The sequence below is a fragment of the Eptesicus fuscus genome, chromosome 12, assembly GCF_027574615.1.
Source record: "Eptesicus fuscus isolate TK198812 chromosome 12, DD_ASM_mEF_20220401, whole genome shotgun sequence".
Classification (NCBI taxonomy): Eukaryota; Metazoa; Chordata; class Mammalia; order Chiroptera; family Vespertilionidae; genus Eptesicus; species Eptesicus fuscus.
This window is the reverse complement of record NC_072484.1, coordinates 51,858,076-51,928,489: the sequence shown is the minus strand read 5'-3', so window position 1 is coordinate 51,928,489 and position 70,414 is coordinate 51,858,076. Positions and strand designations below refer to the sequence as shown.

The following is a 70,414-nucleotide window of genomic DNA, read 5'->3' as shown; positions in this document are numbered from 1 at the left end:
TGCCCAGTAATTTTACTGAATTTCATCTTACACTGAAAGAAGGCACTCTCCCCTCGATGCGTGTGGACATGGTGAGTGTGGGGCCACCGGGCAGAGGTGCCACCAAGACCGGGATGTGCTTCCAGAGCAGCAGTGTCACCCAGCCAGCTGTCACCAGGGCTGATCTAGGACCTCAGAGCATCTGCTAGGTGTGGGATCTCCTGTCAAAGACCTGACACAATCCAGTGAGGCCGCCGACTCGCTGTGCAGAGAGGCCTGACCACCTGGCGTGGCATGTTCCAACCATGGTGGCCCAGGCCTCCTGGGCCCCAGACACACTTGGTGTGGCTCCCATGGAACTGGCTGTGGAAAGGGACAGGTCCTTTCCGTTTGCCCAGAGCAGGCACTTGAGTCTCACCTGGAAAAGTCAGGGGCAAAGAATTCAGCCTGCAGAGAGGAGGCCGCCCCTGAGGTTCAGGGAGCAGGGCTAGGCTGGGAAGCGCCCTGTGTGAGGGGGTCAGGGGCATGTGGAAGCAGCTCAGCCTTGTCACCTTTCGGGGGCGGGGACCCGAGTGGCAGTGCACTCCTGAGTTCAGAAGGTTGAGGGTTTGCTGAATGTCATAACCCATGAACTGATGATACATCCTGCGTATTGATAAAATTGTTCTTTAAATGTTTTTAATAGTCATAGTATTTCTAACTCTGTTTTCTATTTCTTCTGGCCAATGGATTTGGTGAGGAATAATGTAAATCAGTATCTTTGAGGTGAGTAGAATAAAACATCAGAAAGGTGTCTTTTAATTAAGCAGCTTACTTTTAAGGAAGGAAGACTGCTTAGGAGGAGAAAGGACTATGGAAGGAATTTAAAAAAACAGTTTTCTTGAACTTGATGGAAACATTTTCAAGGGCAGAAGGAGGGGTTTATAGAAAAGCCATAGATCAGACAACCTTAATGTGAATTAAGTCAGAATTCCCTGCTTTTGGCCCGAGGGTGGTTGTAAAATGTTTGTAACAAAAAATGAAATGGATTAAAATTCTCAGGATACACCAGAGAGCACAGAGTGGGGTTGGTGTGGGATTCCCAGCCGGGAAGAAGTGGGGCGTTCCAGAGCTGGGTCATAAAAGAAAGGGCTCCTTGGAGCCCACACCACAGTGTCACAGTGCATCGAAAATAACTTGAAGTTGGAATTTGTGGAGCAGCTAGTGCAAAAGGAGGGACCCTGTGAAGCAGGTTTGTGCTGGATAGAAATGTACCCTTTCTGGACCTCTTCCTTACAGCTACGGGTTAGAATTATATTCTCCAAACTTCTGATTTGGATCAAGAGCTAAGTTCAAAGTTGGGGGGTGGGGTGGCGCGGAAAGGGACATTTTCTGTAAGATTTTGGCCCAGGGAACTCATAGCAGAGAACATGAAGTGGAACAGGGTAGTCCACCAACAGGTTGCTCTGAATTTGGCACAAGAAAATTGGCTGCCTCATCTAGAAAAAATATTTTTTTCTAACAGTTTCAAATTCCAGTGATGGCCTTGGACACATAAAAATCTAACAACCTCATTTGGAGTTATACTGTTTCATGAGTAACATATTTCACCCGGCTGGTGTGGTTCAGTGGTTGAGCGTAGACCCATGAACCAAGAGGTCACCAGTTCGATTCCTGGTCAGGGCATGTGCCCAGGTTTTGGGCTCAATGTTTTTCTCTCTCTATCCCTACTGCCCCTCCCCCCCCCCAAAAAAAAATAGAGTAACGTATTTCATGTACTTTTCATAATAGGTTATTTACCTAATGAAGCCTGCAAATAGTATTCATTTATACTTTGTGTTATGATTTTTTTAAAGGTGGTACAGTTTTAAAGTATTTGAAATGATTGCAAACATTTAAAACCTATATAATTTTATTTTGAATTTTTATTGAGGTAAAATATATACAACATAAAATTTGCCATTGTGACGATTTTTAAGTGTACAAGTCAATGCTTGCATTGGTTTTTATAATGAATGAACATTCGTTGAGAGAAACATTGGGCAACTGTCTGAGGTTCTGAGTACAGTGTGACTTAACCTTTCAGAGTTCTGGGCTTTGGAATGGCACAAGATAAAAATATCGAGTGAAGGATCTGTTTAACCCCAACATGAAATTTTATTTTAAAAAATATTAAAGTTTCTGTCTGGTCAGGAGACTAAAGTTACCATAATCCCTTTATCCACAATGTGGATCCCTTCCCTTCGCCCTGCCCAGTAATTTTACTGAATTTCATCTTACACTGAAAGAAGGCACTCTCCCCTCGATGCAGTCGTGGAAACTCTGACTAGGGTTTTGGTTATTTCAATGCAGAAGGGAAAATATGTGATCTAACATCATGAGTACTTTCTTTTAACTGTCCACTCTGCATAACACATGCATTCATAGACCTTTACTACAACTTATTTTTAAAAAGCCCACTAAATATAAAGACATAATGAGTTTTCTTAGTTATATATATATAAAACAGGACAGCAGGTCCTTAATAATAATAAGTTTGGGTATAATTTTGGGCTGGTGACTTCAGCCCTGCACCACGGTTGCTAATTTTACGTTTTGCTGGGAGAAGGGAAAAGCTGTCTTGCAGCCGGGGCAGCGTTAGCACACCCTAATTTGACATCAGTTATTTATATTCAGGCATACAGGACTAAACATGTGGAAATGCTATAACTTCACTTGAAAGAGCACACAAAACCATTCAAGAATGGACTTTGAATGCCTTTAAAGTCAGCCTAGGAAGTCGGTGATGTGACTGCGCTTCCCGACCTCAAGTTCCTTCCAATACATGTTCTTTATCAGTGCTGCACGTCCATGGTTCAGGGTCTCTGTGATTCAGAGACGTGCGGATATGTGCAGCGGTGAGAAGACAGACTGTGTGCCCAGGGCTCTCCTTTGCTTTGAGGGCTCACCCATAGCATTAATGGGAGCACTGCCCAACCTGCTGTTTGTGCCCCTGTGAGAGTTTTTGCTGCAAAAACAGCTCCTTGTGATGGATGGTTTTCCTGGTAAGTGGGCCTGGGTCTGCCCAGATCACCAGCGTGGAAGGACATTGCCAGTCCTCATGTTGGCATCTCTAGTTTCAGATAAATAAACACATTTCTGTGAAAGTGGGAAGCGGGTTCCCTGTGTCTATAGACCTTTCGGTCCATCAGCGCCAGCTCCAGCTTTCCTGTTGTCACGTGCAGACCAGGGACCTCCCCCTTCACGGGGGACACCTGGTGTCTGCGGACACTGCAGGGCCCGTTGGCAGGTGCGTGTGGACTGGGGTTCAGTGTCACTGCAGGAGGTCTCGTCCCCACGCAGGGCTGTGGGCTGTGCTGCAGTCACCCTCGAGGGCGGGCTGAGGACTCAGAGGGAGAGACCAGTGTGGAGAAGCAGGTCACGCTCTCCAGTGATGACTTAGTACTTACGTCGCTGCCTCGAGGGTCTGTGCTGCTGCTGGCTGTCACTCACAGATAGGACGAGAAGCCCCCTGTCCGCAGGCACTAACTTGGTAGGTTTTCGCTCGTTGCTGTCCTCTGGGTGCTTTTATTTATTCTGAAGACGTCTCGACTTTGGGTGGTGGGCACACAATGCGATAGACGGATCATGTATCATAGAAATGCACACTTGAAACCAGATGATCTTATTAACCAATGAGACCCCTAATCAATTTAATAAAAAAACTAACCAGCCAAACAAACACAAAACAAAACATAAAACATCGCCACAGCCCCAGAAAGGCCTGGTGCATTTGCATCCATTTGCTTTTTTCTTAAATAAAAAAAATTAGCAAACTTTTCTTGAAAAAGTGACTACTTAAATATGAACTTTGCTCATTTCAGACTCGGGTGGGGTGGGGTGGGTGGAGTTCTCCCTGGTCCTGAGCGTGGCAGCTTTGAGGGGGACACGCCTGGAGGGTCTTGTTACTCATTTACACGTTCACCGGAAGGTCAGGTCAGGTTCCACGAGAACGCCTTCCTGTTAGTATTGCAGACCTGGGTGGAAGCATCGGAGCTAAAACAGTTTTCCCTTGACCTTGGGGCAGGGTGGCTTTTCCTGGCGTCGCTGGAGAAGGGTTTTTGTGGAGATGGATGATGAATAGAAAAAAGCCCGAACAAGAACATTCGTTGTGAGGCCTCCTGTTCCCCTTTTCATGAGCTCCCAGGGTCATGGAGTGAATTAGAGCCAGCTCCTCGGAACTTTCCCCTGAGAGACGAGACGGCTGTGTCAGCAGATCTGAGCTTGGTGCCCGGTGGAGGCTGCACTTTCATTTTTGTTATCTGGGAAGGAGCTGGTGGAAGGGTATGAGTTTGCATATAAGTAAAACTAATGCTGCCCCCTCCCCCCATCCCCAACACACACACACACACACACACACACACACACACACACACTCCCGCCCGCCTCTGGTGATTTTGGGCAGAGGGCTGCAGAGATGCAGAGAGCACCCTGTCCCTTCTGGGGGTGCTGCCTGGGGACGGGGCCCATGGATCACAAACCTCTGAGTGTTCCCTCCTTCCTGTGTGTGTGGGTCTCTCTGTGTGGGGAGAGGGGAGCGGGGAAGGTTTCGGTGTTTGTTGGGCAGGTCTTTCGGGAGCGAGGTCACTAGCCTGTCTGCACACCGTGTATGCCAGTTGTGTGTGTGGACTCGTGTGTGGCTTCCGAGTTTCTACCTCAGTGGACATTCTGGGAGCTTAAGCGTGTTGGGCTCGCAGCTCCTTATAAGGAGAGGAACGGTGGTGCAGTCTTCTCTCCCTGCAGTTGTGTGGACTGTCATTTGATTACAGTGGTGAGATGGCTTGACTTGCATTGGTAGGAAGGAGTCTCTGAGTTGGAGAAACTGCCGGTGGCCTTGCTGTCTGGGTGGGCCCCTCCCAGCACCCGGCCTGGGCAGGTCATGGTGGTCACGTCGTGTGGAAAACTGTTCCTCTATGACAAACACACGTTCAAAACGAATATAGAAGCCAGAAGGAAAACATTAACTTTGATGTTAATGTGACAGGCATTTGGATGCTAACGAGGGTCCAAAAAGAAAGCTTATATATTTCATCTCCAAATTTGGTGACAATCATTTGACTTTAGTGTCAGAGCAATAGGGACAGAGAATCCCCTGCAGGGGTGAGGTTGGCACCTGCCTTTGCAGGTGGGGTGCCCAGGCGGGCCCACCAGGAACTTGCCACATTAAATGGGGGGATCTGGGGCTTCTCCAAGGAGGTGTGGCCCAGGCGTGGGCGGCACCGGCCCCTCGGTCCTCTTTGCGGTGAGAAGGCTTCAGACGCCGTGTCCACTCACCCACGCGTGCCACACAGACGGTCCTTTTTTCAGTGGACAGAGCGGTGGGAAAGTAAATCATGTTCCCCGGAGGATGCTGTCCTGTTGATGGTGGGGGCTGGGTCCCCCTTAGAAACGCAGCCTGCGCCTGGGTCTGTGGTCCTCATGAACCATCACTGGCGCATCAAGTTCAGTAGGTCGTAAAATCAGTTCTTGCCTCTTCGTGACTTTCGGAAAAACACAGGAATAAACATCACTGGCGAACAAGGAGACACACGGGCCCTGTGGTCTCACGCGTGTCCCTTTCTTTCCCTGTAGCTTTTTTCAGTGATTTCTTTCGTGGGCTGTGCTCAGACACAGTAGACTGGTTATGCAAATCTGGAAACTCTCGCCCCGAGTAATAGCAGAGTGACCGACGGTCCACTGTGTTTCATGAGCTCTGCGAGGCTTATTCAAAAGAGAGAAAAGCAGTCCATCCGATGGGGCCCCCGTTTTTGTTACTGGCTAGCAGCCGGCTTGCCAGCTGCCAGAAACCTTGCCTCCCATTCCAGGGACGTGGATTTGGGCTCCGGAGGGTCATGGTCCTCCCTGCCTGGCTGATGGCGATGTTCTGATCACACTTGTGGCCCCGATGTGGTTTTGTACTTAGGGTGCAGCCCTTTTACGGGGAGGTCGCAGTATAGTTGGTAACTTCTAAATGGAAGGTCAGTGTCATTCAACATTTGGGCGCAGTTTGCCACCTGCTTTCTAGGAGGGTCATGTTCACGGCCGGTGTGAGCTGGGTGGCGTCATCTGGGTCTTATCGCCTCACAGTTGTTAGTGGACTCATTCCTTGCCTCACACTGATGGTCGTGAGCAGAGGAAGCTCTAGTGATTTGGACGTGATTTCATTTTGGGGGACTGGTGGCAGGGCCCCCTTCCCCATGTCTTTATTCATTCGGATGTGGCCATCTGCTGGGGTCTCGGCATTTTGCTCCCACCATCCTCATCTTAGACAACACAGGACTGCCGTCGCCGGGATCCCCCTGTCTGATACAGCCTCTGCCCTCCGAGGAAACCGTGGGTGTCCCGCACAGCGTCCAGCCCTGGTTGGCGTTCTGCAACCACACGAAGCCAGGTTGTCGCCCAGTGACATCCTCTCGGCCGTAGGCCAGAAGGCTGTAGAGGGCAGCGGCAGGTTGTGTGTGTGGAGCGTCCTGACGGTGTTATTTCAGACCTGAGGGAAGTCAGTGCCGGAACAGCTGAGGGAGGATGGAAGGTGGTTTTGCCTGTTAGGGCCCCAAGACTGTGCAGACAAAAGGGAGGGTCCTAAGTGGGGCAGATGGGCTGCTATTTCCAGGGGTCACCAGCTTGACCTGCAAGCCCTTCCCGAGCTGGTTCATGGGGTGCGCGTGTGCATTGGTGGTGGCGAGTGACCCTGTGTCTGGAAGGAAGGCCGGCTGTCCTTAGACGATGCGGTGGACACCGTCAGTGCCGGCTGGGTTCAGCAAGAGCTCTGAGCATGCTCTGAGTGCAGAATGCCAGTGTGGTAGAGGTGACCTCCGGCAGGTCATGGGCAGGGATGCTGTATGCAGGGCCCAGAGGGCCAATGACCCAGGTGGTACTGGAACCTTTAGGAAGCCGATGTTTCTGGGATGGAGGTGTGTTTTATCAGGGGGGGTGTTGGAACTGGACACAGTGCTCCCCTCCATGTGTGGTGGGTTTCTGAGCGGGTGGGTTTTTGGATTATGCACATGCCTGTACATGCACACGTGTGCACAAGCACCGCAGCACTCTGCCTGCCCGCAGTGTCCGGCAATCTGCTCCCTGCATTTGCCCTGAACAGACCTGGGAAAGGGGACCTGGATTTGGATGTGTGCTGTGTGCTTGGGGTGGGGGTGGGGGGTGGTGGTGGTGGAGATGAGAAGAGCACGAGGGAGGAAAGGGACAGCAGTGACAGAATGAACCCCTCAGAGTGCATACGCACCACCATTCCGACTCGCATCGTCAGGATGGACGTAGCTGGAACTGAATGGATGACGCAGAGGTAGTCGCTCCATCCAGGCCGTGGTCTTCGGGTCTTTGGAAAATGTTTGGAGCACCTGGCGTGGCTACTGCTCTCGCTCCGGTGGCCACCGGACGTGCTGAGCTCGTTAAGCACACACTATGCCCCCAGACAGTCCAGCCTGGGCTGGCTGGCAGATCCGAGACTTCAAGGTCCTTATTCGTCCTCTTCGAGGACCCGGCGTGGGGTGGAAGCTTTGAAATTCAACAACGTGCCTCGTTGTATTTTACGTTTACTTTTACCAGAAGCTGCTGCTGGGTAAGATGCTTTCGCTTAGGAAAAGTCCTTTCTCATTTCTGCAAGATCACTTCCGGTGTAGTAGCATTTTCTTAACGTGGATGGCTGAGTAACACAAAAACATGACTATAGGGAATGAGAGTGGACTTTTGCTTGTTGATTCTGTTTTGTTCCTTTCGAGAAAAGTATAGGTGGTCTTTCATCTTCTGAAGGCAGGACTTAAAGTGATGCGTCATTGACGGTGCCTGAAAATACATTGTTCGACAGGCAGGCCGCATAAATCCTGGGGCAACGTGACATCATGTTCTGTGGGGAACCGCTCTTTGTAAACAGGCTCTGATAGATCACTCTCCTTAAGAGGCGGACAGTCCAGCTGCTTTCAAAGGTGCTGCGTGCATTAGTGATAAAGTGGGTCACGTTACAGTGGTGACTGGCGGTAGTGGGTCTGGAAAATTTAAACTGGTTAAAGTGTATGCATGCTGTCCACTTTGTATAAAGTAAGGCCTTTGGGGAGGGTTTGTGACCTTGTATGCTTTTGATCACCTTAAAGGATTGTTTGGTGTTTGTACAGTGGCACACAGCATCTTAAATAATTTCTTGCACGGTATGCCTTTCAATGAAAACAGACTCAACTCAGGGTATCGTTACAGAAAATGTGTATGAGCCATTGGTTAGAATTCAGCAAGATTGGTTATTGATGTGTTTGCTTTTCCCCTGCGTGCTCCTAATGAAGGGGCTTTTGGGGGCCGAGTTCTGCGCCAAACAGTATACCTGGGGAGGTAATGTTTAACAACGGTTTATGGCTTCCTGCACATAATTGTCTCTCTCTGTATTCTCAGGCACAATTCTTTCTTTCATTTGATGGGGGGGACTTCTAGGCTCTTTCACAAAACGCACAGAAGAAAGAGATAATGGGAGATAGGTATTAATTGCAGTCTGTTTTCTTATACTGGGAGAGAAACGTTGGTTTTGGGTAAGAGGCTGGAAAATAGGTCAGCATGCCTGTGTTGGGGGCAAATACAGCCTTTTGCTTTGTTTACACGGAATAAAATACGGTTTACTTATAGAAACAAATTTCAGTTAAAATATGTTTTGCAGTTAGCTAATGGGAATTTCAAAAAAAAAATTGTCCAGTTGACCAGGAGGTGCTACATAGTGAGGAAATATAGTGAGTGTCTCCATACATGATGGATTGTTTTCACTGCTGGTAATTTAAAAAATTAAAAAAAATTATATTAGATGCTGAATTGGTGATAGTTTCAGCACTTTTGGGTTTAGGGTCAGAAAAAAAGCTATCAGCTACTTGTCAATGGGATGTTCGCCCTGAAGTGTATCTGAGGCCTCTGGCCTTCCATGCTTGCTTTAAAAATAGAAATTGACGCACCTTCGTTTTCACTGGTGTTCCCCAAGTTTTCAGTGTTTCCGAGTTACTCGGAATGTGGCTGGTGGCTGTAATCATCTTGGTGCAGGATGTAAAACAGTCAAAACTAGAAACTCGCTGCTTTTGTGGTTCGTGGAGGGAGCAGCCAGTGATTTGTTCTCTGTTTGTGTGAAAAGCTGAACAGCCAGCCCTCCGTGACGACAGTCTTCGTTGGAGCTGCCCCGTTTGGGGGAGATGCAGCTGTAAGCTTTTGGGAAATGGGGCTTTTAATGGGACCATTGCCAAGATCATAGCACTAGCCCTGCCTTCCCGCCAGGGAGCAGGGGTCCCACCAGGTGCCAGCTCTCCTGGCCGACCAGGGTGTCCCTAACAGGACAGTTGCCTGCAGAACGTTAGGGAGTAAGTTCTGGGTCCTTTCCTTTTGTGATGAAGTCACTACTTAATAGGATGGGAAACAGTGACAAGTAGGTGACATGAACGCATTAGTTTTGGAGAGCAAAAGCAAAGCAAAGTAAAAGGACACTTCTTTTGATATAAAAATCCCCTCCTTCATTTTCACATGGACAGACTCTTTATTAAAGTCTCCATAATTCCGTAACTTGGGATTTTTCAGGATGTTATTAACATCTGGGGAAAGCGGATTCCCACATCCTCCCTGGTTTGTTCTTGGACTTTCTGAAAGTGATTAGTAACTATATTGCGCACTCATCTGCCTTTTTTTTTTTTTTCCCCTCCGTTAAGGTCAGACTGGACTGCCAGTCTTTGTATTTAATAGAAGGGCATCAGGACAGCTGCTATGTTAATGCTCATTTATATTTTCCTTTGGAAATACGTTGGTCTACCTTCTTCATGTCCCTAAACGTCCTTCTGTTTGTATCTTCCGTCTGGAGGTGAAGATGGAGCCTTTCTCTTCTGAGCCAGGAATTTCTTTGGGTTCTTGACAGGCGGTGGTGAACAGCTTCATAAAGGGTAGCCCACTTGCAGGATCCCTTTTAGGTCGTCCAGGCGTGTTGGCTGTAGGTGAGCGCTGATGCCAAAGCTGTGGTCCGAGGCTCGCAGCGCCGCGGCCAGTCTTGCTTACATGGTCAGGGAGTCTGGGTAATCACACCTGATGGTGGACAGGAGTCACACAGTTATACTTGGGGACGAACGTGGGGTCTGCTTTGATGTATTTGGCGGTGTTCAATCATTTAAAGGAGGAGACCTTTCGTTTGAGAAAATGGAACTTGGTCGCCGTCCTGTCCGTGGTTCCTTCCCAGTACCTCTTGTCCTGAACAGGAAGTGTGTGCCTCACCTTTGCAGCGTTTTTGGCGGAAATGTGGAGCACATTGTTCTCTGGGAGCTGGGAGGTGAGGCTGTTATGGGCAGTGCGTGTCCTTGGGCCCCGGGATAGTGGGTTTGTGTCCTGTCCTTTCATGGGGGAGGCGAATGCGGGGGATTCTGGTAGCCTTTTATTCATTTCTTCTTATTAGAGTGGAAATGTAGTTTGCTCATAATGGATTATTGATTGGTCTGAGCGAGGCGGCTTCAAGACCCTGTCGTCAGGGTCCTTACTCTCCGGGCAGTGAAAGCCTCACTTCATGGAGCCACTGGGACCCTGGTCTGGGGACTCTAAGCCTGGAATTGTTAATCTCGGGCAGATTGGTGTGTGGGGAGAGGAACTCCTCATTGTTGTTCTGGAATTTCTCCCCATTTGTTCAGAGAATAGGCTTTTTGTCTCAGCAGTTGATAAGCGGGTGCAGGATGTTAATGATGTATTTTAATTCATGGCTCATAATACTACAGTGTAACCAGTAAAGCTCGCTTCATTGTCTGCAGAAGAACAAACGCCCAGTATACTAAGCACGCTGGGCCCCCAGCACTGGGCATGCCCTGTGGCCAGAGTCCCCTTCAGAAATGCACCAGGCCAAGCTGGAGACTTCTCTTTTCATTCTGTGGCTTGCCTTTGCAGCCACGACACCCCTGTCCATGTCCTGAGCCGTCTGTCTGTCTGCTGCGAGCAGTGTTCTCTCCAAGGGCATCACTGTCCCTACCTCCCCCATTCCCCGCATTTCACAGCTGCTCCTAGTACCGGTGCTCTGGAGAGGACAGGTCCCCAGGCCCACTGCCTCTGGCTCAGACTTGGCCAATTCTGCCCATTGTCCCCCAGCCGGTGACCAGAGGGGGTGAGAAGGGAAGTGACCACACAGCTTCGAGGAAACCAAAACGATTTTTTACTACCGTGCTGTGGTTAATGAATGAACTGGAACTAAAGAAGACCCACCTGGAGAGCTCTTGGAAAAACCACACGAGCTTCGAGCTTCGGGTTTGCTCCCTAAACTGAAAAGCGGTGGCCCTGGTGCACCCAGTTCCTGCGGACCCCTTCCGGCCTCGCCGGTGTCCACTAGTTCCGCGTGGGTGGCTTTCAGAAAACTTGCAGAGTGGCTTTGCTATGGAAATTACTCTGAATGTTAGAGGTCATTTGAAAAGCAGCCTTCTGGTTCCTTTCTCAGGATAACATTTTGGTAGAATTGGCTTTTTGATAGTTTGGGGGAAATCAGTACAAAATCCGTCGGCTTTGACTTTGTGTTGGTTTCATTTACAGAGCAGAAGGTGGCAAGATTTTGTGTAGATTCAAAAATATGCTTACTGTTTAAAAATAGAGGATATTTACCCTTTCTTCGGATAATACCATATTTAACTGGTTGGGAAATGGTGGTTTAAAGTAGGAAGGAAACCCTCCACAGCATTGCTGGTTTCTGCCGTGGGAGGGATCCCGGGAACGCCCCAGGGAGCACGGCCGGTCCAGTTTGGCTGGTGGTAGTCACACTGCGCTGTCTGCAGCCTTGGAGCTCCGGGTGGCTTCCTGGGGCGTCTCTGGGCGAGCCTGAGGCATCAGCAAGCAATCTCTTAAAATGAAATCCTGCTTTGCTTTTAAACAGTTACATATTACTCAGATGCTTTTACTTTCTTTGAATTTCACACACTCCAATGAACAGAAGGTACTTTCCTAACTGCATTACTTAGAGCCCTCTGAGCTTCCTGGGGGCCTCTGAAGGGAGAGGGGGAAGTGGGTGGGGGAGGGATGGGGGAGTGGTGGAACAAGTTGGGGAGGGATGAGAGAGAGGCGGGGGAGGGGGAAGGGTAGGAGGTGTAGGGTAAGTTGGGGAGGGGTTAGGGGTGCTGTAGAGGTGGGGGAGGGGGAGAGGTGGGAGAAAGGGCCCACAGGAGTTGTGCTCTCAGTTGTGTTACTGGGGTCCCAAATGTGAATCATTTTTTCTTTTTGTGAAAAATGTTAAAAGATCTGCAAAAACAGAAAGAATAACACTAAACATGCACACCCCTGACCCCAGAGAGGCAGCAATTTGCTTTCTCTCTTTCGGTAAACTGCCTGTAAAGTACTTGATCACAGGCCTCCAGAAACGAGCCCATTTTCCCACATTAGCCACCCGACGTGAGTGACCCGGCAGAAGTCATGGTGGCTCTCAGCATCGTCCGCTGCCCCGTCCCGTCCACGGGGAAGTTAGTTTTTCTGCAGGTTCTGGAGCTGGGCCTGCCGGGCGTCTGCTGTGACGGCCGCAGCTGCTGGAGGGAGACCTGGTGGTTGTGTTGAACCTTTTGTGAAGCTGTGGGCCCAGGTGTCACTGGGGAGTGTCACTGGGGAGTGTTGCTGGCTTGCTTCCTGAGCTCTGGTTCGTTTGCCCTTCTGAACTGATCAAGTATTGTCATTGCCAGTGACAAGGTATCTTTGGGCACTGCACTGACATTTCATTCATTTATTCTACAATTACTCATTAATTACAATACCTGACTTACCTGGAGCATTTACTGTGTGTTAAACACTCGCTTGCATTAATTTAAACCTCACAAAATACTATAATGTGGATACCATGACCATCATTTCCATTCTAAAGATGAAGAAATGGGCTGGGGAGCAGAGAGGTTAAGACCCTTGTTCAAGGTTGCACAGCTGATCCAAGTGAGTGGCAGAACGGGATTCCACTTCCGTTTGTCTGACCTTGAAGCTCAAGGTCGAGACCTTCTTTCCCAGCGCTGTGAGTCCCACTGTGTGATTGGTTCTGTGCCAGTGTATGGGATTTAGTGGGGAGAAAGCTCAATATTTTGGGGGCCTGCCCTCACAAAATATATTGTCTAACATGCGATTGTGTGATGGTTTAAAGAAGTGGGAATAGTAATGCGTCCAGATGTGTGTTGAGATAGGGCTGGACCCTGCAGAGTGCTGGGCAGGGCCACTCCAGGGGCCCAACTTTAGTCTCATGCTAAAGGGGCTCAAGTGAGGCCCCTGAGAAGAGCAGTGACTGATGTGTGGCAGGGCCCAGAGCTACTGAGAGTGTGTGTTCTGCTGGGGTGTGGGCAGGACACGAGGTCATGAACTGGGGGGCCTGGGGACATGTGTTCTCGGTGCAGGATATAGCCCTTTAAACCCAGGTGGGGAGTTTGGCCTCATCTGAAGGGTGTGAACACCTGTGCAGGTTGCCGTCTTGGGCTGCCCAGACATGCATTCTGCAACTGCAATTTTGGCTGAGGTTGGAGGGGGTGTGGATTCAAGACTGAATTGGAGATACAGCGAACAGGATGAGCATTATTATGGGATGCTGGGAGACAGAGGTTAGGGCTGGGGAAGACCTCTGGTGTTTGGGGTTGGGTCCTTGGGACTGGGGAGTCCCTCTCACCCCTAAAGTTTAGCTCAGACCATCTGGACTCCCTTTGCAGCCATAACACCCCAATGCAGGTCATCACTTCCCTCCCTACCCTTCCGGAAACTTCCACTTGCCCTGCAGGGGCACTGCCAGCATTCTTTTTTTTCCACCGTGTGTCCTTTCGGGTTCCTAGTTTCCTAGTCACAGTCGATTGTTCAATTCCCAGACGTCACCTGTCTCACAGTAGGCCCTCAGGGATTGTGATGAACCCCGATGTTCAGTGGGAGCCTGCAGGCAGCACTGGGCCTTAGGTCCTGTGGGATCAGACCTTGAGAGAGGCTGCACAGGGTTCTTGATAGGCCCTCTGGCTGCGTTCAAGTGCTTTTCCCTGTGGTGTGTGTCTCAGGTGCTAGCTTTGCGGGACTGGCTCTCCCAGGAGTTCCCTAGGACAGGTGGTGGGAACCAGTCCCCTGGGCAGTGGGTCACCTGGGCGTGCTGCTGCAGGAAGTGACCTCTCTGTGCTGAGGCCGAAGATGCAGTTCCCAGGGTCCTCACTTACAGAAGGGTGTGTTTTTTTAGTTGAAATAGTCACCCACAGATTAAATTTACCTACAGTCAGTGTTAGCAGTCTTGGGAAAGTCTCTTAAGTTTCCAGGGTCGGGCGGCAGCCTGACATATGCATGCAGATCTGCCGCTGCCTCTCTCTGTGCGCTCACATGCTGATTTCTTAAATACGTTATTTTCATGATTTTTATATTCTGTCCCCTAAGCCCCTCCCCATGCCCATTAGAATGCATTCTTATGTTATGAACACACATTTTTAGTTTCTTCAGTAAACATTTTATTTTTTCCTATTTTTATAACTATTAAATTAACTTTTTTTCAAAATAAAATTTATTTTGAAAATTACATAAGGCATTTTCAAAAAGTAGCTTCCAACTCTTTATTCATCTCTAGAGAAACACACACACACACACACACACACACACACACACACACGGAAACATCCATTGGAAATCTATTTTAAAACCCTAATCAGCAAGCCATTTTTATGCCTAAACAATGAAATTACAGTCTCGTCTGGCAAGTTCCCAGTGACAGCTTTGGGAAGAGTGTGTAAGACAGTAACAACAAAACTCTGATTCATTTTGGGCAAAATATGTGGTCAGCGGGGCTGTGCTTTGTGGGGTGACTTGTCACATGTCAGCTAAGACACATGGACGTGTGTTGGCTCTCTAAACTCCCCCCCCCCCCCCCCGTAGCATCTGTGTTACCTGAAGGTTCGGGAGTGTGAACCACTCCTCACAGGGGCCACAGTAAATGGGGAGAAAGCATTTGAGGACACCCTCCCGTGCCCCTACCCCCTGGCTCCCAGAGGCTGAGGGGCTTTTAAAAATAGGACAGCAAAGCCCTTAGTGCCAGGAGGGCTGATAACGTCCCCATAACCCTGTCCCTGGGATGGCTGCCCCGGGCCCATTTTTAAGGGCTAACTTCTGATGACAGTGTTCTTGTTCTTTTTTGGAAAAGAAAGGATGACTGTGTCTTAAATGGCAATTTTTGCTGACAACTAAAAGAGTGGTCACAGAGGTCTGTTGATTTGGCCACTGAGGAGAGCCCGTGGCAGCGGATTACGTTTTAACTGGTTGCTGAAAGGTTTGCGATAAACACCACCAGTGGACTGTGGGCATCGGGAGGGGCTGCTGAGTGGGCCTCCTTCAGTGCAGGAGGAGAACCAGCCCTGTCCCAGGGGAGCCAGGTGGGCCCTGGTCCCTCGCTAGCCTGTCAGAACTCTGTCCTGAGAGATGCCGTGTCTCCCACGTGCATTCCAATGGCGCATTGTTTGTCTGTATTCTGCTTATCACAAGTCAGGTGGAAATGCTTGTTTTTATGGCACATGGTTGCTTTTCAGCGTGGACTGTCGTGGGCCCAGTTGGTGGCGTACAGGTGTTTGGTTAGGTTTCCACAGTGTAGAGGCTTGCCCGCTGTGTGCCTTGGATCGTGCACAGGGTGCTGGGCACGCCCAGGTGCCTGGAGGAGCGGCTCAGACCAGGGCCTGTCCCTCATTCTCTGGAGGGCAGATGGGCACGAAGGTGACAGTGATGATACATCTGCTGTCACCAGGGAGAGGTGGACCTGGCCTCCCCGGGAGGGCGCTGTGGGGTCTGACTTGTGGAGAGGTGGGGAGGCCGCCCAACCTCCTGGAGTCAGCAGGGTTTTCTGCACCCAGGACTCAGCCTTGTGGCCGGAATTTCGGGTGGTTTTGGGGATACGGCGGGGGTAGGAGTGCTGGAGAAAAAGGACAGGACCAGGATGGCAAGAACTTTATAAGGTGGGCCGAAGCGTTTTGGGCTTTATCTAAGAGGCGACAAGGACCGGATGCTGCTCTCTGGAACTGGTCTTGTGGCCACACACACCTGGGAGTGGTGCCCGTGGGGTAGCCAGCGGCACAGACCTTGAAGCAGCTGAGGGTTCCCTTTCTGCACTTTGTTGCTTCTCTTTTACTACGTCATCCCAGTTCTTAACTGAAGACTGGTTTCCTTACGGCAGGCGTCCTCGAACTACGGCCCGCGGGCCACATGCGGGTGTTTTTGCCGTTTTGTTTTTTTACTTCAAAATAAGATATGTGCAGTGTGCATAGGAATTTGTAAGTGCTGCTCACGGCTGTGCGGCCCAGCAGGCGCTCTGCCTCCGATCTTTGCCATCGTTCCCCCCTCATTTCACTTTGCTCCTTGTGCCCACGCTCTCCTCTTTTATAGCCGTGTCTCACGCCCCCAAACTCCCACCAGTCTTTTCTTAAAGATTTTATATCTTTTTGATAAAAATTATTTGAGTGCATAATCATTTACATGGGTTTGTTTTAATTATTTAACACGATCATCATCAATAATTAATTGCTTGATTGTCGATCTCTGAAAGGAAAGGAGCTGCTTATACATCTGTTTGAATTCTTGTGGGTGCCTCATTTCCTTAATTTGGATCGGATTGATGTTTTCAAGGAGGACCATGCGGCTCCATTGGTGGCTGTGACTGCGTCTCTGTTCCCCTGCACACCTCCTTCCTAAGCTCTTCTCTGTGTCTTTTCTGTTCCAGGTGCTCGCCACCCTCCACCATGTGCTCCAGGTAGGACATGCACGTTGTGGTGGCAGGCGCGTCTGCAGCTGGGAAGCAGGAGGCTCCTCTGAACATGGAGAGATAAGACCTTGTCCTGCAGGCCTGCCTGACAGAGAGCCCTGCCACCCTGGCTGAGCTAGCCCGTGTCCTTGAGATGGATCGTAACCAGGAGGCCGAGATGGAGCTGCGCAGGGGCCCCGAGGTGGCTGGGGATAAGGCCCTGAGCCACAGCTGCTGCATTTGCGGCAAAAGCTTTCCCTTCCAGAGCTCCCTGTCGCAGCACATGCGCAAGCACACGGGCGAGAAGCCCTACAAGTGCCCCTACTGTGACCACAGGGCTTCCCAGAAGGGCAACCTGAAGATCCACATTCGCAGCCACCGCACGGGGACTCTGATCCAGGGCCACGAGCCAGAGGCCGGCGAGACGCGCGTGTCCGAGGGCCTGGACGGCTGCACCAGCCCCACGAAAAGCACTTCGGCCTGCAACAGGATCCTGAATGGCGCCACGCAGCTGGACAACAGCAAGATCCTGCTGAGGAGCAGCAGGAAGGAGGCGGAGGGGGCTGCATGCTCTGCGGAGGATGGCGGGGCAGTGGCTCAGTGCTCCTTCTGCAAGAGCAAGTTCGAGCGCAAGAAGGACCTGGAGCGTCACGTGCACCGGGCACACAAGCCCTTTAAGTGCCGGCTGTGCAGCTACGTGACGCTGAGGGAGGAGTCCCTGCTGAGCCACATCGAGAAGGACCACATCACCGCGCAGGTGCCCCGTGGTGAGGCCTGCGTGGCCAACGGCAAGCCGGAGCTGCCGCCTGGGGATTTCCCGTGCGAGGTGTGCGGCCAGGCCTTTAGCCAGACCTGGTTCCTGAAGGCGCACATGAAGAAGCACAGGGGCTCCTTCGACCACGGCTGCCACATCTGTGGCCGGAGGTTCAAAGAGCCGTGGTTCCTGAAGAACCACATGAAGGCGCATGGCCCCAAGGCGGGGAGCAAGAACAGGCCCAAGAGCGAGCTGGACCCCATCGCCACCATCAACAACGTGGTGCAGGAGGAGGCGATCGTGGCCGGCCTGGCCCTCTATGAAGTCTGCACCAAGTGCGGGAACCTGTTTACAAACCTGGACAGCTTGAATGCCCACAACGCGGTCCACCGCAGGGTGGAGGCGGGCAGAACTCGGGCCCTGAGCGGGGAGGGCGAGCTCGGCCCTGCGGACTCCCAGCAGCTCTTCCTCCAGTGCCTGAACCTGTGCCCCGTTGGGACGGGTGCACCAGCCCACGGACAGACCGGGCAGCGGGTGGCCGAGCTGGACCCGGTCAACAGCTACCAGGCCTGGCAGCTGGCCACCAGGGGCAAGGTGGTCGAGCCGGCCGAGTACCTCAAGTACGGGGCGTGGGACGAGGCGCTGGCTGGGGATGTGGCCTTTGACAAGGAGCGGCGCGAGTACATCCTGGTGAGCCAGGAGAAGCGCAAGCGTGAGCTAGAGCCTGGTGCGCAGGGCCCCCCACGAAAGAGGGCAGGCGCACCAGGGGACCTTGCACCCGGGTCCCTGGACCCTAGGCCCACCTCACGCCCCAGCCGCCGGGCTACCACCCCAGCCGGCCAAGGCAAGTCCTCCGAGTGCTTCGAGTGCGGCAAGATCTTCCGCACCTACCACCAGATGGTGCTGCACTCTCGGGTGCACCGCCGTGCGCGCAGGGACCAGGAGGGCGCAGGGGACCGCGTGCCCCGTGCCCGCTGCGGCTCACTCAGCGAGGGCGATTCGGTCTCACAGCCCAGCAGCCCTGGATCGGCCTGTGCAGCCACTGACTCCCCAGGCTCTGGCCTGGCAGAGGAGGGTGCTGATGAGAGCGGAGAGGAGGGTGCCGCAGACCCTGCACCAGGTGAGTGGATGCGCCTATGCTGCCAGGTTTTCCCATGCCCAGGTAGTCTCGGCTCAGGTAGTCCTGCACCCAGGTGGCCCAGGCCCAGTATTCCTAGCTCAGGTAACCCCATACCCATGTGGATCTGCACCCAGGTGGCCCCTTGCCCAGGTGGCCCCATCCCAGGTATCTCTGAGCCCAGATATGCCTGGGCCGATGTTTTGTACCCAGGTAGCCCTGGGCCCCAATAGTTCTTCTCAAGGTATTTCTGAACCCAGGAGGTCCAGGCCTAGTAGCCATGTTAGCCAGGTGGCTCACACTCAGGTAGTTCAGGAGCCCAGATAGACCTGATGCCCAGGTACCCATGCCAATGTGTTTGGGGTTTAGATAGCTCTGAACCCAGGTGTCCCAGGCCCAGCAGCCCCAGAGCCAGGTAGTTCAAGGTTCTGCACCAAAAAAACCCTGTGCCCAGGTAGCCCTTTACCAGGTACCCATGCCCAGGTAGTCTGGGCTCAGGTAGGCCAGCAGGGTGTCCCTGATGTCTGGCTGATGGTGCAGATGCAGGTGCCCGGTGCTCCCCTTCTGACTCCTTTTTGCTCATTGCCCATACGTGTTTGCATAAATGAACACTTTTGACCCCTTGAGTTGATAGTCTCTCGGGGGCATCAGTCATTTGACAGACCACAAGTGGCAGGCTACTCAGGGGGCGTGCTCTCTTCCTGTGCAGTCCGTTCGCTCACCACAGTGTGCATATGTGTGCGAGCACACAGGAGCAGACACAGAAGGCCCACCCGTGGGTGCACACACACGCATGCACACACACGTTCCGCCACGCCTCTTCTCCCCTGCACCAGGCAGCCAAGTAAAAGAGTAACTTCAAATCAGTTTACAGTTATAATTAATCTCCCTGGATTCAGGTAACCCTATGGGTTCAGAGGCAGCTAATTGGCAAGGGTTACTTTCCAAATAGCAGCTATGTAAACATTAAAAGATGCTTGGCTAACTTTGTTTTCATCATTTTCCTACTTTTTATAAATCTTGAAAGTTTTGATACTTTCTTCATTTTTTTTGTGTGTGTGTTTTGGGTAATTCTTACAAGTTCCGGAACTTGCCAGGAATGTTTTTTTTTCCCTTCTCCCTGAAAACTGGTTAATGGATGTTGCCTTTACCTGAAAGGTCAGGGATGATGGAAACCCAGTTGCTTCAGCAGGGCTATTTATGTTTTGTAGGGAGGAAAACACCATTTATAAGTGTACATACAGGTAAGTGAATAATAATACATTATGCATTGACCCACATTTCCCATTCACTGCTTAGTCATTAGCCCTTGGAAGGAGCAGGAGAATACATTGTTCTCTGAAAATGCGTTTCCTGAGCTTTTTTTTTTTTTTTTTTTTTAATTCTTCTATCAGTTTCTCACAAAAATAAAAAAACACAAAAAAATACTGGTGAACCCAATTGTGACCCCTGGGTGGCATTTCAATTTTTGGTGTTCCCCTTTTAAAATTTTTACAACCAGAGATTTTACTTAGTCACATTCTAGTAATAATACTATGCCTACTTTTTGGAGCACGGGTAAAATATTAGGCGAGACCTAAATCTTATTTATTTTTTACTTTGAAGACAGTAAAAAATAAATAAACTTGGAAAGCTTTTAGGCCTGATCCTCACCTGTTATGATAGCAGTCAAATAATTAATCCTAAGCTAATTCAGTAGTGCTTTTAAAAGCAAGATGTTGGAAAGGTCAAATTATTTTCACTATTAATTAGAAATGATTCTTTTTCTCTAGTTCACTAAATTTTAAAGATTATCATTTGCCTCTTAATAAGCTGACATATTTTCTCTGTATGTAATCTATTTTTTGAGATATTTGATTCTATAATGAGGTTATAGATGGTAGTTGAATTGAACATGTTGACAGTAGAATGAACAGAATATTGTAGCTTATTGAGAGCTTGAAAAAAATAAATTTATGGCATGACAGAGGCATAAAACGTTGAAGAACAGTGTGGGTCTGCATGTAACCCCAGAGGATAGTATCTTTCCTCCTAAAACCACCAACTTTTCAATCCTGGTGTTCTTTGATGGTTGAGTGTAGCATTAAATCGCTGATTTGTGGATGCCCCTTAAGGAAAGAGATGTGTGCTGTGTGGACTTAATACTCACCAACCCCTCTCACTTGCAGGGTTTGGCTCAGGCCTCTGAGGAGCTATTTTGGAAAAGGAGATGGATTCTGTCTTATGAAATCTGTAGTTTGTGTTTTGTTTTTTTTTTCTAAAAAAATGCAAATAACTTTGGGAAATACTCTTCTTTCCTGTTATTAAAAGATCGCTTAGATTTTAAAACATCTCAGTGACTTTAAATTCTCATAGAATTTTGATGGGACGACTGGTTAAAATTGTTAGAGCAAACACGGAGAAACGGAGAGCCAAGATCACAGTGGTCTTCATAGGAGTGAGCCTTGTCAGTGGGGGCAACAGAGTTGACATTGACATTCTGATCTTGGTGACCCTTCCAGTAATCCCCATGGTTCATGGTGCCATGATTTTACCCAGAGATTTTTTTTTTTTGACATCCGGGAATGGATCGGAATATTGCCTTTGCATCTGGGGCTAATTTTCACTATTAGAGTGATTAAAAGAAACATACTTTTCCATGAGATATTCCCCATCTGTTGAGTGTTGCTGCCTAGTCCTTCTGAGAGCGCCCATTGTCACATTGCTTTTGTGTTCACTTAAGGCTGGTCCCAGCAGCTCTCATCACCAAGTTCTAATAAGAAGTGCAAAGTTGGGAATGAAGTTCAATAACATAAAACGTGTTATTGAACTAGATTGAAATATTCTATTGAGAAAGTGGCCGGGCCCAGGTAGAAAGTATACTTTTGGAGTTGACGCAAATTAATTCTGTTCGTTAGGGAAGAGGAGCATTGAGAGGGCATATAATTGAAGTTTATAAAAATCAACATTTTCAAACAGAGCAGAGTCAGGCTCTTAGTGGTCATTGCTGGGGACAGTGACTATTCCTTCAAGTCATCAGGCCCAGAAAGCATGGGGATGGATGACTTAGGGATGATAGAAGGCCACCTAGCATGTTTAGAAGGATCTACCTCACACGGAACCCGTGCCCTTAGATAGAGCTGGTGCCATGGTGAGGAGCACCTTCCGATGGCCCTGCCTGGTGCTGGGGGCCACCATAGGTGCTGAACCTGTATCAATGCAAAACTCCCAGCAGCCTGTCTCTACAATTTAGTTGCCTATCGTTTCTGCTAGAATTTATGTGAATACCCCAGGTTTGCACCATTTCTTATTATTCTAACCTCTCCTATCCCATCAAATCCATACTCTATGGAGCTCGCCTCTGTATATATCTTTGTATAATCACCGTTACTTAATTGATAGTAAACCTCCAAGTTTTAGATGACATTGTGTGACTGTTTTCGACCAAACAAGATGCCAAGCTAGATGGCTCAATAGAACTAGGTCCACAGTATCAAATGCAGTTGGAGCAATGAAGGAGATAGTTTCAGAAATAGACAGTATGTCAAGGGAAGGAAAGATAATTAAAGGGAGAAATGAGGTTACTGCATTTTCCTATTTCTCTGCCAGCTGCCTCCCTCCAGGCTACACTCCTGCACCATCTTAATTGAAAGAAGATCCAGTCTTTGGTTATAAAATGTTAGCTGAGTACATGCTCTGCGACTGGCCACTTGTCCCCAGTTGTGCGCTGGCCGGTGGGGAGGACCAGGGTGGGTCATGCAGCCAGCACAGAGGTTGAACAGCTACTGTTGTTTCTCTCTATGCAGCGTGGGCAGTCACGAGAACAGATCAGGGGACATGTTTCTGTATGTCCACCCGTTGTAAGAGGATTTAGAGTGAATCTAGCTAAAAGAAGTAACTGGTGACGACAGTGTTCATGGTTTCACACTTCCCTGAAAACTGAGGAATTGATTTAGTTGGGAATAGATGACGTGAGAGTAGAAAACCTTCATATTTGATTCTTATTCATTATCAAATGCAGAGAAGTTTCTTAAGAAAAACACTCACATGTACTTGACTGTGGAGTGCAGAATGCCCGGTGGTTTAGTCGGCATCTTAGCAACCAGAAATGGCTCTCCGTCAGCATCGTAAGCACACAGGCCTGGTGATGGCTGTTTATGCGGTGCTGCCGTAGCCTGGATGCTCTGAATTACCGAGGAAAATTGAGTTATGATGGGAACAGTGTGCTTCACTGTATTCCGATTCTCCAATACTGATCATCTATGCATGGCATGCATGCTAGTATTTGCTTGAACAGAACACCGTGTTCCCTGCCGTTCCAGAATGAATTTATTATTCTGTGAAAGACATCAGGCTCTAGAGATTATGCTTTGGGATTTTTCTCCCTGTCACCAGGAGGCACATATGGGATGTGCGCACTCGGAACTGTAAAACAAACACCATGCAAACATTTTGGTGTGTTAGCAAAACTCAAACACTTCATTTATTTATTTTTTCTCTCTCTTGTAATTTTTGTTGTTGTTAATCCTCACCCGAGGATATTTTTTCCATTGATTTTTTACAGAGTGGGAGGGAGAGGGAGAGACACAGAGAGAGAAACATTGATGTGAGAGAGACACATCCATTCTTTGCCTCCCACATGTACCCTACTGGGGCCGGGGATTGAGCCTGCAACCGAGGTACGTAACCTTGACTGGAATCGAATCTACGACCCTCCAGTTCACTGAGCCGACCACTGAGCTCTAACCACTGAGCAACTGGCTAGGGCTCTTGTAATTTTTTTGACACAAATATAGTTAGAATCACAGGATTTTTAAGCTGGGAGATGCAAACTCCAAGCTTTGTGATGCCCCTCCCATTTTACCAGTGAGGAAACTGAGGCACAGGGAAACCTTATAATTTGCCCAAAGGCGAGTGGTGTATTTATTCCCAAAGGACAGTGTGGTTGGTGGAAGGCACATAAGCTTGGATGCCTACATTGTAATTCTTTTTTTTTTGTTTGTTTTTTGCAGTGAGTCTTCAGTAAGTTCAGCCCTGTGAGTGTCCCGTTGCCATGGTGACAGTGTGGGGGCCATGACGCTCATTGAAGGGGTTGTTGTTAATGTGTTCCTATGTGTGCCTGGCATCGTGGGCGTCCTGTAGGCACTCTTTATGACACTAGAGTTAGAACCAGAACAGGTCCAGAGGGTCCAATTCCCGGCCTGGGAAAGGGCTCCTGTCCCCGTTTGCCACTGGAGGGTAGAGGCACATGGTCACAGGCTGGCTCAGCTCTGTCCAGGGTCCAGATCCCCGTGTGCTCTCACGCATCCATGGGCAGGATGGGATGGAGGCAGCTCGGCTTGCTCTGCAGAAGAAGCTGGTCTTCTGCGTGGTGGGTACCGGTGTCATCCTGTCCCAGGAAGCTGCTTGTGGGAAACACCGAGCGGCCATTCTCTAAAGGTGAAATTAATGGTTTTCCTGGATTCCAATAAAAACGCGTGTGCTGTGTTTACAGAGCCTTATTTGAGGTGACAACGTCCCCGCCTTCGCTCACATACCGGATTCCTTTGTGTCAGTCTCCGTGCCCTGCTAGTCTTCGTCTTCCTCAGTGTGCCGTATGGGTGACGGGGCTGTGATTTTAGCTCCTTCCCTGGGGTTTAAGGGTCACCTTTGCTATTATGTCATGGAGAGGAGCACTTGACCTTCTCCAGTTCGGACTGGAACTTGTTCCTCCTGACAGGAAACATCAGGACTCCTCTTTGTAGATTTTATCCATCAAGAGTGAATAGAAAGAGCTGAGTGTGGGTCTTTCACCCCAGTCCCATCAGGAGTGACCTTATCTGTGAAGGGGCGGATTGCGCCAGGTCGAGGGGTGTCTACAGAGTGAGTTGCTCTGATCTCGCTTCTGAACCATGGGTTGCATACTATCGGGGTGTGAGGGGGGTTGAGGGTCAGCCCTGGAAGAAGAAGAGCCCCTGCAGTGGACATGGGCTCACATCTGGTCAATGCAGCTGGGGCCCCTCCCAGTGCATTGACCCTAAGATGGTGCCTTGTCTCAGCGCTGTTCTGGACGGACACATATCACTCTCGCCCATATTCCCACCACTGCCCTGTCTGTGATTCTGTCTGTTCCTCTGTACCTGGGATGTGGCACATCTGGCTGCATCTGCTTCAGGCCATTGCCAGTATTGTTGAAGCTCAGACACTGTCAGGTTGCAAGAGGGAGAGTTCTAGCTCCTTACAGGGGGGCCTTCTAGGACCACAGCCGGGGCCCTGATACCCCACCCATTTCCCCTGCTGCACCTTCACTGTCCCCCAATATCCTCTCTGGAATGCTCCACTCGCCCTCTGTGTGACCTGAGCGTCCTGTCTCCATGGCACACATACTGGACACCTCTCCCGCCATCTTGGCTGATCCCTTCCTCTGCCTTGTCACCCTAGAGTCTGCACTTGTGGCTTCCAGGCAGTGGCCCTCTCTGTTCCTAGAACATGTATGTCTGCTGCAGGTTTTGGGCATTCGTCTTGTGCCATGTCACAAGGGGGCCCTCGGGCTGTCCTCTCTAGCGGGAGACCTTCTGTGCAGTGGGGAGAAACTGCAGAGACCTTCCAGCCCCTGGCCCATGTGACCTGTGGCCCCGTACTGAATTCTCAGGCTGCTGGGAAAACAGGCCCCCCTGTCCCTGCCAGGGCTGAGCCCATTGCGAGTGGGAGTGCAGGGGCCAGGCCCAGGAACTCAGAAGGAAACCCGTCCCCCGTCTCTGGAGTTGGGATGCCCTCCCAGCAGGCCTGGTGTTCTGGGGTCAGAGGCTCTCTGCTCAGTGGGCTGCTGTTTCATTTGCATCCACCTTGGCCGGCTTGCTCCTAGGGGGTGCACTGAATTATTTAGTAAGTTTAGACTCTTCAAGCACTTAGGTTTTATTAGCTGAGTGTTTTTGTTGTGTATGCATCTCTGGCACATGTTTTAAATTTTTCATTTGTAAGTTTAGGGTTATTTTCCTTTTTGGTTCTTAATGTCCTGTGTGCTGGACAGAATCTGAGGCCAGTTTTTCACAAAACCTCTGTAGGCTATCACTGGAGCCAGTATTTGCATACAATTTGCATAAGCTCTGCATATTAAAAGCGATTGTGGTTTTAGATTCAGATTTTACTAGCAGTAAAAAGGCAAGAGGAGGTGTATTCTTCTCGGGTTAAACATTAACCACATACTTCCACTGCTGCCAGATTCTGTGTGCATGGTCAGCACCGTGGTGTCCAGTATCCTGGTGTGTATTCACACAGGCAGCCGTTGATTCGAGGGAAGAATTCTCACAGATTAGTAAGACATTTGGGCTAACTGCTAGCTGCCAAATATGTTCCCGTAAAAATGTGCAGATCAGAGTATTACTCATGTTCTTTCTTCTGACTGCAGAATAATGACTTTCAGCACAGTGAACAAACTGCATTCCAAGTGTAGTAGGATTGCTGTTTTCATCTAAAAATGCAGTTGGCTATTGAAATGTATCATTTGAAACAGTAATTCAGTGGGACCCTCCGATGCCTTGACCATCCTCTGGAAAATTCCCAGCGTGCCTGACTCTCATACCCGAAACCTGCTGGAGAGTGGTGCCTCCATAATGGTTCCCCAGTCCAGCGACCGAGCCCAATGTTAGCATTCTTGGAGCAGTTCGTTCACTGGACTGACTGTTAGAGAACTTGTGTTTGATTCCTAAATGATGGTCAGGCTTCCAGCGTGACGTCTAGTTACTGTGGTTCCCTTGATTTAAAACTCGCCTGTATTATTATTATTGGTTAAGAAATGATTACTGCATGATTCATGGGATAGGATTTATACAGACTATTTTGGTATTAGACTAGTGGTGGGGTAGATTGAAAATTTCTAAGAAATGTTCCTGGGCACTGTGTTTTTTGTTTTGTTTTATTTGTTTGTTTTTTGAGAAATGATGATGTTTGGTAGGGCAGAGCAGAGCTATGGAGATTGGAAACAAGGCACAAACCCCTAAAACCTTCTTGACTGACAGAGAAGGATCCGCAGTATCCGCAAAATGCAGCTAAATATGTCACCTGAAGATGACTTGCAAAGTTCTTGAATGCCGGGGTGAGGGACTCAGTCACAGAGGTCTGACTTGGGAATTTTGGAGGCTGAACCGGAAGCTTCTGCACAGGTTGTGCTACGCCAGGAGGAAGAGTCTGCAGTTTCCACGGTGATAGCCCACACACCAGCGAGAATCAGATTCCTGAGATTGTTTAGGAGCCCCAGCGACAAAAGGGCACGTGCTTGAAAGTTAAGAAGAGATAAAATCGCCCAGGCTGGACTGCCCTTTCCACTCTGGGTCAGAATTTCATGATTTTTTTTTTTCTTAAGTTAAAGATCTTCCTCTTAGAACTTAAAGATCTGCTATTTGGTGGGGAGGGTGTATTGCTGTAGATGTTTGTAGTTTTCAGAGCTGTGCCACACCTGTGAGCTGGCTGTGCACGGCTACAGTGCCACACCTGTGAGCTGGCTGTGCACGGCTACAGTGCCACACCTGTGAGCTGGCTGTGCACGGCTACAGTGCCACACCTGTGAGCTGGCTGTGCACGGCTACTGTGCCACACCTGTGAGCTGGCTGTGCACGGCTACTGTGCCACACCTGTGAGCTGGCTGTGCCACACCTGTGAGCTAGCTGTGCATGGCTACAGTGCCACACCTGTGAGCTGGCTGTGCCACACCTGTGAGCTAGCTGTGCCACACCTGTGAGCTGGCTGTGCACGGCTACAGTGCCACACCTGTGAGCTGGCTGTGCACGGCTACAGTGCCACACCTGTGAGCTGGCTGTGCACGGCTACAGTGCCACACCTGTGAGCTGGCTGTGCCACACCTGTGAGCTAGCTGTGCACGGCTATAGTGCCACACCTGTGAGCTGGCTGTGCACGGCTACAGTGCCACACCTGTGAGCTGGCTGTGCACGGCTACAGTGGAGATGAGGGCCTGGTCTTTTCCTTCCTGCCATCTGTCCCAAGGCCAGAGACCAGAGACAGAATCTCAGACCGAGGCCCCTGGACCCAGGAGCACCAGGAAGGGTCACCTGGAGTTGCCATTGTCATCCTCATAGCCCTGTGCCCTGTCACTTCTCAGCTCCTTTGTTTGACGTAATTCATCCAAATGATGTGTTTATGTTAGTTGAGAACAAGTTATAGAGTTGCCAGATTTAGTAAATAGCAGTATAGGATTCCTGTCAAATATGATTATCAGGTAAACAACGAGTCCTGTTTCTTTTTATTTATTTATTTATTTAATTAACTAATTTATTTTTTACATTTTATTTTTAACCCTTTGCACTCGCTTGGTTTTTTCTCGATCCCTTTATTCTAATGCTAACCGTGTCGAGTCACACTCGACATCTGAGTGCAAAAGGTTAAATTTTATTGGGGTGACATTACTCAGCATGAACATATAGGTTTCATGTGTGGATTACTAATTTACAAAATCTGTATATAGGACCATGTGCCCACCACCCAAAATCAAATCTCCAGTCACCTCATATGAGGACTCCTTCCTTCCCCCACCCTCCCTCCCTCTGGCAACCACCATACTGCTGTTTGTGTTCATAAGTTCCAGTTTTCTATTCCACATATGAGTTAAATCATATAGTTCTTAGCTTTTTCTGTTTGACTTATTTCACTTCGCATAATGTTCTTAAGGTCCATCCATGTTGTTGTAAATGACGCTATCTCATCCTTTCTTGTGGCCATCTAGTACTCCATTGTGTATATATACCACATCTTCTTTATCCAGTCCTCTATCGTAGGGCACTTTGGCTGTTCCCAACTACTCTTGGCCACCGTGAATAATGCTGCAGTGAACATAGGGGTGCGTATATCTTTGCGTGTAAATAATATAAGTATGTCTCACGTAGTATTTGAGACATACTTGTGCCCCCAAAATTATTTGTCGTGCTTCTGGAATTCAGATCACCTGGCTGTCCTGTGTTTTCTCTGGGAAGGGTCTCGCGGTTAGGCCTCTGCGGGAAGCTTGTGTCACTTCACGCACGTGGAAGTGTCTGGTCTTGTTGCCTGTCTGTCTGTGGTTGGCTGATTATAGCCCGTTGAGCAATCCTTGGTGTGTTTACTGCCGACGGGAGATTCTGGTTCTCTCACCCTGCGAGTGTTACAAGAACAATTAGCTGAGGAAGAAAAGGGGGAACTTTTGGTGGAGTTTCTCTTTTTCCAGTTTTATTTGCTAAAACTTTAAGTCCAGATATAGGCTCTGTTGAGGTTCAGTGCTATGGAAAAAGAGATTGAGAAGAATAAAAAACTACCTTTAGTTTGGTTGCTCTATTAAAAAATAACTCAGTGTTTTCTAACAGTTGTACACAGTGCATCAGGGTGGTGTGAGATACTTGAATGCTCTGTACAGCACCGAGGACCTTGACCTTGAAGTTTCCTTTCAGTCTCTGAAGCGAGTCCTGGAGGATGATGCTGTAGGGGTGGCCTCCCGGACACAGATGACAGTCACTGGAGAGGAAAGGCCTGTCTTTTGCAAAATGTTTTAGGAGGTGTTAATGAGTAACTTAAACTTGGTAAATGAACACAATTATTGTGTTAGCTTTGATGGCTTGAAATAACTGCATGCCATCATTTCAGCTGATACAGATTTTATTTTTTAAAATTTTACTTTCCAACTACAGTTGACATTCAATATTATTTTATACTAGAGGCCCAGTGCAGGAAAATTCGCAGTCCAGGACCCCCTCATATCCTGGGGGATCGGGCCTAAGCTGGCAGTCAGACATCCCTCTGGCTGCCCGGGAGCCCTCATGGGATGTCCGACTAACAGCTTGGTTGGACATCCTTAGTGCTGCTGTGGAGGCAGGAGAGGCTCCTGCCACCACCGCTGCGCTGGCCAGCCATGGGCCGGCTTCTGGCTGAGCTGTGCTCCCCCTGTGGAAGCGCATTGACCACCAGGGGGCAGCTCCTGCATTGAACATCTGCCTCCTGATGGTTAGTGAGTGTCATAGTGACCGGTTGTTCCACTGTTAGCGTCAATTTGCATATTACCCTTTTATTATATAGGATTAGCTTCAGAATAGTCATGGCGATGTGAAGTACAGCATAGGGAATATAATCAATAATCCTATATAATAAAAGCCTAATGCTAAGTGTCTGACTGTTCGACCGTTGGCGAACTAACCACCAGGGGGCAGGCGCTCTGGTGGTTAGCTTGCTGCTGGGGTCCAGCAGATTGGGACTGGACGAGATAGGCCGGACACGCCTTGGAGCCCTCCCGCGGTCCCTCCCCGTCCCAGATTGTGCACTGGTGGGGATCTTTGGCCTGGCCTGCACCCTCTCGCAATCCGGGACCCCTTGGGGGATGTTAGAGAGCTGGTTTTGGCCCGATTCCCGCAGGCCAGGCCGAGGGACCCCACTGGTGCATGGGTGCACTGGGCCTCTAGTATCATAATAACTATGCAAGGTGCTAGGAGATCACTTTGGAAAGTTCTGACTTGTTTGGAGTTCTGTGGGTGGCGTTTCTGAGTGGAGGCTGTTGGCCTCCCTTATGTTGGCATTGTTCTGTGGTGGATGCCAGTGTCCCTGGTGTATCAGAAGGGCCACAGTTTCTCCCTGTATTTGGGACATTGGCAAATGACCCCAGAGTCTGTTAAGAGTTAAGGTGTGAATGAAAGACTCCAGTCCTAACCACTGAAAGTATGTCACATGCATAGATCTCTCTCCTTAATCCAAATTCAAAAAAGTCCCAGGAGTTGTACTTGACATATAGGCTGCCCAGACACAGACATGTTTTGTGATCTCAGTGGTACATCCTCTATATGTGGCTGAGGTTTTCTAGGACTTGTTCTGCTCCCCCGCCCCCCCCAAGCAGTCTGAGGAAATCAGTGGCCCCATTTCTTCTGGTTCTAAATTGATTTTGCCTAGGGATGGCCTATCCTCATGTAGCTTTGGTTTAAAAAACTGCTAAGCGAATATGTGTGAAAAAAATCCATGGCAAATCACTGTTCTCTTGGGAATCTTTGTCCCGTGCTTGAACTGTTGAAGAATTACTGACGTATTAGTCGTGGATTCCACCACGCAGACAGAAAAGTCATAAAAACAGTGGCTCCTCCCACTCCCCCAACCTAACAACATGCAACGAGATCTCAGGTTCGCTGGAATGGATTGGTCTGTGATGGAACTAGGCTCTGCATCCTGGGGTTACTTGGAAATGCGGTCTTGGTGAGTCAGTTGAAGGTCCTAGCTTCACCTGAAAGTGGTTTGGAGGCGAGCGCCACCTCTGCCAAGGTACTTTTTGACAAGTCTTGTTGCTCCCCTGTCGTTTGGGGCCAGTTCCTGTCAGTCAAGGCTAGTAAGCATCCGTGGAAATGTGCGACCTGTGTTTTACTGTGATGGTTCTTTTTCTTGTAGCTTAGCACTCACTGCATTATAGGCTCCCAAAGGGGAGAGGGAGGTTAATTACATTAAATGAAGTTATTGTTGGAAGATTTAGTTTCTACCCTTCTTGTGTCACATGTAAGGATAATCCAAGAGACAGTCTTTTTTATCCTGTTTTTTAAAAATACCTTAGGCTAGTGAATTTCAGGTAGTGATCGGGGTGACTTCTAGTGAAAGACACTGTCCCCAGCAGTGATACAGTATGTGGGGGACTCCTACAGCACTGGGAAAGAGCAATCTAAAAATTCTGTTGTCTTACTGACACATTTATTTCACCAACAAACTGCTTATCCTTTCATTCCAAAAGGTCGCAGTTGTATTTGACCACTAGGCTGAGTGAACCTTTGCAACTTGGTAACTAGCAAAACTATGGGAGTTCCCATTTAATAGGTAAGCCCTCCTTTGACTATTTAAATATCACTCTCTTCAGAGGTTGAGATGATGTAAATAAAGCTAGAAATGTCCAAAACTTACGCAGAACCTCACCCGGCAGTGATTCCATAAAAGGAACTACGTATTTCTGGTTTTAGGAATAATAAAATCGTCGATGCAGTATTTTCTCTAATTGAAAGCTCCCACGTTTATATAATTAATTACATCCAAAAAGGAAGGAAAAAAAAACAACAACAACCCTTTCTAGTTTTATTACTTCTTGGCTTCAAGTAGCAAAGCTTTAGCAGATGTAAATTCTAAGGTGGGTTTTTATGGAGGATTACTTAATGTGATAGGGTAAGGTCGTAAAAAATGGTCCTTGGATCTGGCACCCATTTGCACATTTTCACAAAGCAAGTATTCCAGAAATTGATGCTCCGCTTGCAAAATACCCTGATCAGGACGGCATGTCATGCAAGTTTTCAAATCTGGTCAAGGCAGAAGTGATTTCAGATTTTGAAAGTTTCTCCAGGTTCCCGGAGTCGTCCTCCGGGCTTCGGTCCCCGCGTTTTCCTGGGCTAAAAACATGCCGAGAGTGCCGGGAGGCACAGAGCGTGAAACCGTTGAGGCTGGGCTGGGTCCGGTCCCTGCCTGGCTGGGCCGAGAGCCTGCCCTTTGAAGTCGGGGACCAGGGACCGGATGAGCCATCAGTAGTTGTTACGAGTGGAAGCCTGCGAGTTCAAAGCAGCTCCCAGAGAGCGCTGCCAAGTTTCATCTCGGAGCTCTGCGGCAGCCTTCAAATGGCTGCACGCTGACAAGATCGTGGCGTCTGTTTATTTCTCAGTGTCCCCGACCGGCCTGACCCGCGTTCTCCGTTATTTATGGAGGTCTTTCGGGCTACGTCTGCCAAGCATGAGAATGGCTCGATAGTCCTGCCTTCCTTTTCTCTTGGTTTGATTGTTAACAACAGCTGTAATTTGGGATGAAAGTTGCTCTCCCCCTTTAATTTGGAGACAGAGTGGAAAAATGAGGGAGTATGTGTTCTTTTATCTAGAATCAACCCAGGAAGGAGGCATATAAAATATATATATTAAAAAAATATATGTATTTTTTGCCAAACTCAAGACTCAGAGTTGTTGTACTTTAGATGAGACTTTAAACCTTGGTCTCGGTCACTGTGGAGGTTCCGGTGTGTGGTTGTACGTACGAAAGATGACCTTCCATTTACTACTCAGATGCTGCAGGTGAAGTCCGAGTGGTGAGTGTTGTAAGAACTGCTGGTGTCTGTTTCTTGAACCTGCAATGGCCTTTGGGCTTGGATCAAGTTTTAGGGTTTGAAACTGGATCCAATATCTTGATTATAAGCCAAAAAGCCCAAAGCAGTAAGTGTGGATAACTTGCGGATCTTCTATTGGGGTTATTAATGGGAAAATTCATGGCTTTTGACATTGGGTAAAGCACGTTCAACATTCCCCCATCGGCTTTGCCCGAGGACACGCCGTGACATGGAGGTGGATTTGGGCAGCGGCACAGCCCCTGTAAGAGAGCGCGAGCGGCCTGTGTGTGACGGTTCTTCCTGTGGGACGGGCTCCTGCAGGGGCGCCCTGGACCGCCTCCGAAGCTTTTCTCACTTTATAAAGATCCTGCTGCGCGGAGGCTTCGTTCCTAATGAACGTTGCTCTTTCCCGAGTCCTCCCCCCTCCAGTGAGATTCAGTGATTCCATGTGCAGGCTGGACCCTGACCTTGTATGCAGAACAGCGTGCCTTTCGTGGGGGAGGACGGGCCGTGAGAGGCTGCTCCTGTGAGTTAGCCGGCTTCCTTCCCGGTGACTGAAGACAGTTGCTGCCAGGATCCGGACTCATTTGCAAACAGAGCTAATTGGATGTTGGAACCGAAGTGACAGCTTGAAGCTGCTCCTCTTTGGTGGGGTGGGTGCGAACTTTGGAGGAAGCGCCTTGGGAAGGAGGGTCAGCCTTCCTTCCTTGCGGCCTGGGCGCGGAGTGTGGGGACTGAGCGGAGGCAGGAGCTCTGAAATGAACTCCCCTCAGGACGCGTTACTCACATCCCTGATGCCGTCCCCCTGGTTCTCTGTGCAGGTGAAATGACAGATGACATTTCCTGTGAGCTCTGTGGGCACACGCTTCCCTGGGCGGCGGAGGGCCCGGCACACTGTTCCTTCCCCAGCGGCTGGTTCCTGAGAGCCTGGGTCCTGGACTCAGATTCAGAAACCACGGGCCTGGAGCTGGGGGGCTTGCCTCATGGACCAGACACACAGACGGCCCTCCACTTCGCCCGACGTTGGCCAGCTCATGCTGTGGTCCCTCAGTGACGAAGCCTACTGGCTGCTGTCCAGGGCAGCGGTCGCCAACTGGTGGTCAGTGAGGTTTGAAAGGTTGGCGACCGCTGGTCTAGGGTGATGGTGCAGGAAAGGGCTCTGGGTGGTGGGAAGTGGACATGGAGTGGGCGTGGCTAGGTGCCCACGCCGGAGCGCGGGCTGCTGTTGCTGCATCCGAGTTAAGTGGCCAGCATGTGGATACCTGGGCTCATGTAACTGTACTGCATCACACATGCCTTCGTATTCTCCCTCAGCTCTGCCTGGTTAGAGCATCAGTCCTCGCCCTGGTGACCTGATCCTCAGCCGAGCGGACCTGTGTGATTCCTGCCCAGGGCTGGGCTGTGTGTGGGGTCTGGGACGCTGGGCAGGAGCGCGCAGGGTGTGGCGTGCCAGACGCGGCCGAGCAGGAGCTGTCAGCGCTTGCCGAGAGCCGCTCGTCCTCTGTCTGTGTCCTCACAGCGGAGCTGCGGTGTGGAAGACACTGTGACTATTGCGTGTGACTAATACAGTTTTTCCCAGATTCTAAAAATAATAACCGTTTCATTTTTGCAGCTACATGTAGATTTGGTGTGTGTGTTATATAATCATACAGTCCATAGAAGTCTGAACACAGGAAAAGATGGAACCCGTGTGTGCGCGCTGCTCAGCGCATGCTGGCCTGTAAGATTGGTCACTTTTAAGTTTCTAAGGGTATGGACGGGTGCCCTCAGCTTTTAAAAACAGCCTTAACACACACGCACACACGTTTTCTCCTTCAAAGGACGGTGTATTCCTTTGGTTGACATTCTGGACTTTGTAACTGGCTGTGGGAGAGGGAGCGAGTTCTCAGGACTCAGGGTCATGTGTGTAATTATCTGGCTGGACAGTACTGACCCCACGGTCCTCCCTGCCTAAACCCTATGGCTCTCTTGTGGGAAATTGTGTGCATGACTGTGTGTGCAAAACGGGTGTGCACCATGCGACTTCCTGTGTGTGACTACATTGAGAATAGCACATGTGGGACTGTGTGTGTGTGTGTGTGTGTGTGTGTGTGTGTGTGTGTGTGTGTGGAGAGAAGCATCAGGACAGACAGGCAGACTCGGACAGAGAGTGGGATGAGATGTCGCGGGTTGGCGTGGCCAGTGAGCGTGGCGGTGATGTCCAGGTGGTGGCAGGGTGACTCAGCAGCGTGGATCGCCAACGTTGTGAGCACAGTCTGTTTTCAGATGTGGTTTACGACTCTCCGCCCTGTGGTGCTACTCGGCCACCGCAGGCAGCAGACCTGCTTCAGTCCTGTGTGCAGGCGTGAGCTGCCAGCATGTGTGGGAAGTGAAGGGGGACAGGGACGCAGCAGCCTGATGCAGGTGTTTTCTTGGTTGGAGAGAAGACAGCGTAAGATGCCAGAGTCGCTAAGTGGTTGCTGTTCTTAAAATTGAGTTTCGGGAACAGCAGCTGCAGCTTTTCCAGGCACCCCCGGTTCTGCAGTCGTGTATCTTGCTTGTTGCCTTAGCGACCTCAGTGTGCTCGGGAGGAGCTGGGCCGCTGTCCCTGAAGGCACTGTCCCCTCACCTGGGTGCACAGGCAGAGCTCCGATCACACGGGCCACGGGGAGGTATCCTGGACGTGGACGGTGGAGCAGGCAGAGCGAGGCAGCGTGGCGGAACCTTCTGGTAGGCCCTGGGCCTGCTGCCTTCATCTCTGGGCGGTCACGTTTGTTCTTGGTTATTTGATTAGCACCCATCTCCCCCTTCAAGAACAGTGGTGTGTGCTTTGCTCGCTGAAGTCAGCAGGAGGCGTTGCCCTGGCGTTTGAAAGGTTTTATTTAAAGAGCGAATAAATGAATTAGTATCGAACATGATGGCGTCCTTAGCAAGTAGACGATGGGGCTGAGATGTCCTGTGCCCTCAAAATATGTCCTCAGAGAGCCGCCCCACCCCCTGGGGGGGCCGCCGTCCTCTCCCACGCATGGACATATACACACGTGCACCCTGCTGCACGCACAGGCCCTGCGGTATCCTCGCTGCCCAGGAATCCTCTCGCAGTCAGTCTCAGAAATGCTGGTTTTCTTTGTCGCTCTTCAGACGAGGCCACGCTCCTAGGCAGGGAGGAAGGCTGTGGGGAGCTCTGTGGCCGAGCGCATAGCCGGTGACCCATCATTTCCTGGCCCCGTGGTCCTCACCTTTGCCCCAGATAGCTCCTGTCCTGAGTCATTTCAGGCTGGCCGGCCAGCTGCAGGGCCTTCTTAGACAGCCACGGAAGGGACGCCAGGCCAGAGGGGGGCAGCGGGACCGGGCCGAGGGCACTTCCTTTTCAGTCCGGCTAATAGGATTTGTTGGAAAACCCTTCACATAGCTTTACAAACCTCTAATTCATAGATGCAGGGCTCCTGCCTAGCCAAGGCCTCCTGGAAAACAATCACAGAAATAAGATTTTGCAACGCCTTCTCAAAATAGAACTATGACTCAGTGATTGAGAAAACCCACGTCAGTAGCTGGGGCTTTCCAGAGATGCTCGAGCCTCTGAATGGCATGGTGGCCTCGGGGCTGGTGATTTTTCTGTCTTGACTTTCAAAACTGCATAAATTGGAGGTGAGCTACAAATTAGGGGCACAACTGAAGATACACAGCAAAGGGGATACATGTATTGTCTCTTTAGATAAAAAGGAGAGGAAATAAAACTGAGGGATGAAGACATTCACAAACGAGAATGTATATGTGCTTGTTTTTTCACATTTAAAGAAGAATACTGTCATTATAGTCCTATTTCAGCATAGTATGTGGCTCAGGCAGCCTGCCCGAGATTACAGAAACATTTAGTGATGGAGTTTGAGGAGAGTTGCTTAAATTATTAAGTAAAATATATAAAGCAGTTCTTTCCACTCAGTTTCTCTGGTGGAGTGGGGCTTTTGAGATTTAATATTTCTGTAATAGTTTGAACTTGTCATGTAGGAGAGACAGAAAATGCGCACATTTTATTCTCATTTGTATGTTTACACCCATAAAGGGCTGTAACATGCCTGTGCCTGGCCTCCTGCTGTGGGAGAGATTACTGGCCACAGAGGTGGTGGCCCACCTGGCTCACAGGACCCACAGCCACCCCTCCGCCGACGGCTCTGTCACCCACAGGTGCTGGGCTGGGACCGGCCATGCTCTCCCCACCTGGAGCCCTGGCAGAGGGAGAGGCTGTTGGATGAGGCGAGGTGGGATGCTCCTTTGATCGAATTTAGCTCTGTTAAATAGTAGTTTTCCCTTTGTGGGCATGGAGTTATAGCAAGTTCCGGCAAATGCTCAGAGTGGCTGTGGCTAGCACATTCAGTCCGCTTTGATAGAAGACACACGTGAAAATACTCAAGGAATGAAAATAATTTCAGTTTTGACCAAGTTCTGTTTGGGAAGGGATGTAACCACCACGCCTCGCACGCACTGTCTCGTGCACCCTGTGAGGTGCCCCGCCTGTGTCGTCTGTCTCCGGGCAGACTGGAGGGAAGAGCCAGCTGTAGAAATGGTTTCCCTTTTCCTCCCTACTCCTTACACACAGTCTTAAGTTATTACTCCTGGTTTTCCGACTCGAAGCCCCGGGAGGGCTAGTAATGTGCATTGATGGAGCAGGGCAGCGTGTCGGGCACACGGGGCAGCAGCCCTCACTCGTGGAATGAAGGGACGCTCCCCCAGCTGGCGTAACTGGAGGAAGGTGATTTCCCATATTAGCCTTGGGATCAGACCTGGCCCTGGAACTAGGACTCAGACCTACAGACTTGAGTCTCCCCATGATAGCGTTCTTCATTAAATGAGCCTTGCCGCCTTAGACTGGATACGGTGCCCACACCCCGGGAACATACCTGTTTTAACTTGGAGAGGAACTGCTTTGAAGCCAATGTAAAAATACCGACTGGGAAACGTTTTAAAATTAGTTATTACTAAGTCACTAAAATACTTTCAGGCAGTGACTAGATCACTAAATTGAATAAATCTTCGCAGCTTTGGACTTTTGGAGGTACTATAATGCTGGTCCCCAAAGTCTAATGCATATGGATGTGTTATTTTATCTAAATGGATTTTTTGCCAAATAATTCCAGTATATCATTAATTTAAAGCTCTCCATGTTTTAATCCTCTTAAAATATTGATGAAGGAACAGAAACCAAAACGGGAGATGCTTTAAGACCCTCTGATGAACCGCCATTCTGATGATGCATGGCCTGAAGCTGTGTTTCAAAAGAAATACGCCCGATTGTATTAATGGGTCGTAAAGCAAGTTCTTGGTGCCTGTCTTTCACTAATGAATACCTGTTGTTTAAAAGTAGATGCCTTTTCCATCCCCTTTCTGGAATCCGGGGACCACCCACATAGCTCCAGGCAGGAGAGGGTTATACATTGTGCGCAGGCGCCACCTAGTGGCAGAGGCCAAGCATGGCGCCGGCACCAGCGCCGCTGGGCTGGAGGCCTGCTGCCCTCACACAGCACAGACCAGTCCTTATGAAATGGCCTTTGTTCTGCAAGTCAGACACGTGCCTGACTTTAAATCTGAAGACTCTACTAGTAAATCAACTGTTTTTTTTTTAAAAGGATCATTATAATTTCCATGTAAGTGCACAGAATTTGGGTTTTGCATTTTCGGATAATTAAGCAAGCAGAAAAACTTTGAAACCACATATGGCTATGTTGTGTGTGTGCTCATCGTTGTCACACTGGAGATTTACAGGGTTACTTCTCTTCCAAAGTCTTTCTGGGCCCCTGATCCCTTAAAACACTTCTCGTGAAGGAGAAAGCACAGGCGGTTTAAGTTAAGTGCATTCTTGGTAATGCTTGGTGAGTGATTAGGACTCCATGTCCACAGGAGCGGTGTGATTGGAGGAGGATGTGAAACCGGCCTGGGTGCCCCTCCTTCCTGCCCTTCTCCTCACTGTTCACTTCCTTGTTGACATTTAAAACCTCCGAGTGCTGTGAGTACCTTCTTCTCAGCAGTTACATGGACGGTTCCTTGTTAAGGTTCGACTGCTCTTTTCAAGCTGGAACTGCTCCTTATTTCCCAGCATGGTTTGTAAAGTTTTGCTGGATGATTTCCTTTCCTTTTCACATGTCTTGGCTTTTTTTTTTTTTTTTTTATCCCCAAAAGGCCAAGTTACAGTTTGCTATTAGATTTTGGGGGTGAAGGAGTGTGTATAAAACGTTACAGTCACATTCAAAGTAGACTTGAGTTCCTTCACTTCAGCCTGGGTTATAGTTAGAAAACAACCCCAGCAGCCCCAGTGATGTGGTTTTATGGTCCAGTCAATGAGGAAGCAATTAGTAAGATCTAGGATCCTAGAAGGTGACTGTGTTTTATGGCGGGCAAACTACTGTTTAGTAACTGAGAGCTGTGAGTAGAACTGGGTATTTGATTAACCTTTAAAAATGTTGATTTTGTAGTCACCGGATAGGAAAGCTTTTGAAAAATGTCTTTCCCGGATTTTAAACTTCAGATTTTCTTGTGTAACAAGGTTACTTCAGTTAGAAATTCAGTATTTAATTTGTAACTTTTTTCTTGAGAAATCAAAATATGACTTCCAAAGTGATGAAATATTCATAAAGGTTTCTATTAATGTAAATACGTCACCGTTTTGCAAGTGATGTTAATATGATAATTACTTAAAATGGAAACTTGTATACTGTATTCTATTGTACAGAAGAAATAGCCGGAACAACTTAGGGAACAAAATATTCGTTCATGTATAAGCATTTTAAGGTAGGATGACTCAGTTTTCACAGTGTGCTGATCCCATCATTTTTCTTATGACTTAGACTTTACTCTTGTTGTTACTGTAGTTCACGTTTCTTGTGTCGTGTGTGGAATTGTATATATCACTAGAGGCCCGGTGCACAAAATTCATGCACGGGGCGGGGGGTTGTCCCTCAGCCCAGCCTGCACTCTCTCCAATCTGGGACCCCTTGAGGGATGTCCGACTGCCCGTTTAGGCCCGATCCCGGTGGACATCCCTCTCACCATCCAGGACTGCTGGCTCCCAACTGCTCGCCTGCCTGCCTTCCTGATTGCCCCTAACCGCTTCTGCCTGCCAGCCTGATTACCCCCTAACCACTCCCCTGCAAGCCTGATTGATGCCTAACTGCTCCCCTGCCAGCCTGTTTGCCCCTAACTGCCCTCCCCTGCAGGCCTGGTCACCCCTAACTGCCCTCCCCTGCAGGCCTGGTCACCCCTAACTGCCCTCCACTGCAGGCCTGGTCCCGCCCAACTGCTCTCCCTTGCAGGCCTGGGTCCCCCCCAACTTCCCTTCCCTGCAGGCCCGGTCGCCCCCAACTTCCCTCCTCTGCTGGCCTGGTCACCCCTAACTGCCCTTCCCTTCAGGCTTGATCGCCCACAACTGCCCTCCCTTGCAGGCCTGGTCCCTCCCAACTGCCCTCCCCTGCTGGCCATCTTGTGGCAGCCATTTTGTGTCCACATGGGGACAGTCATCTTTGACCACATGGGGGCAGCCATCTTGTGTGTTGAAGTGATGGTCAATTTGCATATTACTCTTTTATAGATAGGATAGAGGCCTGGTGCACGGGTGGGGGCTAGCTGGTTTGCCCTGAGGGTGTCCCGGATCAGGGTGGGGGTTCCCTTGGGGCGTGGGTGGCCTGGGTGAGGGGCCTGTGGTGGTGGTTTGCAGGCTGGCCATGCCCCGCAATGACCCAAGTGGAGGCCCTGGTATCTGTGTGATTTATTTATCTTCTATAATTGAAACTTATTTATCTTCTATAATTGAAACTTTGTAGCCTTGAGTGGAGGCCTGGGCCTGCCAGGGTGTGTGGAAAGCTTGGCTTCCTCCATTGCCAGGGAGACCCAAGCCTCCTGCTTGCTCTGTGGCCGCAGCCATCTTGGTTGGGTTAATTTGCATACTTGCTCCTGATTGGCTGGTGGGTGTGGCTTGTGGGTGCAGCAGAGGTATGGTTAATTTGCATATTACTCTTCTATTAGATAGGATTACCTAAGCCAGGGCGCTTCGTTTCCTCATCGCTCAGACTTTATCCGCATTACTTTTGTAGCTTCCATGGCGTGCCTAAGTGAGGGAACTTTAACACTCCTTTAAGAGAAATTTTTCTGACCATAGGGCTGAACTATGATACTGGATTATGAGAAGCAATTTTTTTTTCATCCTCCCTGGAGACCAAAGCTGTCCTTTGCTGACCCTGCTGCTAGTTTCATTTTGGTGGCAGTGGTGCCTGGTCTGGGAGCCTCAGACTTCCTTGTCTGCTGGAACTCTGGGGACCAGGAGCCCCTGAACTAGGTCCCTGGGGAACACGCTTCCCGGGCAGCCCTCTGTGTAAATAGGGCAGATACCAAGTTTGGCTGGTTCCTTTTATTTCCAGGAGGGGAACGTCCAGATGCAGCCAGCCGGGGCAGTGTGGTTCAGTGTGGACTGTGTTTCTCCTGCACAGGAAGCTTACATCACATTAGTTAATGGAAAAGTCACCCAGATATTGAAGCCAAAACTTTTGCTGCACTAAATCTTGATGCCCATTGTTCTCATCTCTCTCGAAACATCAGGCCTTTATTCTGGCCTGTATCTTTCTGGTTAGCAGTCACCCCCTTTTAAGACAGCTGAAAATTTATAAAGGAAGGCTCTCTAGAGAAACATTACTTAAAGCTGTAATGTTCTTGCTGTCATGTCGAGCTTTGATAACAGGACATATTTGATATGAGTGGCTAGAAATTCACAAATACCAAAATTAACTGCTGAAATCTCAAATTTCTCTTTAATCCTGTAGCTGCTAATTACGAGAGTTTTTCAGGTATGGAACTCATTTGGTGGACCTTTCTCGGATAGTAGGAGTGGCACGATGATGTCCAATAGTTACAGCTTCTCTGGCTGAAGAACCGAGAACCTGAACGCAGGTTTGCTGTGAGCCCTGAGCCAGCTGTCATTCGGGTCATCAGTGCAAAGGGTACCTGGGGGACTTGGATGAAGAGAGTAGGCTGCTGATGGAAGCTGCCCTGTGTCAGGCGGGCTTGGGGGAAGCATCACTTCCGACTTCTCTGGCAGCCCAGATGGGGCAGTGGCAGTGGCAGGAGGAAGGGGAAGCAGCGAGGGCCTGTCTCTGAAACGTGGGCCCTAGAAGGTGGCTGGCGGGTGGCCCTCCCCATCTGCTGCAGCGTGACCCGGGGAACCATCCCTTTGCCAGTGTCCACCGAGTTCCCCCAAATTTCCTGCCGCTCAGTCTGCAGGAAGCCTGGTGTTGGCGATGCCGTGTGGGGTCAGCACTCTCCTGGAGCCTCCTCCTTACCTTCTCGCCTCTCCCTCTAAGGCTTCCTCTGTGCTCTGAACCCGCTTCAGTTCCTCCCAGGAGAGCGTTTCCTTGTGTTACCTGGAGCATCCTTTCAGCCTACGAATGCCACTTCTGGGTGAAGAAAGTCGCCAACCCCAGGGCCTTGTGGGCTGAGGTTTGACACCTACCACGTCCACTTTGCCACACTGTTTCCATCTCATCTGGAAACTAGTTCTTTGTCCTTATATGCTTCTCTCTTTCCCTTTCTGACCTGTCTCCTCATTCTCCTAGGGACTGAGAACAGAGGGTTAACCTCACCTTTGTTGCACTGCAGGTCTCTGTGCAGAGGTGTCATATCTGAGCCCTCAGCTGACTTTTTGGGTCAGAATATAATTTTTTTTTTTTTTTTTTTGCGGAGGGCGGGGGGTTGAGTGGCGTGCTCCCAGCTGAAAGTGAGAGTGGGGAAAGCGCGTGTTTTATACGGTCCCTGGTCACTCGCTGTTTGCACTTTGGGTTCAGCACACTCACCACCTGTCCCTATACTGCCCTCCCCTGCAGCCAGGCCTGGGTCCCCTCCGGCCTTCCCAATCATTGTGTTGGAGTCACGGTGGTAGGCCCAGCTCCCGTGAGGTGAGGCTCGGATTCACATGGAATTTGTCATGTGTGTTCACAACCTCGGGTGAGGGACGGGGAGCCTGGGGCGGGAGAAGTCAGTCTCTACAGAACTTCTGTGAACAACGGACACGGAGCGGCTGTGCGTCCACAGGGTGAACGTAAAGGACCTACTGAGGGTGTTTGGAGACGGAAAGACCCCCCCCTCCCCCCCCCCGTCAGATGAAGGCTCATGGTTGTGTACTTGGTGTGTTGTATTCGTGAGAAGTTCCTTTCTGCTTTTAGTTGTTATGTTTTAACCGGAAGACTGGGAATCTACGAAATTATGATAAACACTAGAGGCTGGATGCACGAAATTTGTGCAATAGTAGACCTTCCTTCCCCTGGCTTCCGGCACCGGCTTCCCTCAGGCACCGGGACTCGGGCTTCCCTCTGGCCGCCAGCAGGCACCGGGGACCTGGGCTCCCCTCACAGTCCTGGCTTCGTCAGGAAGGACGTCAGTCTAATTAGCATATTATGCTTTCGTTATTATACATGAAAAGGAGACCAGCAACCATAGCCATACAATAAACGACAGACAAACTGAAGTGCGTTGGCTGGTTGTCCGGAGTGAGGTCGTGATAAGCGAGGAGTAGGAATGAGGCTCTTCTTACCCAAATGCCTCTTCCCACCTGGAACCACCTGCTCCCTGCGCGCCCGGCCACGCAGCGACTGCTGCCGAGCTGCAGCGGGCTCCTCGCCGTGAAGTCCCACCTGCTATTTTTAAAGCTATACATTGGGCAATGACAAAGCACTTTTAGAAAAAGTATTTCCGCCTTCCATCCCTCTCGCCTACCGGCCACACCACTAACGCACAGCAAATTGCACAGGAGAGAAACGACGGCATTGCAGGCGTCGTGGGAAACCCCGGGTGGTGGGGCCACTTCTCGGCTCCTTCCCAGGCCACAGCGACGGAGGACTGAGGCCACCTCATGCGGCGATGGGGACGGTCCGCCCTGTTCCTGGGGGCTGATGTCCGTCTCCCCGTGCCGCGCGGTGACAAGGGCTCACTGGCTCTACCAGTGCTTTCTCCTGGCAGCCTCGCCAGAACCCTGATCTCGGTGACGCCAGTGCTTTGTCCTGTAGCGACCCCAGCACCCCTCAGTCTTGGCACAAGTAGAATTGCCCAGAGGTTTTTTTTTTTAGAAAAGTCGGGTAAGCAGGCGTCTCCCCCAAAGGCTGGTTCTTGGTCTAGGCACCGACCTTGGAAGCTTCTTGTCGTTGATGGTTCATGCTCTTTCCAGATGACTCTGGTCAGACCCCTACATTCCAAGATTTTTTCCTTTGCCAGGTGCTGCCCTCCAGGAACCACTCATTTATTCATCCACCCACCCACCCACCCATCCTTCCCTCCCGTCCTGAGTGAAAGGCAAAGTTTGTGGCAGTCCAGCCTCCTTTATAGAGGAACAGTTCAAGTCCCTGCAGTCATTCTTCATATTTTAAAAAATATATATCTTTATTGATTTCAGAGAGGAAGGGAGAGGGAGAGATAAAAACATCCATGAGACATAATCATCAATCGGCTGCCTCCTGCACGCCCCACAATGGGGATCAAGCCCACAACCCGGGCATGTGCCCTGACCAGGAATTGAACTGTGACCTCTTGGTTCATAGGTCAATGCTCAACCACTGAGCCACACTGGCCAGGCCATTCTTCATATTACTTGGTTTCCAGAAATGCCCCCCCCCATCCCCCCCCCCGGCAACCTGTTCCACCTGCCCTGCCCCTCACCTCTCCTGTCCTCAGTGTGTGTCTGTCTCAGGGACACATCTGGGCTCTTTCAGCTACGTGTGCTCATCTGTGCCTTGCTTCCCTGGCTGTGGCTGAGGATGCTTTGGCTCCATCTAAAACCCTGGGCTGTGGCAGCTCACTCTGAGCTTGTGGTCCCCTAGGAGCCTAGAGTCTTTTTCAAGCACAGCTTTAATGCCAGGCCTTTCTCTTCCTGTACTTTCTGTTCTTCCTTATCTTGTTAGATTTGAGCCTTTGTTCCATGTTGTTGAAAACTTTGATCTTTGATGAAGGTTTAGCTGTCCCTCTGAGCTGAGTGTCAGTTCTGGGTCTGAGAAGCTCGTCCAGTCCCAGTTTTTCCTCGAGGCCACTGATAGAGATGATGGTGCACTGTGGGAGGACAGACGCTGTGGCACCCTCAGGGACCTTCCTCCCCTTCCATCCTGGGCGGGCCCTGGCTCAGCTCCCAGTTCTCCTCAGTGTTCTAAACCCAGCCATGTCCCGTCTTGTCCCCCGGACCGTCAGGAGGTCCCCTGAAGGACCCTTTCAATAAATAGAATCACACTGTACGATGAGGGGCTTTTGTACTGCTTTTAGATCCGCGCCCCCCCCCCCCCCCCGGCCAAACCTGGGATAAAATGTTTTGAAACTATTCTTAGTTTATAAACCAGAACACCGAGACACACGGAATGGATCTAATCTGCTTTCCCAGCAGGTCAGTTACAAAATATGTTTTGACTTGTGTTACAGTTTCTGCAAACTACTTGTCTTGCTATTCAATGCGACACAGTGCGGTGGTGACAAGTGCAGTAAGGAGGTAGCCCTGCCACGCGGGCGTGCCAGCCTGCCCTTCGGTGTGGCGCACAGCCAGCTGCATGGCTCCATGTTCTGTTACGCGATGAAGGGCCTGGAGGAAAAAGACTCCTGTTTGACCTGCGCTTACTGGGTGGTGGTAAAGGGGGTGTGGGTGGGTAACGCTGTGTCCCCACGTCCCTCTGTGTCCTCGGAGCAGGACCCCAGCTGGGCAGTGTTCCCTGGGGGGTGGTCCTGGGGGCTCTGTCCTCACGGGTAGCCTGGGAGGTGAGTCCCTGGAGAATCCGTCACTGGGTCCAGCTCCCCCTGCCCCCCCTTATGCTCCATCACAATAAAAACGTTTAAAAAAAGTGAAAGGGGAGTGATTTTTCCCCCTGCCAGGTGCCGGAATCACCGTGTCAGTATCTCAGGGGCAGCGCTGTGCTTGCGTATTGGAGATGCCGCCTCGCCTCAGGGGTTCCAAACATTGAAAGCCCCTAACTCACCCCCAAACCTCCAGGGCTGGTGGGGGTTCCAACGTGAGATGTGTGTGCAAGGGGAGCCCGGCACCCCCAGCCTTGGGGTGTGGGTCTGGTCAGTGCTAAAACCACATTCAGGAAGGTCCTATTTAGAAAGAAATGGAGTTTTTACGGTGTTTGTTTGTCACAGAAGTGATTGGGCCAAGGAGAGCAGCCATGGAAAAACGACTGTGTGTGCGAGTGTGCATGTGTATGTGCGTGTAGGTGGTGCATGTGTATGGGGACACACACACGCTGCGTGCTTCCTGCGGGCTCGGCACGTGCTGCAGCTCCCGGACAGCAGCGCAGGTCCTCTAAGGCGCCTGTGCCCACAGCCCCTCTGTCCTCAGGATGTCACTCAGCCTCCCGGTGAAGATCCAGTGCGTCGTCTGCCGTAAGCACGTGATGCTGTGCTCAAACTCCTGGCCGTCCTCCTTGTGATCTAGTACAGTGCTGGCTGCGTGTCGCCTCTCAGGCAGCTGTGTGTTCGTGGAGCTTGGTGACCAGCAGGAACGGCTGGACGGCAGCGGGGGCTGGGGATCCTGCAGGGTGGGGACCCTTCTGTGCTGGTGGGTGGGGGCCTGGCCTGCTTTCCGGCGGTGGGGGTGGTGGCACGGAGTTCTTTGGGAAGTCCACCTTGCGGATGAAATGACGGTGAATAAGTTGGAAATGGCACCGAAGGACCTGGAGCTGAGGCCCTGAATCCTGTCCCCTGGGGCCCAGCAGGGCAGCACTCCTCTCGGCCTGCCCGGACCTTTACGCTTTGCAGTAAATAGCACTTTGCAGCCCTTCTCAGCCCCTCACTTGTGGGTTCATTCCGGTGCCTTAAGGGCCGCTAGGTCGTCAGATGTGGGGGTTCGGGGGGGGGGGCGGAGAGCAGGGGGCAGGCCTCGGGTGCTTCTCTGAGTTGACCAGAGTCTGCTATTGAAGGTCAAGTTCACCAGCCCCGTTGACCAGAGAACCTCAGTTAGAAAGGGCCCTGCGCGTGATAGGCGGGCCTCCTGGTATGAAGAAGCACATGGCTACCCCGTGCCTTCCCCTCTCGCTCATTCTGATCTCAGATTATCCATAGTCCCCATTCCCGATTGTCCCCCCGGAGTTAGCTGGCCACGGGGGAGTAGTCTTTCTTCCGGGTACCAGTTTTCTTGGGTAACACTCGGCCGAGCCTGGTGGGGGACTCGGTATGTTACGTCTGTTACTTGCTGTCCGTTTCTTATTTCGTGTCTCCATCAAAGGCACCGGAAGTTCGGCTGTGATGTTTGATGCTGCTTTTAGGGAGCATGATGCTTGGGACTTGGCAGGAGCTTTGCAGACCCCCCCCCCCCCCAGAAGTGCATTGTCAGATGGCACAGGCCTCACGGCTCAGTTTGGAGGCTCCACCAACAGCCCTCCCCGTGTGTTTTCGTGAGTCCATGGTCCTTCAGTTTGGGAAACACCAGCTTCCCAGCCCCAGACGCTGCTCTGTGACCATTTAAAAGTGAATTTGACACAACAAGCAGCAGTCTGAGTTAACCCAAGGCCAGGGGCCTTCCCCTCTTTAGTTCCAGGTGGAAGGCCGCTTCCATCAGGAGGGCTTGCCAGCGTTGCCGCCTTCTGAATGGTCACGGGTACCACTTGTGACAGACAAGCGCACTTGACTTTACTGTTAGCTTTTTGGAGCTGCAGAAAGCATTCCTCCCTGACTTGGTTCCTCACCATTTCTGCTGATTACAACATACAGGTAACACGTTTTACGTGGACATAATCTTTTTAAATTGCTTGTGAGTGGCTCACTACTTACCTGCTGGTTGGAAATGAGCCTCAGCTCCGAGGACACAGCCTCTGAGAAGGGTGTTTTCCTGAGGATCCCTTCTGAATAGTGTGGGGTTCCCAAGTCTCAGCTCCCAAGAATATACTCAGATACTTAAAGAGCGTTCTGTGTAAACAGACCCCTACATTCCAAGAGAGTGTTAAAATCTCCAAAACAATCTTGTGTAACAACCGACAGTACTGGGCTTCTCACAAGAGAACGCCTAATCTTAACCCATCCCCACTCCGCTGGCAGCAACGAGATAACATTCTTCCCAGGGAGGAAGAATGGAGGTTTAAGGGACCCAGAAACATTTCTTACACCTTCTAAATGTTGATTCCTAGAGTTAAATAAACCCAGGGCACCAGTGCAAACTGAAGACGGAATTTTTCTTTAAGTCCTGTTGAACCTGCTTGGTCATCATCAAGTCCGATGTTGCAGAAATTGTAAAATTTCTTCAGCTCTGAGGCCAGACCAGCCACGCTCGGCCATGTTCTCACAGTATGTAGCATCCACCTGGGGAGAGACGAGGTTGGTCACACCAGGTCCTCGCGCGGAGGCAGGCGGTCCACGTGTGCCCAGGCAGGACCCTCCAGGTGCAGAGAGCTGGGGATGTGTCCAGGTGTCTCCCCAGAAAGGGTGGGGATGAGTGGCTTGACTCGCCCCTTTCCTTCATGCCTGTGCAGGAGAGTTTCGGTGTCAAGGTTTTGGACTCGAACGTAGGACCACACAGGAGAGAGTTCTAGGGACCCTTTTGGGATCGGGCCAGTTGGCCTGTCGCAGTTGCTGAGGCAGCCAGGGCCCCTTGGGCAGAGTGAGCTGTTTTCCGGCCGTGCGACGTGGCCACGGATTGCATATTGGCCTCTGAGTTTTCTTACCTTAACACGGCTGGCTGGGGGTGATCCTGCAGCGCCCCCAGGAGCCCCAGTTTGCCTGAGTTAGAGCCTCGGAGAGCCTGGGAAGCCTGTGTGTAAGGAAGTGCGTTTCCTGGTGTTTGATGAACTAGTCTCCCTGTTAACTAGTGACTCTGTTGTTATAGGTAACTAAATCTCCAGCTATTTCATTTTCCTCGACAGTCGCCTGAATCATTTAAGTCAATTGAAAAAAAAGATACCCCGCCCCAAACGTCACGTTGCCCTTGGTGGTGGCCGGCTCCTTGGCTCCTTGCAGAGCGCAGTGGGGAGCCGGCCAGACTCTGGAGCGCTCTGATGCCAGCCGGGCACCCTCTCCGCGCCCAGCGCCTGGTTGTGCTTCTGTACCTTGTTCTGTTCTGATGAGAAATGGTAACTTCACGTTTTACATTTGATCCTCAGGGGCAAAGCCACACAGCCGCCGCTTTCCCGAAGACGTGGCTCCGCTCCTGCTCTCCAATGGAGGCCAGAGTCACAGCCTTGGACACACCCTGCCAGGACAGGACCCCGGCGGGCCCCGCGCGGAAACAGCAGCCCCTGCGTCCGCACGTGAGGACCGCAGCGGCAGGGAGACCTCCAGGAGACCGGAGCTGCCTCGGTTTTCTGTGGACTTGAAGATGCCTGCGTGCCACCCCAAGCAGGAGGTCCGCGGCTTTCGGGACGCCGTAGACTTCCCTTCGAATGCAGGTCAGGCTTTTCCAGAAGGAGCGGCCCTGCAGCTATCCTCGGAAAGCCCGGCTGGCCACCCCAAAGAGAAGCCCTGCGATCTGCACAGTAAGGAGCATTCTGGGGTCAGGAGGGCGCCGGCCCCGGACCTGATCCCGCTAGACCTGAGCGAGAGGTCGACCCGGGACAACGCCAGCCACAAGGAGCTGGCCTCCTCGCTGCAGGCGGCGCTGGCCGTGTACCCGTGTCCCTACTGCAGCCACAAGACCTACTACCCCGAGGTGCTGTGGATGCACAAGCGGATCTGGCACCGCGTCAGCTGCAGCTCCATGGCCCCCCAGTGGACGCAGCCCAACGGCTACAAGAGCATCAGAAACAACTTGGTTTTCCTCGTCCGGAGCGGACGCACAGGCCCCCCGCCCGCCCTTGGGGGCAAAGACTGCCAGCCTCTGCCCATTGCTAGGTTCACGCGCACCCAGGTGCCAGGTGGGGCGCCAGGGCCCAAAGGCAGCTCCTTGCCTCTGGGTGGAACCACTAAGGCCACCGGCATGCCTAAGAGCCGGGAGGGCCATCCGGGGGGCCCCTGCGCGCTCTGGGCAGCCGGCTCCGAGGGGCCGCGGCAGACCAAACCGGGCCATGGCCCAGAGCAGCACGGTGCCCTGGCCCAGCCGCCTCCGCCCAGGCCGAAGCAGGAGGCCGGCCCCAGACCCGGGCCTGTAGCGGGCGGTGGCTTCAGCAGAAGTGCCACCCCCACACCCACTGTCATTGCCCGGGTGGGCTCGCAGCCTCCGGCCACCAGCAGGCTGGGGGACAAGTATGTCATCGCCCCCGTGGGGGCCGGCCTGGGCCCCCCAAATAAGCACAGTGCCCCGGATCCACCGAAAGCCAAATTGAGCCCTCAACCTCAGGGTCAGCCGCAGGTGAAAGACGACGGGGGCCCCGCTCTACCTCCCCGAGAGCCCCCCTCCAAGGCCGGCCAGGGCTCCAGAGGGAACCCAGCCCCGCAGGCCCAGCCCACCCCACAGGCCGTCAAGCAGGAGCCAGCGGCCGAGGGCCACGAGAAGCGCCTAGACATCCTCAATATCTTTAAGACCTACATTCCAAAGGACTTGGCCACGCTCTGCCAGAGCTGGGGGGCCAGCGGCCCTGCGCCCGAGCACAGAGGTAAGCTGTGCTGTCCCTCCCTTCGCCCCAGCTGTGGCCCCAGCTGGCTCCCCCCGCCCTCCGGCTGGGAGGGCCGCCTGCTGGCAGCGTCTAACCTGTGGCCCTGGGGCTGCCTCCCGGGATGTTCATTTGGAAACAGTTCCACCTCCTCCATGCTGATGTTGACGGGAGCAGGCCCCCTCCATGGCACTCCACCTCTTTGATAGTCTAAGCAAAGTTTCGACAGATGTTCATTGTCCCTTGCTGAGTTTTATTTTTATACGTATACAGTGGAACCTCGGTTCTCAAACTTAATTCGTTCTGGAAGGCTGCTCAAGAAGTGATTTGTTCGAAAACCAAATCATTTCCCCCCCCCCCCCCCATTGGAAATAATGTAAATTAAATCAATCTGTTCCAGACCCCTAAATGATTCCCTGTTTTAACCTTTCTTATTCCGATTACTCTGGAAAATTAGCTTCTGTCATGCTTTGCAATTATTTCTCTTTGAAGCTCTATCACTGTTCTCACAACCTTCCTTTTCCCTTTGCTGCTATCACGAACCTTCTTAGGACCCACAGTGACTTACTGTAGATATTTAATAACAATAATGAGCAGCAACAGAAGCAAAAATACCCTGAAAATATTTCACAGCACACTTTCCCGAGATGCGAATAACGTGAGGTTTAGTGGTAAATTGACTCAACTTGTGCATTCTCTCCTTTGTTTGTAGCTTGAGAGACACGTGACTGATCATACAGGTATTAGCATGAAAGGGTTGTTGGGTCGAGAACCGAAGTTTTGTTCAGCAGCCGAGACATTTTCCCCGTGAACAACTTGGTCGAGAACCGAATTGTTCAAGATGGGAGGCATTCGAGAACCGAGGTTTGACTGTATATAATTAAAAAATATATATGTCTATATACATCAGTGTGCCAGCATTAGTGAGCAAAGCCTCTGTAGACTAGAAATGTACCATCTAAAGTTTGGGGAATGGACTTTTGCCAGTTCTGGAAAAAATATCCCTTAAATGCTTATTTTCTTTCCCGCCAGTCCCTCAGGGTTGACACCTAACAGCAATAACAAGGAATTGCCAGCAGGTTTTCACGTGCCCCATTGGGTATAATGCCCTTGATCGCGAGTTGAAGGTCACGCTCACTGCACACCCAGCACCCTGGGAAATCTGAGTGTCTCCCATGAAAAACCACCCAGACAAACCCACCCCTGTGGAGTCTGTCCCTGAGTTCTCCCCTTGGGCGGTCCTCACCGGCTTTGGACCAAAGTGTCCACCTAGCACCTGCACTTCCTCTTTTTACACCTGCACTTTCTTAAAGCAGATTCCCATTTACTGTGACCTTTGAGAACTGGCCCCTCAACATCCATTAAGCTGGAAGCACTTTGGGGGAAGGGGTTCAGGGTTGGTGAGGTCAGGTCAGCAGAGAGGCACCCCAAATCCACTGTGTGATGGCGCTGGGCAGCCACGTGCATGTCTAAGTTAGTTCCTGCTCTTCTCCTGTGACGTTGGGACCTGCCCAGGTCCACAGGCACCTGAGCCACCTCGGTCTGGCCAGTGATGCATGCCTTTGCTTCACGTTTACCCTTAGAGAAAAAATGGGGTGTTTCTCGACTAGGAGGAAACTAGGGCGCTGCACAGTCTTGGAGACTGTCCGGTGGAGCCCGCATTGCAGGCCGGCCTCGGCCCCCATTCTGAAAAGCACTGAGCCCTGTGGGCCCTGCTCACATCACAATCAGCACTTCCTGTGACCTTTCCCGAGTGGAGCCGACGGCCTGCGCGCCCGGAGATGTCGCGAGGCTTTATGCCGAGTGTTCGTAAGATGCAGTGGGTCCTGGTTAAGGTTCTCGCCCCGTCTCCTGGCAGCGTTTGCACTTTTTCTGGTCTCAGTTCCATTGAGCGAGCCCGACACAGTCGGCCGTAGTTTCTGGTCCTGCAGGTTATTTGCTGTGTAATGGAATAGCAGTACATAGGTCAGACTTTGGGATCTGATACTGGCCTCCGTTCTTTAGATACAGATTTTCTCGGACTCGAAAGTGAGACTCTCTAGACCCAGGTAGCAGGTGAGCGTCGGCGGGTGCCTGTGCTCCTCGTCCCCTCCCGTCCAGTCCTTCCCCTACTGCACCCTCACGGTGAGTGAGCGACACGTTCGCCCCGTGACCGGACCTGCAGTTGAGTGAGTTCAGCCCCGTGGCTGCACGGGTGACACAGACCCACACCCACACCCACACATCACACCCACCCTCGGGTCTCCCGTGCTGCACTGCGGCCTGCTTGTGGCTTTTATTGTTACCCCCCAAAACAGAAGTGCATTTGAAGCCAAGGTTTTAAGAATTTCAGGTGACAGAGGTAGAAATACAAAGGAGCTTGACGTATTTTCCTCTTCCTTAAAATTTTAAAATATAATTGGTCCTAAGGCTTACAAAAAGAAAGAAATTAAGTGTTTATTTTTTAAATGTGAAAAGTGCTCAACCTTCCGTGACGCACAGGTGCTCTCCTGGATTACCCTTCTCACACACACACACACTGACATAGTCAGGACTGAGAGTTTCCCTTCGCTCTTACGGGGGCCGCTCGGGGGAAGGTTTTCAGTGCTTCTCCACTAACAAGTAAGTGCAGTTGTAGCATCAGAGCCTCCTGAGCGTGAGGAGGGACCGAGACCCGCTTCTGCAGACTGCTACCTGAGTAGCCGCCCGGCAAGGAGGGACCCGCCACCCCCGGGTGACCTTTTCCTCTGCTGGGTCCTGGTCTCAACTCAGGGACTGGTGAGAACCCGCTGGAACCCTCCCCATGACAGTGCGCTGCCTCCTGCCTCGACTATCATACTCTCCTGGGGCCCCGCTCCCACCCAAGCACCCCAAGCTGGACAGGTTCCCACAGTCTGACCTGTGTACTTCGCCGATTCCTTTGCCTCCTTTGCAAGTGTGTTTGTTTCGGAAGCCCTCGAGGTGTTTGTTGTGGCAGAAGGCTATCCGGAGCCTGGGTGTGGTCTGACTGAGTGGTGAGAGGTCCCTGCGGTGACCGGAGTGAAAATGTCCTTGTTACGGATGGAGACTGCCTGTTTCTGCAGCTCGGGCAGGGCCGTCATCACAGACACGTCACCCCACGTGCCAGTAACCGCCCCTTCCGAGGTTTGCTGTCCACTGTGGCTGCGCCCGCTCCTCCTCGACCCTGTGGGCAGTGGACCCTTGCATCCTGAGTCTAGGTTCTCTCCTAATTCATCTCGAGTCCAAAGCACCGTTATTCTCTGAGTCTGTGGGCACTCTGGCTCTTACTTTGTCGCCCGGTGCATTCGCTTTATGTCTCCTGGGATGTCACCTGCGAGCGAAGGTCACCCCTTGGTGTGCTGGCCATCGATTACACCTATAGCGTCGCCTAGCAGCCGTGGAAAAGAAATCCTCGGGAGGGAATCTTCCAGAGGAGGAGGAGTGCATTGTTGTGTCTGTGGTGCTGTTGGCGCTGCAGGTGAGATTCTGTGATGCTTTCAGTGATGTTTCCATTCACACAGCGCGTTGCTCTCAGGCGGGGTCTCGAAGACATCAGGTGTTTTCCGAAGGGAAGACAGTTCTCAGAGACCTTTCCCCACACCTTTCAGGTGAACGATGTTTGTGAAGAAATGATAGTCTGGAAGCACTGCCGAAAGAGGAAGGCATGACGAGGAAGTGACGCTGTCCCTTCCCTCGGGCTCGCCGACTCACCCGTTGCGAATGGGAAAAACATGTTCCACGGTGTGGCTGCCAAGTCTGGAAACGTGCCTATAACACGAATGGTTTGTTGATAGGATAGTAATAAAATAACAAATCATCTGTGTTTCCAGACTTGTGGCTAGCCAATGGTATAGAATAGTATGGGTTTTAGAATAAAAAAACTAAAGGCAACGGGAATGGGATAGTGCTGGATAGAATACTATGTAAGGTCTTTCTTATTGGCACTTAAAAACGATCCCTTCTACCAGGGACGCAGTAATACGATGATTTGAAAGACTGTGCTTCCTTGGCCTGAGTCTTTCAGACAAGGGTGAGCATCTGACAAGGGTTAGCGTCCCTGGAAGGCTGGCCAGGCCGCTTCCTCCCCTCTGACTCCACTTTGCACACCTCGGGTTCCTGGGTTAGAGTGTGAGTGCTGTGGCTCACCAGGTGGGCTTCAATTCTAATGAAGTTCATGACCTTTTGATTAACTCAGGATTTTGCAGTAGCTTCGGCATAATATTATTGACCACAAAGGGCAAGGGTCCTTTCTTTAGGAAGTAAAGATAAAAAGCTCTGGCAGAATGCGTAGGGAAGCGCGCGCGCGCGCGTGTGTGTGTGTGCGCGCGCGTATGCGTATGCACGTGTGTACGCATGCTGATGCATCCTTAATTAAGGAAGTAAGAATGGTGAGTAGAGGAGTAGTTTGGATAGGAAGTAGCCAGCTAAGAGGTTTCCTCAGGGAAAAAGTGTTATAATGACTTGTGTTTGAATGTGACTTCAGACACACGTGCCGTGCTGTCTGTCACCATCGTCAGCAGGTGTCTCGTGTAGGCAGGGACTGTGCATTGGAAGCAGTCCGATTGTACCTGGGAAAACGGGACAGCCATGGTGACTGTCAGAGGAGGTTTCCACGGGAGCGGAAAGGAGTGGTGGAAGGGAGTGGGGAACAGAGTGCTTTTGGAGTGAGAGTTTCCTGGACCCAAATGAGGAAGGAAAGGCATTCCTGGACACAAAGCCAGCGGTGCAGCCATGTTCACACGGGATGTGTGTACAGACTCAGTGGAGACGTGGGGGCGGGTGTGCCGGCCCCTGCAGGAGGACCTCGCTCAGAAGGGACAGCCCTCCTGAGCTTTCTCTCCACCGATGCGCTTGGTGAAAACTCTTGGGAAGAGGAGCCGGCAGGTGATAGCTGAAGTTGCTGAGTCATGCTTTTCTTGTGCGTTGCATGGGCACCTTGCCAACATTCGTGAGTGGTTTTCCATTAATGCCAGTGGGATGAGTGTTGGTTAAAATGTGTCTTAGGCTTTTTGCGTTCCTGCACTGAGAACTGGGTGGGCAAGTTCTTAAATTTCTCTAAGGCTCGGTTAATGACTTGTTAACGTGAGAAATCAGACAGGTCTGCCTGCCGGTTCGTGCCTTTCTTTGCTTCTTCTCTCCATCAACGCCACCTGTAACGGATCAACGATGGTGTGTTGTTTTATCTGTGGAGGCATCTGAATTGGGAATCGTGACTTGGGTTCTGCTGATTTGACTAAGAGCCTTTCACACTAAAATGTCACACCTTCAGTCCAAAACAGCTCACTGAGCTTCATTTAAAAATGTGTTGCTTCAGAGGTAGCTCTTTCTAGTGAGCGGTTTCGTGTCTTGTTCCTCCATTGAGTTGAGTTACCATTGAGCTCAGGGAGGTCTCTCTGGAGCCACCCTTCTGTGAAAATTAGCCTTTTCTTCAAGACACCATAACAGGAGAGGTCTTCAGATGAGTGAGCGTATCGGCCTCCCTTTTCCGAGCAAAGCTGACTGCGTTTAGGATCAGAAGGGAACTCGAGGCCAGTGCTTCGGCCCAGGGCCTCATTCCCAGGTGTTCCCTGTGGGCTCCGTGGGGACAGCGTGGGGCACACAGGTATGGGCCCATGGGTGAGGTGTTGATGGCTGGGCCCCTGGCCCGGGGCCTAGCATATCGACCAGGGACGGGCCCCGGCCCTGCTGCCTCCGAGTTCCGGCGCCCGGTCTGGCCCCCCGGTGTCACTCCGATTTGCTTGGTGTGCCGCTGACAGAACCTGAGAAGGCTGGGCGAGCACCCAGCTGCTCGGAGCTGCACACCTGACAGCCGCCGTTTCGGGCTCATCACGGGAGTGAGTTTAATTCGCTGTAATTCATGCTCGCCCGGGGCCCCGCCTGTGCCTGCTCTGTCAGAGGAGCCTCCAGGAAGGTAGCTCCCCTCAGGTCACATCAGACAGACTAATGATGGTTTCCTCTCCCCTCCCCCGTCTGCTCCCCTTGGCCACTGCCACCCAGGGACGCCCCGGACGCAGGCCCGCCAAGGAGACTTCGTCTGCGTGGAGTGCGGGAAGTGCTTCCACCAGCCCAGCCACCTGCGGGCACACATGCGGGCTCACTCGGGTAAGGCTTGCCCTGTCCCTCGCCCCTCTGTCCCTCCATCCCTCCTTGTCCTTGTCCCCGTAGGGTGTGGGTGTCCTCTGCAGGGGTTCATCCTCCACGGTCGTTGACATGCGGACACCGAGGCCCCTGTTGGGGGAGGGTGACGCGTCCCCTTCTGTGATTGTGCGCCAGACTCTCCTGAAACAGATTTTTTCCCTTTGCATCAAGTGCCATGTGGTTTAATTTGAGAGAAGCCTGTTTGCAAATGTTTCGTTTTAATTAGAGAGTAGACTCCTCAGAAATGAATATGCGAACGAGCTGTGCTGCCACCAGCACTCACGGAAATCAAAGCCGCTTTCAGTGTGACAGGTGCTGCCCCCCCCCCCCCCTCCCCCCACTGGCCCTGCGGTGCGGCCGAGCCCCTCCGGAGCCACCCGTGAGGGATGCGGACCCCGGGCTCTTAGGAACGCGCGGCCCCGAGACCATGTCAGGCTGAGAAGCCGTGTGTCCCCCACCGGGAGCGGGAGGCTGGAGGGTCCGTTCTCAGAAGTGTGAAGGATCACACGTAAGCCGGTCTGATGTGAAATGACAGGGGCCAAATGGTAAGTAAGGCAGGAGGAGGGTCCCCTCCCACAGGCTGGTAATTAATGTTGTCAGTGACGGCTTTCTCCAGCAGCCGCGTCTGAATTAAAAAGGGCAGTGGCCCCGGGCAGCGGCATCACAGCCTCTGCAGGAAGTGTGATGGTAAATTGGTATTTTCCAGCCGTGGGCTAGGCGCTGGCGTCTTTGTGGGTGAGAGTGCTTGATCTGTAATGGCCCCGATTACTGCTAACACTCCCCTTGTTCCCACAGTGGTGTTTGAGTCCAACGGCCTCCGAGGTGCTGAAGTCCACACCACCTCTGCGGATGCCCCCAAACAAGTAGGTCTCCGGACGGGCGTGGCGAGGAGGTTTGGGTTGCAGCGAGGTAATGGGAGCATGCGCCGCGGTGTTCTCTCGGGACAGACGTGCGGACACCTTCTGGGCTTGGACGTGGAGCCCAGGCCTGCAGGACAGCCCAGCGCAGGGGACTGGAAACTGGGAGGGTCATTCAGCGGCTCGAGGTCTTGTTGGGGCTGTGGGAACTGGGAGAGACTGGTGGGGCCCGAAACCCTTGACGTTCACACGCTTTTATATGGTTTCTTGAGAAGAAATTATGCTTAGTCTCCTCTCTTAAGACCCATATTTTTGTATTACTCCGTGTCCTCCACATCACACACTCTACCGCAGGGCCGTGGTGTGTAAAAACACCCGTGTCCATGCATATGTGACGTGCTCCTGTGGCTTTTGCATGCAAACCACTCAGTGTCCGCACAGCATGGCGGAAACTCTTGGAACCAGCGGTGATGGACCGTGTGCCTTGCTCTGCAGTGGGGACACACACATCGTCATCGGTGGTCCCCTGTGCCATCCTAGGCTGAGAGCACGTGGTTTCAGAGCTCTCCTTCCTTGTCCGACAGAATGTCACAGCTACCCTGTTCTCCCACCAGCATTTTCTGTGTAACATTCTTGCCTTAGGATGGTCTGAAACTGCAGACGCTACCATTGTGAATGCACAGGGGTGTGTTTGCCATCAGATAAACATCAAGCCCCATCAGGTGGTGAGAGGGAGGAAGGGCGCCCTGCCCCTGCCCCTGCCCCTCCCCGGGCAAACCCAGCCATTGGAGGCATCCTGCTTGTTGACGATGAGGGGGATTGGGATGTCAGAGGGACCGCGGGCATCCTCTAGTCTTCCCACTGGAAGAGAATGGTAACAGGTGACAGGGCCTCACCAGGACCTCCTGTGAATGAGGGACTGACCTGCCCGGGGACTTCCTTTTTCAAATTTATTTCTGCATTTTTAGAATCCCTATTGTTGTTCAAAGCCTGTCTTCCCATGTCATTGACAAAATGCCTTCCCGTTTGTTACCATGTTTTACTAAGTGACTCCTCGCTCTTTAATAAAACTATAGTTTTAGAATGTCAAGCAGTTATTTCACGATGCTGTGACAACTTATGAAATAAATAACGGCTTGCAGAATGCTGAATTAGAAGATTTCCGAGCACATGTGACCTCGGCTCGAAGCACTGTCCTTTTTAACAGAAATCAGCCCCGGTGACAAGAGGCACCGATGCGTCTGTGGGCTGCGTCTCAGCGAGGTCGTGCCATAATTGGAGAATTACATATCGAGATGACACCCGGAGTCAGTCCAGAGGGTTCCTGCGTGCTCAGACGACCCATTAAATCCACCCGAGACATGGCTTTTCGATGCGTGTTTGACAGGGGGGGAGCCCAGGCAGATAGGAATAAAGCAGTGAGTCTCCGGGAACACACGTCCATGTATTTGCTGCCTATTCATTCTGCGGGAGCCTCTTTAAAATGCTTCTGTCGTGGGGGGCAGTAGCTCAGTAAAGCCAACCACCCGGCCTGCGCTTCAGATCATTTCTGTGCTGCTTATAGTTATGCTGGGAATTCTTAGCAGCGTGAGTCACCCTGGACTCTGACGGAGAAAAGGTGCGTTTACATTGTCTCTATAAACTCCGTTCTGCTGTTTTATACTTATTACCCACTAACCTCCCGGTTCCCGCTCACAGTGACGCAGGGAGGCTCTCAGGGGTCAGCTGTCCTCCTCGGGCTCAGGACAGCGGTCGGTCGCTCAGGCCGGTGGCGAGAAGGCGGAGCTGGGTTCACACGCCCCTCCGGTGCGGGCAGCTCGCTGGCTCGGTGCCGCATTGGAGATCCCGGCTCTGAGAGCCCTTCGGGTCCTTGCACATGAAGTAGCTTTTGTTGGTTAATCACTGCATGTTCCGGTTCTTGAGGGAAATTCCATTTTCCTTAACCTACTTTGGAATTGAAGTGCCTGCCAGGATTGAAGTGTCACCCGAGAGGTGGGGTGATGGCACGGTCGGCTCTAACTCCGACCTTCTGCCTGTTAACTTGGCCCGAGTCTGCCATCTATAACATAAGGACCGCAGTGACACCTCCTGCATTCTTACTGTGAAAACCAAAATAGAAAGTGGGCCGTGCCTGGCACACTTCGGTCATAGCTCTTGTCAGTTATTCTAAAAATGAATGGCCGTCCTTACTAACGGGAGGAGACTCGTGGGCAAGGTGAGTCCTCGGGTGCTGCGCGTGTGGGTGAACGGGGACGCACACCTTTCCCCGTGCATGCGGACGAGCTGGGACGCCGCTCCGTGCCCCTGTGCTTTACTTGGTGTCCTCGGCCTGTCCGAACCTGGCGGCGTGCTTGGTCTTGTTTTGTTTTGCAGGCTGTTTGCTAGTTGCCCTTTACGGGGAGGAGATAGTGAAAGATTAGTGTGGGAACAGTGTTGTCAGCTTAGACGTCGTTTCCTTGCGCGGCTCTCTGTTCAGGAGACCACATGTCGGTGGAGACGTCATCGTTACATGTCCACCCAGAGGACAGCTGCCCTTGCCCTGTCAACGCCTGAATCTTCTGTGTTGGATAATTCTAACGCGTCCTCACATACCTGCAGCCCAATGAGACGGTTCCCAGCAGGCGGTCCAGGCACGTGGGCAGAAACTGACTGAAGTCAGTCGGGTCAGAATGAACACGAGCTCCGAGGAGAGGTGAAGCGACTTCCTTTGGATGTGGCTTCGGCTGTGATTTCTATTGTGTACGTCCTCTGGTTAAGCCTCTGCTGTGTTACAAACACGCACGTGGTTTGGGGCTCCCGAAGTGTAGTCATTGCTTCACAACACACTCCTCTGCTGGGCAGCGTGGGCGGGTCACTGAGATGGAAGTTCCGGTTGTGGATTCAGTAGTAGGGCTGCCGGTGGGTGGTTAGTGGGCACACTGTCTGTTCTCTGGGCGTCTCATCCTTTTGCTTTATTGTGAGGGCTTGGGCACTGGAGGTGAGGAGCTGTCTTTATGGCGAAGCATCCATGGCTGTGGGGATAATTCTCCCAGTTCTTGGGCATGAAGCCACTCACTGTTTGTGCTTGTGTTTTGATGATAATTCTGTTCACAAAGGTAGCTAAGAGTCCAAGCACATTTCTAAATGGGGGAGCAGTGTATGCCTGTCGTCACTTTGAAGATGCTTTGGCACATGTCAGGCATGATTAATTTCTAGTAATCACCAATAGCCATCATTAGAAAGAACGAAAAGAACCTTTTTGAAAATAATATGTTGCAAAATGGGTATCATTGTCCTATGATGTTAGAAAAAGACAACAACACCCCAACTAGAAGGGTTTCTTAGTGTTGTGGAGAAATGTTTTTTTCCATTATAACTGGTTGTGAAACATTAGAAATTAAAGTTTAAAACCAAGAAAAAAAATGAACCCTCTCCCCGCAGCCTCCTGGGTTGGGGGTTTACAAGAGCAGACTGATTTTTGCTAAAATGCGAAAACTGGAGTTTTGATTGGTTTAGATTCTTTGCTAAAGTTTAAAGACTATGATTCATATATGATTTCTTATTATTCTAAGTGTTATTTTAAAACAGTCAAGCTGGGGGGATAATTCCATTAATCAAAGTAACAGGAAATGAGAAAACAATGGCCATCTAATTTGTGTCGTTTTCAGCTGTGGATATTATAATGTGGATGACGGGGCTCACGTATGTTGGAGTATTTGGACGTAGGCACAGTCTCTTTTCAGTATCACTGTTGGGTTCTCAGATCCAATTCCAGAATTCAGTTCATTCGTCTTGGCAGTTTTCTTCGTCATAAAACCAAACAAACATCTTGAAACCCACGGTCCATTTTTTCTCTAAGAATGACATACTACAACACGACTGTCATTGGTGAGTCATCCGAGGTGACCCGCAGTGACAGGAGTCCTGCCTGTGTCCGGCTGGTGGGGTCCGGGCCGTGATCAGTAAGGTGCTGCGTGCAGAGTCGTTAGGCAGCCTCACACCACCTCTGCCAATGGGAGCCTCTTCTGAAGGCCGACCGCCCTCTGAGGGCTGAGGGGTCCCTGTGCGTGCGTGCTGTCAGCCCCCGGCGTGAGCACAGACAGGGACCCTTCCCTTCCTTATAAAGACAGAAGGGGAGGAGCAGACCTCATAGAGTTCCAGAAGTCAGCATCCATCCCTAGAACATTAAAATGCCTCAGAGAAAGGTTGTATTTCTTTCAGCGACACTGCAAAGCCCACACACTGCAAGAAAGAAACGCCTGCTTTTCTGAAAGCACTCTTCTTGTTTTCTGATGACTCTTTACAGGAGGGAAAAAACCCCAAAACAATATGTGTGTGCGCTCAAAATACCCTGTGTCCTCTTCGTGCCTGTATTTCTGACGCCTCTGCTCCACAGCTGTGTTTTCCCCTTTGCCTGATTAAGCAGGTGAATTCCATCCATGCCTTAAAACATGTAGGACTTAAACCCTTTAGGACTGCAGTGTTCAATGGTAAAGTGTCAGTTTTAGGAATCAACATGTGAAAATGACTTTTCTCAAACAATGAGATGCTATTTGAACACCTCCCTTCAATTATAGAGAGAAAGGGGCACCTGTGCATCTAGATTTGGGGGCTAAATTTAACAACCCCATCACTCAGGTTATACCTAGGCTCTGCAGCCTTCCTAAACCAAATGTGTGTGGCCCTGGCTGGTGTGGCTCAGTTGGTTGAGCATCGTCCTGTGCACTGAAAGGGTGCCGGTTCCATTCCTGATCAGGGCACATGCCTGGGTTTTGGGTTCGATTCCTGGTCAGGGCACGCGTCGGAGTTGCGGGCTCTGTCCCCAGTCGGAGGCATGCAGGAAGGCAGCCTATCAGTGTTTCTAATCCGTGTCTCTCTCCCTCTCCCTCTCCCTTCCTCTCTCTCTAAAGATCAATAAAAACATTTTTTTAAAATGCATCCCGCTTGTGTGCAGGGAGCTACAGCTGAAGTCAGGGTCTTTGCCGACCCCGCGGGGCTGCTCTGCGGAGGTCATTGTTTATGTTCTTGGGTGTGGGTAAGGAAATCCATAGGAAATGTGCACTTAGAAACCCAAAGGCAGAAATGAGCTGTTCTGTTGTCTCCTTTTCTCATCCAGGGGAGAGACCTTTCTAACCCAGACACCGCCCAGACAGTGCCTCTCAGAAAGGGCACCTAAAGACTCGTCGCCAGCGAACCCCGGTGCCCCGTGACAGCCGTTAGCAGTCCCCTCCCGGATGTCCCAGCAGAGACCCTGACCACCCGCGCGAGGAAGAGTGGCCGCCCCCCGCACCCCGCCACCCCTCACCTTAGACCGCTGTGCTGGCCCGGAAGCTGCAGGGCGAGGCCTCTCCTGGTCGGACGTTGAGGAATAAATAAAGACGCTGAACTCTAGAACTCCATGCAGACGTTCCGAACGCGTATACGTGCTCGTCGACCGTGGCCCCACGTTTCCTGTGATGGACGGTGGCGTTGGCAGGCACAGCGGGAGCGCGCGTCTGTGCTGCTCGCGATGAGTGGAGACACTGGAAAAGAGCTGCTCACGCGTGTGGGACCGAGGGAAGCCGTGTGTGCAGGACTGTGGGGCGATGGCGGGGCTGGGGTTGAGCGGACACAGTGTTACTACTATGGCCTCTCCCGTCTGAGTGGGTATTTATGTGGCGAATGAGACAGGAAGGAGGGGGCGTGCAGGTGCCGTGCGAACCAGGCTGGGAGGGAAGGGGCGGGGGCCAACCCTCCCTGTTCCACCGTCAGGTTAGGTCGCCTCCCCGGGGCGCTTTGCATCCCCATTGCTCCTTTCTTTCCCCCACGCCTGTGCTCAGCGTGTGGGTGGGAACACGGCCATGGGGATGTTTCTGTTCTGCTTCGGGGACAGAGCTAGTTGAACACTAAGAAAAGCAGGCTTCTTTGTTTATTCTCAGGACCTCTTGTAACAGGGCTACATTCTGCAAACTGCTCACGAAGGAAGGCTGCCCGTCGTAACGCCATCCAGGTCTGGACCATTTTGGTCATGCAGGAGAGCCCTGGGAGACTTGGGGGCCCATCACCCTGAGCTGGTGCTCTGGAACCTTCTGCTCTCTCTCCCTGCCCCACCCCAGCAAGTAGGCCTGTTTCTCCCCGGGCCTGGTGCCCTCCGCAGGACGAGCATCCTCGTTCCCAGAGCACGGAGGTCCCCAGGCCCCTGGGTGGGGTGGGCGGCTCTATATACCTCTTCCTCAGTCATGCAAATGCAAGTTTTTGTGGTGGGGTTAAGGCCCCCAACAAAGGATCTGAAATCCTGCAGTGTACGCAGTGAAAATCCTATTCCACAGATACACATGTTTTCTTTTCTTGGTACCGTGACACTCGGGTGATGACGGTAACCTTTCTGAGAGTTTCAGACGTTTGCACATAGGATTTTATGCATTATCAAAAGTTACTGCTGCCTTGAATGAAAATGTTCTGTGAAATTTTTTGCAAAAGCTTTACTAGGTTTTTTTTAATTGTGAAATTTTGTAAAGGCAGGAAGTGGATTAAAATGAGCATGCTAAATATATTTTTCAAAAAAGCAATAATTTTACATGTACAGAAATTATCCTTAACCTTTAATACCGGTGAGAGCGACAGTTTACTTCATACCGTAATGGGTTAGCGCAGTTTTTGTAGAAAATGGGCTTCTGATACAAAGACTTGTTTAAACACACACACACACACACACACACACACACACACACACACACCCTAAAGTGTGTTTTTTTTTTTTGTTCTAATGATTTGTTGAATTATTATATTATTATTATTGTTGTTATTGTTATTAGTTAGTGTTTGGTTCTGGATTCTACTTGTTACTGAATTTAAATTACTTGACGGTTCAGGTTACTTTGCAACACTTGGAAACAATGCAATGTAACTGGCTAGTTTATATATATATATGTATGTGTATATATGTACATATATACACATATATACAACACATATACATATGTATATGTGTGTATGTATATCTAATTTTTTACTTGTTTTTCCTGATATTCTTTCACCAGATATGTACCAGAATGACCTGTCTTGTCGGTGTAATTGGGAATGTCCTTGCAAATACGGTTACGCGACTGTGACTGACCTGTAAAGTTATTTTGAGCAGATACATTATGTTGCAGATACATTCCTCTGTTCACCTTAGAAACCACAATGCCTTTCTGTTGACTTACGTTTGATCATTTCGATAGTTTTCCCAAAGTGATCATTTCTGCATTTTCTGGCTTTTCGTTTCTTGGCTGAAAGTGAAAGATGACAGTTTAGGAACACACAGGGGCTGGTGACGTAGTCCTGGCCTGTTTCTCTGAGTTTTAGTTATTAAAGTCTGTACCCAAAGTGACAGGGAGGCATCGTGTCCCTTCTCACTGTTGGAAAGCAGCACCCAGGAGCCCCGCTGGCGCTCCGAGCTGGGCGTGTCTTCCCCGAGACTCCTCCCTGGGGAGCCTGGCGGGCTGAGGGGTGGTTCCTGGGCGTCGGCAGAGGGTGAAACCGTAGCCAGTGCGAATAACTGTGAGCTGCAAGGAGGCCAGCAATCAGGTTTCTACTTAATGACATAGACGGGAGGGGACCCCCGAGAACGCCACCCTCTGAGACACGCCGTGTCCGGGCCTGACTGTGGTTCCTTCTTCCACTGATCATCAGTATTGTATTGGTTTGTGAATGCCTTCCTGTCAGCCCTGCCGTAGTATTTAATACGATATGTGTTTTCTTATTTATTTAGCCAATGTGTTTTAATTTGCTTTCCTTCGAACGATGATTTCCGTGTGATCTCTCCTGTAAGTCACCTCTGACTGTTCCAGACTTTTCTACTACCTCTACCGATCTGCTGTTTCCTCGATTCTTCACGGGATTTTACAGTGTTGGCATCTAATGTGACTTGGACAATAAAGGGTTTGGTTGTCTACTTGCAGCTTCTCCGTGTGTGTCCCCGGCGCTGCCAGTGGCTCCTGGCGTGGCTGCCGCTCGCTCTGCTTCTCCCGTTCGTGTCTCCTACCCGTTGTCGCCTTCCGATCACACACAGATGATGAGCCGACAGAGATCTTTCAGGTTACTCACTCGTACTCCTTAATTGGAAGAATGAACATTTCAGTTGTCTGGAGAATCAGCTTTTGGGCAGGTCCACTGCTCGGTCGGTCACTTTTCCGCCTGCTTCCCGGGCGTGCGTAGAGCAATCTTAGGTGGACAGCTTCCACCTTGGTCAAGACACAACACACATTTTCAGGCCCACTGGGTTTTGCCGTTCTGGTTTTGGAAAGCATTAAGTGCTTTAAGGGGTCCCCCCAAGAGTTATTTATTTTTTTGAACCAAGAGAGACACTGGCTTCTTGAGAAGAAGGTTTTCACAGAGATTGCACTGGGAATCCACCCGTGGCCACCTGGTGAGAGAAGGACGGTGGATCTTGCCCAGTCTGGCCGCTCTGGGCCTCCGGCGTCCCACAGACAGCTATGCAAAGGCAGGTGGGCCTAGTGACTCGGCACCCCTGCGGGGGGACTGTTGGGTGCCGCAGGGAGCAGGTTGCACCTCCCTCGGGTGCCGGCCGGCTCTGGGAGCCTCCCTCCTTGCAACCGAGAGAGAGTGTGGCTCGGAGGATGCGTGTGAGCTGCATCACAGAGGGGACGGCAGCCTGTCCGAGCACTTCCCGCACTTTCACAGGCACATTCCTTCCTGAACACGAAGCCCCGCCCCCTCCCCCTGCCCCCACCGCAGAGGTTTCAGGAGGGTGCCCAGGAGAGGGACCTTGTCTTTGTACCAGTGTACCTTGCCCTCTGGAGGTGTCTACCCTGTAGGGGAGCGCACGTGCCGCTTTGCTGATTTTGCCTTTGCTGAGTTCTGATGGCAGAGCATTGAACTCTCTGAGCAAAGAAAGGAAACAGCCACAGGCCAGGGCTTCCGGGGAGGGTTCCCGCACACCCAGAGCCCCGCGTGCCCGTGGGCAGTGACGGGGAGAATGTTCATTCTTCATCCATCTTGCTAATGATACTTTGAGGCAGTAAAATGCAAAAGACCATAGAATTTGTATTTCTTTTTTTTAAATACAGTTTATAACATTATATTTTGTACTCTTTATATTAGAATTTGTAACTAGATTGATGTATTTAACTATTTCTGAGAAAAAAAAAAGTTCAATGTTTCAGTTGTGTGATAAAATATTTAGATAAAACGATATTCTATTGGAATTTGAAATCAATAAAAACATCTTGGAGTTCTTGAGACTTGTTAGACCTTTTTCCCCTAATTTAGGAGGTGGCTGAAACCCTCTGTGGTTTTGTTGTTGTTGTTGTTGTTGGCTGAACACGAACTGAAGGGATAGTGGTCTTCCTTCAGGCAGACGCCTTTGCAGGAGATGCACAGACTAGTTCATCGAGAAGGAAGCCAAGGTGGCCGGAGCACTTTCTTCACGTCTTCTGTGGACTCCAGGATAGACACACTTAAACACATTTTTTGGAGGGTGACTCTGTGCTTCTCATTTCCCCCAGGCCATCTCTTATTCCCCACAGGAAGCCCGCACACTGCTCTTACACTGACTCCGAGGAAAAAGTACCAAAACCTTGGAGCGGGGCTGGGCTGGGGTTGCCAGGTTTCTCTGAGTAGAGAGCAGAAACAGGACTGGAGGCCTCAGGTGAACTAACAATTTTAATTTAAATAAGATGCATTTAAAAGGTATTAACTCTTGTCTCAACTGGCAGAGAAAAGAAGGGTGAAGGTAAGTACTGGGCCGTGGTTTTCACGGTGTTCCGGGAAGGAAGCGGAGGGCTTGGTGTGCAGCTGCAGCCAGGCCTGTGCCTCAGTCTGCTCCTGCGCTGGTCGGTGCACTGAGCTCACCCTCCACGCTCCGAAGGCCTGCCGCTCGTGGGAACCGCAGAACCAGCTGTCCTTGTCGGGAGTGAGGCTACTGCTCCTGGGACTGAGAGCCTCTCCCCCAAGGAGGAAGTGGGGACACCACGCCCTTCATCTGAAACCCTGATGGCATGTGGGTGACAAAACAGAATCCCTGCCCAAATCGCCACGTGTCACCTGACATGCGTAATTGCTCTCAGGTGACGTGGGCCGGTGATGGTTGTGTGTTCAAGCCCCAGCAGGCACCTCCTCCAGTCCCTGGGGTCCTACAAGCACCATGCCCCTCCTCCAAGAAAGCAGCTTTCCTTCCTCTCTGTGCCCCCTGTGAGCACCGATGCCCGGCCAGGCGCTGAGGGCCCCTGGCTGCTGGGAATTAGGAGGAGGCGGCGCTGAGAGCTCCCTGTGTCTGGGGTGTCAGGGAAGATGCTGGATGCAAGCGCGGGGCGTGGCCATGGCCTGGTGCACACAAACCTCAGACCTGCACGTGAGTCAGTCCACACGGCCCTGCCTTTCCCCTCCGCTGTCTTGTGGGACAACAACAGTGGCATTTCTCATCGGTTCTAATGTGTTCACTCCATCTTACCTTTCTAAAAGGTGGCTTGTTATTCAAGAGATGAGCACAGTCATTGAAAGAAAAGGTGATGTGCCCTGGCCTCTGCCTGTGTGAGGAGTCCCTGTCCCTCCCCCACGCTCAGCGGGTGCCAGGCCGAGCATGCTCTTGGGTTGGGGATCCCCTGCGGGAACCTGGAGGGTAGGATAGTCACACAGCCCTCCACTCAGTGTCCTTGACCTGAAGAGTTAAGGCGGAGTGAAATGAGGATTTTGGGGAGAAGGCTCTCTGCTGTCCCCCTTTTTTCAAGAGAAGAAGATATTACGGAGAGGCTCCTCCAAGCCGTCTCTTCATGGCGGGGTCTGCCAAGAGTCAGGCATCGGAACAATCCCCTGGCTTGGGAGCCAACAGTTTCAGCTTTTATTTAAAAAAATTATTTAAGAGAGAGGAAGGGAGAGGAAGGAGAGAGAGAGAGAGAGAGAGAGAGAGAGAGAGAGAGAGAGAGAGAAACAATGATTTGTTGTTCCACATATTTATGCATTCATTGGTTTTATGTATGTGCCCTGACCGGGCAATGAACCCGAAACCTTGGTGTATGGGGATGACACTCTAACCAACTACCTGGCCAGGGAAGTTCCAGCTTTTAAAGGGCCAGAGGACTCTCACTTTTTTTGTACCCAGGCTTGTTAATATTCAGGTCGCAACAATGATGCCCATTTCTCTCTTTGCCTCACCATCTCCTATGTCCCGTTCTGCCTGGCCCTGGAATTACATTGAAAGAGGGGCCAGAACAAACGAGAATGTTTCTAGGACAGGGAGCCATGGATGGAAAGGGGGTCCTTTTAGGGAAGAGAGGCCCCACACGGGTCAGGCGAGCAGCTGTGGGTGTTTGCAGGTCTACCAGAAGAAGCAGCAGGTGGAAACTTGTGGAGGTTTTGTGTCAGAACTGTGGCTGGTGGGTGGAAGGCACAGCTGCCTTGGGCTTAACACACAGAATTAGTGAGGACCAGGCCAGGCAACAATGGGAGGAGCTGCCCGGCTCCCTGCCCCTGGGGAGGCCCACAGAAGCTCAAGTTCATTTTAGAGGAAATCGGTATCAGGGTCCTTGCCCATGGGGGCCATTAGGAACCAGAGGAGCATGCAGGTCCCATCTGATCAAAGATTTCAGGCTTCTCTGAATTGTAGAAATTTGGGTATTTGCAGAAAGTTTCTGATATTATTCATTCATTCAACAAGTTCTGGGTGCCCGCCATTGCTGAGTATGACCCTGGGTCCTGGGATAGAAAGGGGACAGACTTCCGGAACCTGTTCTTGGTGCTCTCACCGTGGAGGAGCAAGGCAGACATCACAGTGAATGCATCAGATGGATGCGGGCTGCAGGAATGTGGCTGGAGGAGGGGGTCGCATCCACTGGGGAGAGAGGTGAGGGGTGCAATGATATCACCCAAGTGCCCAGCGTCACCAAGACCAGGTGCCACCTGCCTGAACCTTTTGAAACACTTTTATTTTATAAAATGATTTGGGTAAATACTTGCAATTAAAATAAAATTTGTACCTGATAGTAAACCTTGGTTGGCTTAGGTATTCTATAAGATCTTGATTTGGGTGAGAAAACTGACATGTGCATTTCAGTGAGAAAAGCCTGAGGAAATGTATTTTGGGAAATCTCCGGGGCACATTTGGAACATATTTTGAGTTGTCACATCTGACAGAAGAAAGGGACCGAGATCATGATCAATTATTCCTTGATGACACTAACTCAAAGTGAGGCTTCAGGCAGAGAGGCCAACAGCGTGTATCAACGGGCAAGATAGCGTGAGAAAGCCCCGCATTCGCCCCGTGGCTACATTGTGGAGAGGTGTGTGCACCTGCCTGAGCTGTGGTGTGCCCTGTCCTCAGAGAGCCAGAGATAAGCCAGAGGGGAGAGCCCGGGGGTCAGGGGGAACCTTTTAGTTAAGGCAGACAAGAAGGGCATGGTCATACAGAGGATTTGTACAGTGTCTTACTCGTGTTTCTTTTACATTTTAAAAAATTGCTTTCAGAGACGAAGGGAGAGGAAGAGAGAGAATCATTAATGATGAGAAAGAATCATAGATCAGCTGCTTCCTGCACGCCCTCTACTGGGGACCGAGCCCACAACCCTGGCATATGCCCTTGACCAGAATCAAATCCGGGACCCTTCAGTCTGCAGGCCGATGCTCTATCCACTGAGCCAAACCCACTAGGGTGAAGTGTCTTACTCTAGATCCAGTCTTGAGAGGTGAATTCAGAACAACCACAGGAAGCTAAGGACTGCCTGGGTGCCAGCAACAGGGGTAGAGGTTCTCAGCCGATTTATCTCTCACGTCTCACAGCACTCTTCAAAGGAGGCTTATTAACTCATATCACAGGTGAAAAGAATAGCAGGTGAGGGCAGGGCAGCTCACCCAAAGGGACACAGCCAGTAACTTGCAGACACACCCCTGGAGTTGAGGGTGATGGGCTCACTCGCACCCCCCGCCCCCCGCCCCGCTCTTGTTCTGCTTTGAGACAGGGCTGGCAGGTCAGTAGTGACGGTGGTCTCTGGGTGACACGTTACGCTTCCAGAATGCCTGGACATCCATTACCCTGTGGATCACAGCAGAGGCCTGCGGGGTGAGGGGGGTGGGCGATGCCGCCCCTGTTCAGGAGACCAGCAGGGACCACCACTGTGTCAGAAGGAGACGACTGGGGCTTCTGAGCCCTATGTCAGAGGGATCAACATTTCGCCTGGCTGACCTCCTGTAAGTTAGGAACTAACATACTGATCGGGATTCCTGAGGACCTGGGTATGAGTTCCAGGCGTGTCGCAACCTGAACACATGGGTCCCTGAGCCAGTTTCCCCAGATTCCTTCTCTGTTTGGAACTTTCTTTCACGCTCGAGACATCCTCGCCCCCAAAACACCACCATGGACACACCTTCCTTGGGTCCTCTGATGCCTCCCATCAGTGTGTCCCATCCTGTGGTTCAAAGTCAAC

General features: G+C 51.0%; 1 protein-coding gene across 3 annotated transcripts; it reads left to right on the top strand.

The window, feature by feature from the left end:
• The first annotated feature begins 16,757 nt into the window (after positions 1-16,757).
• ZNF516 (zinc finger protein 516) lies at positions 16,758-62,416 on the top strand. 3 transcript variants are annotated; one of them, XM_008160400.3, is made up of 5 exons: positions 16,758-18,537; positions 48,640-50,067; positions 56,041-56,145; positions 56,977-57,044; positions 62,134-62,416. In XM_008160400.3, the coding sequence occupies exons 1-5, from the start codon at positions 16,818-16,820 to the stop codon at positions 62,191-62,193; spliced, it is 3,381 nt and encodes a 1,126-aa protein (XP_008158622.2). In that variant the 5' UTR covers positions 16,758-16,817; the 3' UTR covers positions 62,194-62,416. The 3 variants fall into 3 exon arrangements, 2 of the variants coding, with proteins under 2 accessions (XP_008158622.2, XP_027995132.2); XR_003615879.2 differs by lacking the exons at positions 56,977-57,044; positions 62,134-62,416 and adding an exon at positions 50,777-50,928 and having other exon boundaries at positions 56,041-56,124; XM_028139331.2 differs by lacking the exons at positions 56,041-56,145; positions 56,977-57,044.
• Positions 62,417-70,414: the final 7,998 nt, after the last annotated feature.

Excerpts from the sequence above, each read along its gene's own strand:
- ZNF516 (XM_008160400.3), top strand. The coding sequence starts at position 16,818 with ATGGATCGTAACCAGGAGGCCGAGATGGAGCTGCGCAGGGGCCCCGAG. Across the intron at positions 56,146-56,976 it reads ACACATGCGGGCTCACTCGG|TGGTGTTTGAGTCCAACGGC; the intron begins GTAAGGCTTGCC and ends TTGTTCCCACAG. Across the intron at positions 57,045-62,133 it reads CTGCGGATGCCCCCAAACAA|GGGAGAGACCTTTCTAACCC; the intron begins GTAGGTCTCCGG and ends TTTCTCATCCAG.